Raw genomic sequence first — 72,089 nt, forward strand, 5'->3', positions numbered from 1 at the left:
TCCAGTGTGAAGTTTTTTAAAGTTGGTTATGATTCGGGATGACCTTTCATATTTTGGTGTGGGTCAGTTGTGTTGTGAAGTCCAAAATTAATGCTGGAAAATCCACCAGGAGGTTTTAGAGCACTTCATGCCTTAACAGTGCCACAGGTTAATTGCCTCTGTTCATTCTGCGCTGATACAGTAAGTTATGCTAAAGGAGCTCGGACCAAGTTCTGCATTTCACCTTACAGTATATGTAATAAATCTACAATATATGAAGGGTGCACTTTCCACAATATTCTAATTTATTTAGATGGACTGTTTACAGTATACATCATCTGAATTATCAAGTTTCTTTCTTTCGTTCTCAAGCCTTAATTCTCTCTTGTCTTTTTGTCTTTGTGTTTATTTTCACTTTCTACTCTTACTGCTCTTTTTCTTAAGCCCCGATAGACACTACCAGTAACCCATCTGCAAAGATGCCATAATGCCTTATTATTGGGGGACGATAAACTGGCCTTAAATTTCCTGGCATGTGGAGGAAATAGATGGTTAGAGGTTTCTGAGCAACTGGGTTTTCCTGAATGGCTTCTCTAACTGTGTGCTGTTGCTGCCTTGTGTTAGCTGCACTAACAGTGTATTATGTAATACCTTGTAACTTTATGTACCTAGTGGAACATAAAGATAAATTTTAATTCCTTCTAAATAGTTATTTATGCTGAAAGATAAATATCAACTCAAATATATAATGTATATGCCTAGAAATTGTTTCATTTTCATTGATTTAATTTCTTTTGTGCTGTTTCTTCCACAGTGTGCATTTACTTTAGATGTTGTTGTGTGTAATAGATTAACTTGCATGTTGGTTTGTATTTGTATGTACTGGAGGCATGCGTCTAGGCAGTGCTTGTGCCTTTGTTTGTGTATGTCAAACTGTTAAAAGACGTTATAATGTTTAAAACTGTTAAAGTTACTGTAACTGTACTTGCAAAAAAGTGTCTATTGTGACTTTCCTTAATAAACACCACAGCATACAGAGTGAATTTATACAAAGTGCAGCATACAAATTGTTTCTTTATATAATAAGCACTATTATTTAAAAGCCCTTTCATTGCACTATACTGGGCTATTAATGTGAACCTACTTACAGTGAAGAATCTTCCCAAACATTAGTCTTATCATTTCTTCACATCATTAATGTTTTACTTCAGTGCCACTGGAATGTAAGGAGTGTCATTTGACATGGGAGACAGATAATATACAGTTAGGCCCAAAAATAATTGGACAGTGACGCAATCGTCATGATTTAGGCTCTGCATGCCACCACATTGGATCTGAAATGAAACAACAGAATTGAAGTGCAGACTTTAAGACTTTAAGGTTTAATTCAATGGGTTAAACAAAAATATAAATTTAAACATGTAGGAATTGTAGCTATTTTTATACAAACACTCCTCCTTTCAGGGGCTCAAAAGTAATTGGACAAATAAACATAACCCTAAGTAAAATGTTACTTTTCAATATTTGGTTGAGAATCCTTAAGTCAATTCTGGCCTTTCTATTTTTGAGGCTAATTAATGGTTTGCACCTTGTGGTGAATCCTTTGTATTTACTCTCAAGTCTTCTCTTTATGGTAGACTTAGATACTGATACACCTACTTCCTGGAGAGTGTTCTTTACTTAAGTGGAGGTTATGAAAGGGTCTGCGATCATCCACCACTGTTGTCTACCGTGGACGTCCAGGCCTTTTTGAGTTCCCAAGCTCACCAGTGCACTCTATTTTTCTCAGAATGTACCAAACTGTTGATTTGGCCACTCCTAACATTTCTGCTATCTCTCTGATGGATTTTTTTCTTTTTTTTCAGCCTCAGGATAGCCTGTTTCACCTCCTTTGAGAGCTTCTTTGACCACATGTTCTGCGTTCACAGCAACAGCTTCCAAATGCAAACGCTTCACCTGCAATCAACTCCAGACCTTTTAGCTGCTTAATTGATGACAGGTTAACGAGGATAAAGCCCATGCAGCCTTGTTATTATTATTTTTTTTAAGCCTTCTGAGTCAAATTACTTTTGGTCCCTTAAAAAAGAGGCGGCTACGTCTTAAAGAGCTGTAATTCCTACACCCTTGCTTCAATTTGGATGTGAATACTCTCAAATTACAGCTGAGAGTCTGCACTTTAAGCCCATATTGGTTATATACTGTAATTGTATCCTGAATATGTTTTCGTAAACAGCTAAAATAACAAAACTTGTGTCACTGTCCAAATATTTTTGGGCCTAACTGTATATTTTTTTATTTTAGTTCCAAGGTTGTTTGATAAAGGGGTGTGGCAGCAAGGACATGCCGGTAGTATGTCAATAACAGCTGTTTGCAGTTAAAACATCTACTAAGATACAGGGTAAGCATAAAGTCCTTCCCTGATCTTATCAAGGTATATTAGAGGCATTGTGACTTCAGTGAGAGAATCACCAGCAGACTCAGACATTGTAAATAATTTACTACCACATAGTTGGGGTACAGGAATTTCCTAGAAAGAAATAAATTGACAGGACATACGTGTAGTAGGCCAGTCCTCTATCAGTTCTTGGAACATCTTTGTCAATGATGCGTATAGCCTCCTGAAGTTCTTCCAAATCAAAGGTCACCCGTTCAAACAGGACCTCCAAAGATGCAAAAAAAAGTAAATAAAAAAGTACAGAAATGTTTTCATATTTTAAACTCTTATGTGTGACACTAATATCGAAGAAATAAGAAAGATGAACACTACTGTAAAAAGGAAGGAAGAGCAACTCAGTTTCAGTTTCTCAGTTTCCAAAGTGGTTTTTTTTTTCAGATGAGTTGATTTTGCATTTCGTTTAGAAATCAAACTTTTAGAGTCTGAATGAAAAAGTGGCGATGCACAGAATCTGAGTTGCTTGAAGTCTCTGTCGGTGTGCAGAGCAGGAAGGACCTATTGTAATGTAACTTACATGCACTTACATTCTGATATAAGAAAACATGAAAAAACACTGAACTAATTATTTGGAGCTCTTTTCACCAAGCCACTTTACCCACAATAAATTGGACAGAATGGTTTAAGAATTTTTATTATATTTGAGATGAATACAGGTTTAGAGTACAAACCTAGCAAAAGTACCACAGAGCCTTTGTGACATGCCGTATGTTTCAGCAAATATGTTGTAGCTGATTTTTGAGATTTTTAAAAGAGGTGTACTAAACAATATTGAAAAAAAAAAAAACGTATTTCCTCTTTATCTTCTGATCATTGTGATCTGACCTCCTACTCCCGCCTACATGAGTAAAATAATCTCACGTGTTTTTCATCCACTGTAACCTGCAGACTACTCTATGCATAAAATATTGCCAGACACAGCTTATCTTCTTTCATATCTCACTTATGTTTGATGCAAAAAGGTCAAAATAGTTGCATCATCTCATTATTATTATTAAGTACTGTTGCAGCAACAACCACAGCCTTGGTTTTTAACCAATTAATGCAGTGGTTTGAAAGTATACACAGTATGCACTGTTGGTTTAAACCAAAATTTCACCCCTGGACATGTACAGTTGTATCAATTCTTCTTTCACACACCGTGGAAAATGTGGTTTGTGAAAGTGTGGTAAGGTGCTTTCTCACAACTGTTACTAAGCCACAGAGGTGGTTTTTTACTTTCCCATTGATAATCTTTTATATGTTGAAGTTTTTTCCAAAAAAAGAGTTGACTTTTCTTAAATGCCTAGTTTATTCAAGCTGGTATGAAAGACACACATAAAGCTGTCATATTCATGTTCAATGTAACACAGTCTAAGTGGTATGTCGAATAAATATTTCTAAAAAATTTGTGACTTTTTTGTTAGGTAGACAAACAAAAATTATGTAATATGTTATTTTTGTAAGTAATATAACACAATGTACCAGCAAAACAGTGCTGTCACATTTAAATAGCCTATGTGTTCATTCCAAGAAATCTTATTTCACAGGCCCTCTAAATTACTGATTCCAAGGGATGATGAATAATTTTCTATAACAGTAGCTCTAAGAATAATGCTGGCTACTATTCCTATCACAGGTGCAACACATAAACAAATTTTAGATTTTAGAACTATTAATATGATACCATTCTCTGAATCTCAGTTCAGCCGTCTCCTGCAGCATATGCATGCTACATGCCTTATTTACCTCCAAAGAACCGACAGCAAAAATACTGTTCAATAAAACTGACTGTAGCTGGTGCCATAGAGCTTTAGAGTTTCTTAAAAAAAATCAGCTACAGAGTGCGGCATGTCACAAAGGCTCTATGGTACTTTTGCTAGGTTTGTACAATAAACCTGTATTCATCTCAAATATAATAATAATTCAGGGATGTTAGTTTTACCTGTGCCTGAAGCTCCAGGAAGGAAATCCTGTCCCTGACCTCTTTTGACTTGTACTGGTGCTGTAGTGTTTCTCTTTCTCTCTCCTGTCTTTGCTCAAAATACTGCACTGCTGCTACCAACTCAGCTAAGGAAAATAAGGAGAGAGGGAAAAATGGTCACACCTGTATAAAACTACAAAGGGATACTGCACGTTATGCAAAAATATAACTTGAAATGGTGCAATGTTGGGATGTAATGCGGAATTATATATAATGTTTTGAATGGGGTTTACCATCGGTGCCATTAAGTCGCAGACGAACAGCTCCAGGAAGCAGACGTTGCCACTTCCTCTTCATAACATGGTAACGTATTGACATCTCTTCAAGCAACAAGGCACGCTCCAGTGTTGTAGAACTGCACGGGTACATTCCAAATAAGAAGCGCCAAACCATGCCTCTCTCCTCCGGAGACACACCACCTAATCACACATACACACCAAAAAAGCACATAGAATCAGCTTCAGATAAAGCTCATCTGCTCAGCTCCCAAAAGTAGCCTACATCTTTACCGAGGATTATAGTATTATAGATTTCTCTGTAAACAAAAGAATAATTAGTTCGGGTCTGCCTGGCTAAAGAGTTGTACTAATTAGAAGAAGGAAAAAAAAGTCAAAATGACATTCAGATTTTAGATCCATACCCTTGTTCATGTCACAACCTGGACCCAATAGAAAACTGTTGGACAATGATGAAGAGGGCAATAGCAGTCCAGAAACCATGATCTTCAGGCAGCAATCAAACAGCCATTGATTGAGTGAGTAAAACCAGTCCTACAGATATGTTTTGACTCTATGCCCAGCAGCATCCAGCAAGTTTTAAAGAATAAAGGATTCATTGATTATTGTATAGAAATTTCATTATATACACCTTAAGTTGCTCTGGATGAGGGTGTTTGCCAAATAAATAAACGTAATGTAAATTTAAAATAACAATTTACTCCTTTTAGCTTGACTATCATTATTTAAATAACAAAAATGAGAATGTCATTAAAACTTAGTTTAACAATTAACACAAATAACACAGTTTCACTTTTGTCGCAATAGTTTTGGCCACCAATATATGTGAATTACATAATTTATACAGTTTCACCAGATTAATTTAGTACTGGTGTGTGAACAGGGAAGATTTTTAATCTCTCAATTGCAGTTGCAATCAACCTCACAACCAGCAGGGGGCTCTAAACGTTACAAACCACAAAATGGACATAAAGTACGAATAACAGCAGCTTTATTTATTTAAAATATATTTAAAGCACATTGAAATAACTATATATATATATATATATATATATATATATATATATATAAGATAAGGTATGTACATATAGAAAATATTATTAGCACTGGGTTGAAAACAATCTTTAAATTGCACATACAACATAAAGATCTTCTTGAATATACCTTTGTCTCAGTATCAGTCTAGATAGAGACATTGATTTAATTCAGGATATCAGTAAATTCAATTCAGAAAACAGTATAAACTGTTTTCCAGTAGAAGCAAGTAAACAAAAAAAACAGAACAAGACACGCAATCCTCTTTCTGGACTTTATCCCCTCCTTAAAGCTCTTAAAGAAATCTTATTATGAAAGTCTTATGGGCAGTGACACAGAATATAATATAAAAATATAAGAAGCATTTAGAGCATAAAAGAGAACAGAACAATTACAAGCCATTTCTATTCAGTGTGAGTTTTTTGGCATTGTAAGTGAAATAGGATTTGAGGACAAAACTCAAATTGTTAAAATATTAAATACATATTATTACCAGTTTTGAAGCAAAACACACAACACATAACAGCAGTTTTTTTAAGGGGGGGTTCTGTCTTATCATCAACGTTAGTTACAGTTTGTCTGACTGATACAAAGCTGGAGACTCTTTTCCAAACTTGCTTAAAAACAGTTGACTCACAGAAAACTTGACCATATTAAAAACTACACTTAAACATAAGTCATATCCAAAAACATATTTTCCAAATATTGCAACATACAGTACCTATTGTCAGATTATACAATTATTTTGTACTATATTTCATGCAGCAATGTTAGGAGGATTGAATGTTCGAGTCCCCTGCGGTAATGCATCACATGATTTTACACTACACACTCATCCATCGCCCTAACATTTGGAAAAGGACCAGAATAACTAATGTGAATTGTTGGAAATTTCTCATCTGGATGTGTGGTGGACCTAGGCCAGCCAGTAATATAAGAATATTCATTCTAGTGCATGAACTGATGATACAGCTGGATCATTTCACTTGGTATTAATGAGTTGTTCTGTGGTCAGTTTTCTCATGAAATCTCTTCTATTAGTTTCCGCATATACTGTATGTTAAACTGACAAGTATTGCACACTATGCTTGTGCATTGGCATAGTAGTCATAGACCTTTTCAGCCATGTTGTGGATACAAATTTGACTGAAGCACAACATTAGCTAAACGCCAAACAGCTGTCATATAACTGTGAGAGATTTTCTAAAATGTTAATGTTTTTAAGTAATGCGGCAGTTCTAATCTGTCTAATTCTTATAATTCTTGTAAATAAGAAATGTTTAGGCCTGCATGAATAAGGCTTTGTGTTTAATAACACAAATGACACAATGTGCAAAGAAGATGGAGAAAACAGTATTTAACATTGGTTTGTGTGTTTGCCTATTATTAGATCTCAAAGAGATGGCAGATGATAGGTTTTTTTCATAAACACTACAATAATAAAAAGTCAGTTAGTATAGTTTAGATGTAGCCCAAAACAAGACTTTTTCACAATTAAAAAAAAAAAGGTTTTGCAGGAAGGAAATTTAACTTTCTTATGTTTGTGTGCGAGTGGTCAGATGTAAAGCTTAATTGAAATGAAAGGGAGACGGCATGGTGCAATGCACTGATAACATCCTTTGCATAATGGCATGGTCAGGGTTGAAGTAATGAAGTAGACTGTTTACATTTTAGGAACTATGACCAACTTAAACTGAACAAACAAAAAACACCTATAGATTTGAATACAATGTGTGCAACAAAATGTGTTAACATGGTTTCCAAACAAATTAAACATTTTTATTAAAGATGCCAGCTTGTTGGTCAGTCTGAGGGACAGTCCCAGAGACAAACACCTAGGAATCGTGAACTATTGCTTTCTTTTGTTGAACATTATACCATCATAAAAATGCAGATACAACAGCAATGCAGTTACAACATGGTGAACCTAGGTCTTTTAAAAGATGTCTTCATGCTGTTTGCAGATCAGTTGCGACCAACCCTCTCTTTCTTTGCTTATAGCCAGGGGTAGCTCAGTGGTTAAGGCATTGGACTACGGTTCGGAAGATCCCAGGTTCAAACCCCACAACCACCAAGTTGCCACTGTTGGGCCCTTGAGCAAGGCCCTTAACCCTCAACTGCTCAGATGTGTAATGAGATCAAATGTAAGTCGCTCTGGATAGGAGTGTCTGCCAAATGCCTAAAAGTAAATGTATAACTTTACTTAAAGTATATATGTTTATTTTAAAAACAAAACAAAAATGGAACAGCAAAACAAAAAATGGTTTGTAATGGCTTGAAAACATTCATTTTGGTGCACACATGAAAAACAGTAATAACAAATTTATTATTAATAACCCATTCATTTAGGAAGCTCTGTAGTTCAACTAGGTACCGTGGAGGCCAATAGAGACCATTGAATTTATTCCCATTTTTAATGACCATATTAGGACCTCTGGTCAACCTTTGTATTCATGCACGCATTCACAGACAGTTTGGGCATGGGCAAGTTAGGAATGCCGCTTAACCTAATTTGCATGTCTTTGGACTGTGGGAGGAAACCAGGGTACCTGGAGAAGACATTCCGAGGTGGGAATAGAACCCTGGAGGTACAATTTGACAGTGCTTACCACTAAACTATAATAATAATAATAATAATAATATATCTGTATAATTACTTAGTTGTAGTCTATAAGAGACTATTTAAGAACTTAAGTGATCAGTGCTACAACTGACAGAACATGCTGGAATCTTTACTTCAGGGGTATTTGGGGGGAGGGGGGGCAGGGTGGTAAGCTTCATATTTACTCTAAAAGGGAAAAAAACATTTTCCTTTTTTTTTTTTTTTTACACCACATTTAGCTTCAGACACTCATAGTGCAGATACGATACGTAGAATGGGACAAATCACCACTGGTGTAATGTTACCGTGTGTAAATATGTACACGCGCAGCCGGGACTCGTCCACTCTCCCCTCTGCGTCCATCACACCCGGCAGGTTCACGCGCTGAGATGCGGATGTGGGTGACGTCACGGGGGCGACACGTGACACGTGCGGCATCTTGCTTTCAGTTCTCAGTGACTTTCCTACCTGTGAAGAGCCACAGTCTCTGTTTCTGTGTTCTTCCCACTCCGAGCGGAATGAAATTTCCCCCTCCAACTGAGACGCATAACGAGGGGAACTGTCCGTGTTTGAACCCCTGCTCTCCATTCTCCGTCTAAAAAGTCATACAAAGTCCTCCGCCACCTGCATTAGAGTTAAATCAGGGTAGTAATTAAAAGCTTAGCTGTGCTCATCCCTGGCTTGCTCGACGCACTGAGATCTCACCACGCGCAGCACGCTGGCTGTAAACTGACAGGATTAAAGCAAACTTTGCACTCCTCCTGTCACATGACAGCAAACTGCCATTTCCTCAGGGTTCAGAGCTCAGTTTTATTGGAAAACCTTTTAACACCCTCTGCTGGTCAGATCATTTGGTTTATATTTGTATCTCATCTGATATACAGTATATGGACAATATATATATATTATAAATATAATGTTTACTATACCAAGACGTCTTGGATAATACTATGCTTTCAACTTTGTGGCAACAGTTAGGGAAAGGCCCTTTTCTATTTCAACATGACTGTACCACAGTGCCCAAAGCAAGGACCACATGTAAAAGCTATGGTTTGATTTGATAAGTTTGGTGTGGAAGAACTTGATTGGCCCGCACAGAGCCCTGACCTCAACCCCATCGAGAACCTTTGGGATGAAGTGGAGTGAAGATTGTGAGCCAGGCCTTCTCATCTAACATCAGCACCTGACCTCATAAATGTCCTACAGAACAAATGGACACAAATTCCCAAGGAAACACTCCAAAATCTTATGGCCACCCTTTCAAGAAAAGTGGAAGTTGTTATAGCTGCAAAAGGGCAACCACATACAGTATATAATTTGAATAATCCTGTTTGTCATGATTAACCCTGCAAACTCTCTGTCACTATCTAAGATCTGAAATTACCTTTTAAAAAACGGTGTCCAGAACACTTGAGAATGAGGTGGGGATACACCATGGGTAGAATGCCAGGCCATCACAGGGCACCGTACAAATCCATATTCACACAATCCTTCTATAAACAATCTAATAATTTCCTCTTCAGCCATTCAGATGCCGATTTGCTGGTGTTGAGACGAGCTTAAGCTGCTGACTACATGCCTCAAGAGTATTCTGATATAAAGTGGAGGTCATTTTTCTGTTGCTGAATTCAAGTTTCTCAGGTCCTTTGGCTGCCAAACAAACCCAACTCCTCCACCGCCATGGTTGACAGTCAAGTGATTATAGTGTTACCCTTATTTTTATTTTTATTTTTTTTTTCCAAATATGGTACTGTGTATGATGACCCAACATCTCCACCTTGGTCTTATCAGTCCAAATAATATTGTTATAGTTTGCCTAAATGCAAATCAAGTCTATGCTGCCATATATGAAGAGAAGTTTTTTTTTTTCTCTAGTCACCACTCAATCCTTTTTTGTGCTGTTATGAACATAAACAAAATTAATGGGATACATTATTGGGGTTACATGGGACTGTATGTAACTTGATGCAGCTCTCAGGTTTATCTTTATGTCCATGAGCATTAAACAATCTCACCTTAAACTGAATTTGCTATGATGCACACTCCTGAGAACATTGGCAACTATACAAAGAGCCCTAATAAATAAAACTATAGGTCCTAAAGATGTTGCACTTTATTCCTCCCATGATTGGATATGTTTTCATACCTTTATCAGGATAAATTAAACGTGCAAAGATTTTTTCCCCAGTGTTGATTTAACACTTTCAGAGTTTGTTTGAGTTCAAATGCACTAAATACTAAATATATAAATACTGCTTTGGATTAATTCAACACTTTAAATGTTAGGTTAACATTGGGGAATTTAATATGTATATTAAAAAAAAAATTCAAATTGGAGCTAAACAAGAATTTACCATAGCAGTGATTTACTGATTATTCTAAGTAAAGCAAAAATGTATCTGTTGTCAAGAATTTTTATTTCTATCACTTTTAATTTGTAATAATTGTTTGATTATTTGGAATTTAATCATTGGCAAAGTTGACTGCTCTGACATATTTGCTTAAATTAACACCTAAATTATTATCAAACAAATATTATATAATTTTAATAATTATTGATGCCTATAGTTGTAATGATCTGTCTGCACACAGATGTGTCTAAAGATGAAATTGGTCATGAATAGTGGTGCTTCTTTAGGGTTGTAAAAAATTGCAATATTGTAATGTCTGCTTCAATAATGAGTCATAGTAATTTTTCCATCCTAAGGGCTCAACAATGATGATTCATAAGTGTGTGAAAAAAAAATGGAAAACACGCATTCTGAAAATTAGCAAGGTCTGTAATTTTGTAACAGAACCAGTGGATTTTTGTTTTTGGTATTCTTTAACTGTTGGAATTTAATGGTATTATAATCCTTTTGCTTCCTTACTCAGGTATTATTCTTTTTCTTTCCAGGTATGTTATTTTATAATATAATGCACTGGACAACTTTTGTTCTCCAGGATATATATATATATGTATATATATATTTTTTAATTATGGCCACAGTCAGTAAAAAAAAGAAGTAATTTATTATTCAGTGTTTCAGTTTGTATTGACTACTAAATGTACTAAAATGAAAAATTAGCATGGAATTTAATCATTGGCATTTTAGATCAAATTAGGTTCAAATTTAAATTGTTAAAATTTGCATTTAAGTTTAATGAATGTGAAAGAATCTTCTTTTAATTCAATTATGAGGCATATTTGACACATTTTATTTTGTTCAAAATTAAACAAGGTTTATTAGCATTATCAATAATCTCAGATACAGACACACACAGACACATCAGAAGTGCAATTAAACAAGCATTAGAGACTCAGGAATTTATAAAGTAAAGAGTCTTCCTTATATCATGTTTAGAAAGGATAAAAAATCCTCATCATGACATGGCTTCACACAAAGAGAAAAAAAAACAACAATACTAGAGACAACTCATACATTAATATCACCTTCAGCTGAGAAAAAAAAAAGAAATAATGCATCTGTCTATAGCAACTTTCCTTCACTGACACACATTTGTGATTTTTTCCATAACTAACAAAATGTAAGAGAGGTTGCAAACCAGACCAGACCTCAAAGATTATGACACTTATAATATTTATGCATAAAAGGACCTTTTGGCATGATCATCTGTGGGTGTTTATGAGTCATAAGGCTCATGTTTGTTAGGTGAAAAACTGAAGACATATACAGGCCTGGAAGGAAGACGTCACCTTTTAAGTAAACCAGGACAATAAATAACAATTGTTTTATCAGAAAACAAAGTATAAAACCATATGAATACAGCTGCTACAAACTTTAATGATAATAAAAGAGAAAGAAGGAATGTGAGAAGGATACTTTCTGTGGTGGTGTTCTCAGTATCAGCATCTGAAAAGTTAATAAGTTAATAATAGTTAAGTTAATAATAATAATAATAGTAAGAAGAAGAAGAGATGGCAATCTGTGGGGTCCAAATACCCTTGGATTGCAAGCAGTGCGCTACTTGTCTAATTGTTGCACAGCTAAAAAAAATACATATACTAGTTACACAATTAAATATATAGATTACAAGTATGTTCCTGTGTTCAAGTTTTGTGACTGCAACTCTATGCAAAACAGGTAAAATGTCTACTGATTGTCTGACAGTGGTCTTGTTTTATTTTTAACCCAGTTACCATAAAGATACAGTACACCAAATTTCAACTCAATGTGATTTAGTTTCATCTAGTAAATTTAATCAAAATAAAATCTTGACCAAAATGTCATTTTTTGGTGTGAATCTATTAATTATGCCATGAATTACACGACAGCACAAAGGTCTATTTGCACATACAAATAACTGCTTTAGAGCAAGGTTGTCATCAAAAAACTACCTTAGAAAGCAATAAACAGTAATTAATGAAATAAAGTCAATATTTGGTGTGACGACCCTTTTTAAAAAAATACAGTATCAGGGACAATTAGTGCAGTTTTTAAAAGAAAATTAATTGCTTAGTTTTACTGAACATACTGCCGAACCAGCAACAGTCCTTATAAGGACTTTGTCGCACCTGCCTTTTTTTTTTATAGATGCAAACTTCAGAATATATACAGGATGTAAACTGGCAGGTGATTTAAAAAAAAAAATTTATGCAAAGAAATTCAAAGTCTAAGTAAGCAGAGCTCAATTACTTTTTGGTAGTTACCAAATTATTATTTGGCATAACCTGGAAAAACAAAAAATATTTTGTTATATGGGCAAAAATATAAAACCCTGCACTAGTGAAACCATCAGACCAGTTTGAAAAAAAAGAGGAAGTACCATGTAGTGATTATGATTAATGTTGTTATGGCTTATGGTTTTACTATAAACAGACAGACAGAAAGACAGACAAACAAAAAAACCCTCAAGCAAAGCGACATAGTTTCAGCACTTTCTGTACTTAGACCCATAATACTACTAATATTTTAACTAGTACTACTACAACAACTACTACTTCTAATAATAATATTTATAAAGTATAACATATCACATACCAGTAGTATTTCCAACATTATCTGTGGTACTGAGGATGGTCATAACTGTAGTCACTTCCTCTTGGACAATGATGCTTGTGCCGTTTCCATAATGCTGCAGTATTTTCTGGTCAATCCGGTAGATGAAATTGCAAAAATATCTGCCGGTGTCATTTAGCTTGAGCATGGTGACTGACAAGCTTGCACTTTGTTGATTTTTATTAGTGTTCTCATGCAACCTTCCTCTGAGCTGAGAAAGGTTTACGACCTCATGTAGTTTTCCACCAGCACCTTCCCTGTACCATTCTACATGGAATTTAGAAATGTTCTCTCCTTTATTTCCACGGATGTGACATGACAAAGTAACATTTTCTCCCTCTGTGAGATGTACAGTGGTTGGCTGCTGTTCCACACATATGTGACCACTGACAAGGGCTAGAGTTGGGCACATAGAGCATGAATTCACATCTATTATTTAAGATGACATATTTCTATTATTTCTCATTGCAAAAACAGCAATTTAAGCTTTATATTGGAAGCTGGCTGTCGTTATTAACCCCCATATGCCAAAAAGACCCTTTTAGAAAAAAGTCACACCAACTTTACTTTAACATTCACATGTCAACTTGTTTGTAAATGCCTTATACACATTTCATAATGTTTTTACAGGAATTTTTTTTTTTGGCAGATAATTATTTTTTTTATGAATATCAATGTTTCACATGTTGTTCCCCACACAATCTATTTATTGTCAAATGTTTTTTTTCACATATGTAATGCAGTTTAATCTTTCATCTATTTACATAATCACAAATAAAATGTATGTTTTTTTGTAAATTCACTTATGTGTGTTTTGTTTTTTAAATATAGCCATACAGATTACCTGAAAGATGAATTACAGCAAAAAGAAACTCATTAGGTAGCATCTCTCCCTAAATGAAAGAAAAGACAACATTTCTGCATTATCAAATCATAAAACATTATTCTGCTTAGTGTATAAGCAGAAATGGGAACCACACATTTGTGTTAATTCCATAAATACATTTAGACTAAAATAAAGTGACTAGAAACACAAGGGCAACTTGCAGATGAAACAATCCAGGCTCTGTTTACAATCTGACATGACATCGCTTCTGATACTTTCATTTTGATCAAATGAGATTTGACTTTTTTGTGCATATTGTATATTGAAAAGAGTAGTCTAAGTACTGAATTTTTAAACAAAAGTAGACTAGAACATTTTCCTTATAGGTTCAGTTAAATTTCAGTTAAAGGTTTTTCAGTTGTTCTTCTGAGTCACTTTTTGACACACACATCTTTGAGCAATGTTTTATCAGAAAAAACAAAGCCGGATGTGGCCTTTTCCTCTGACTGCAAATACTGTACATGGCATAACTTGATAGTGATCACACTAATATGCCAAGTGCAGTGTGTGTCCAGTGTACCTGCCGCACAACTAAACAATCAGCTTGACAAAGTTTGTGTTAAATCCAGTTGCTAGGATATACTGTATATTTAATCCAAGTTTGGATCCAAGTTTTAACTATATGTTTAGTTTAAAATAATGACTTACCTATTTTTCCTCCAAAAACAGAGCTTTTTGTTGCACACTGTTATTTGCCTATTTAAAACCTGTGCTTTGAGGGAGCAAATGTCACATATGATGGGGGCTTTCACACCGCCGTGAAAGCAAGATATTGTTTCCTTCTTGAGCTGCATATAACGAATCTGTCACACTATTGCGCAACCTATAAAGAACGAGAAATGTGTGATCTCAGAGATGATCACATAATTGGTATTTACATATAGTGAGCAAGTTCAGTTGTGTATGATCAGAAAAAAGTTTTACAGTTTTTCTTATTCACTTTTACACTATCAAGCACTTCCTGAGTGTTTCATAACTCATGTGGTTATGGAGAAACAGGAAGTTTACAGCAGAAAGAAACAGAAAAACCTTGTCAAGTAAATCTTGCAATATACAGGACTTGTGGCTGCCCAGCCTTGGACCTCTCTTCTCTTCAGTGTGAGTTTTCTCTTTTTTAACGTTCAATATATATACATATATATATTTAAAAAATTGTGACTTATTAAAAAATTTAGGCATGTACTTCTAAAAGGTTTAAATAAGCATCACCAGGAGTATAAAGTGTTGTATAAATGTTTAAATATTTAAAACAGTTCACTTTCATGTTTTCTTGAAATAATAATGTGTCACTCACTGGGTTTCACCAATTAATTGTCTTTAGATGGAAGTTCCACTGTGGATAAGGATAATTAGCATATGCTGTATGTTCTGTAAGTGCACATGTTCTGAAGGTAAGATGTTTAAAAACATTTCTACAACTAACAAGTAAGAAATAAAACACATCATGCTATTGTATAATGTGGCCATACTCAAAGCAATGTTAATGTTCACACACTAAAAAAATGTCTTTCCTATAATTGAAATGTTTTATTTCTCTTATATTACAACAATAGTTGCTCCTTCAACAGGTAATCTTTTTTTTTCAATTTATAACATTTAAAAAAATATCCTGCAATGTATGTGGTAGAAAATGGGAAGTTGTATTTTGCTTATATTTTATCTCGAAGAATCAGACTAAACATATTACCATTCTAGTAGCTGAAGGTAAACACTGCAAATATTTATTTCTTAGAAACTATTTTTGTCTTACATGACAACACTCATCACTTATCATTCTACTAACTCATTTTAATAAGTTTGAAAAATAGCAATCATATAATTTTTACCCACGGTACCTAAATTTTTATAAATATATCTTATAAATACTTTCAGGTTTGTGCAAATGCCAGAATACATATGTGTTTTAAAACAAGAACTTAACTTTTATACGTCTGTGCTTTAACGTTATAAAAAAATAAGGTTACAGTCATGGTGTCGTATTTCATGCACAATAGTAGGGGTAGAAATAGGGGTAGATCAATTGTACAGCATAAAACTGTAATAGAAGAAACCCGCCTACATTTGGTATATTAATATTCATTTATTTTAGGATTTCTGGAATCAAGGCAGGGTCAAAATGATACAGACAGACAGACATACCTCATTCCTGGTATTTACCTTTAATGCCATTAACACGCTTCTGGCAATATTCTAGTTCTACTTGACCACTCTTTCTGGCAAAATTGGTAGATTTGGAGTTCTATGGCCCTGACCCAAGTTTTAAACAAATTTTTTTAACTCCAAAAGATTAATGTTAGCATGCTTTATCAACTAGTTTTATCAATCTTTTGTAAAAAAAAAAAAAAAAAAAGTAGCTGATTAGCTGGTTGTGATGAAGAACTCCTGTAAATGAGATTCTCCTGAGTCCTGAGTCTGAGCCATCCTCTTCCATTATTCCATGAATTCTGACTCGCCATTTCGAGATATTCAGCACCACTGAATTTATAGATTTAATAAGTGGGTTTATGTATAATTTTAATCCACTTGTTTAACTTTACAGTCTTTCTTTTCTTGCCTTTATTTTGTTGAACGTGCTAATATATTTCCAGATATGCTAAAAAAACTACAAATCCCTCCTTGTTTTATATATATTTTTTAGTTAAACCTACTGTTTTAACCAACACAACTACATCACAAGGTAAGTGTGATCATATCTTTAACTGTTTACATCATTACAGTAGATGAAATTTTTTGTTTCAGTTTTATGGCTAGCATAATAGGGCAAAGACCATCTATCAAACAATAATAAACATTTATCAAAAATAATTTCGGAATGTTTTATGCTTTTGTCTTTTTTTATAGATCAAACAAAAAAAACAAAAACAGATCTATTATTATGTGTCTGAGAGCATCAAAGTATCAGTTAATCAGTTGAAGTCACAGGGCACCACCCAAATGAAGAAAAAAAAACTTTTAAAAGGGAAGTTGATGTTTGATAATAGGTTTATAGTGTTAGAATAATTGGTAATAACTAAATAAAAAATAAACAATATTTAATTTTTATTTGAATTTAAATTGAATTTTTCTTTTTTTTACCGTTAATGTTAGAAAAAAAAAATAGGGTCATTGGTGTCTTATTTCATGCACAATAGCGGTGAGAACACATACACATGAATGTCATGGCAATATTGGCCTTGCAATAATTTTAAAGTGATTGTACTTTGGGGTAGATCAATTGTACAGCATAAAACTGTAATAGAAGAAACCCGCCTACATTTGGTATATTAATATTAATTTATTTTAGGATTTCTGCCATCAAGGCAGGGTCAAAATGATACATACAGGTAGACAGACATACCTCATTCCTAATATTTACCTTAAGCAGACATTTTTGTGTGCCATTAACAAGCTACTGGCAATATTTTAGCTCTACTTGACCACTCTTTCTGGCAGAATTGGTAGAGTACAATTCAATTTGTTGGTTTTATGGCCCTGATCCAAGTTTTAAGCATGGTTGACAAATTTCTGCCAATCTTTTAACTCCAAAAGATTAATATTAGCATGCTTTATCAACTATTTTTTATCAATCTTTTGTGAAAAAGTAGCTGATTAGCAGGTTGTGATGAAGAACTCCTGTAAATGAGAGTCTCCTAAATACTGAGTCTGAGCCATCCTCTTCCATTATTAAGTGAATTCTGACTCGCCATTTCGAAATATATTCAGCACCACTGAATTAAAAATTTTTATAAGTGGGTTTATGTATAATTTTAATCCACTTGTTTAACTTTACAGTCTTTCTTCTCTTGTCTCTATTTTGTTGAACGTGCTAACATATTTCCAGATATGCTAAAAAAAACTACAAATCCCTCCTTGTTTTATATATTTTTAGCTTTTAACAGCACAACTACATCACAAGGTAAGTGTGATCATATCTCTAACTGTTTACATCATTACAGTAGATGAAAATTTTTGTTTCAGTTTTCTGGCTAGATCAAACTAAAAAAACAAAAACAGATCTATCATTATGTGTCTGAGAGCATCAAAGTATCAGTTAACCAGTTGAAGTCACAAGGCACCACCCAAACCTGTTTGATAATAGGTTTATAGTGTTAGAATAATTGGTAATAACTAAAAAAAAAAAAAAAAACAATATCTATATGTAAATTTAATACTTTACATGACCAGGGCATGATACTGGTTTATTATGTAAAAAAGAAATGTGAGAAACCTGGGCAGGACAGAATATGCTGTGTATACTGTAGGCCAATAATATTTCGGGAGTTATTTACTGTGAGAAGGCAAAATAAAAGAGATTGTAGTACATAACAAAGATATGTCTTAAAAAAGTATGGTCTTATGTGTCAATGAGTCCAAAACTGTGCTTTTTGTTTAGAAAAGTATGTATATATATATATATATAGTTTATAGTTATAAGTTTAGGCACCCCTTAATAAATAACAGATTTCTGTGATTTTTTAATAGAAAAGATTTTCTCCCATTCTTCCTTGCAAAATGCTTTTAGTTCTGTAATATTCTTTGGTCGTCTTGCATGCATGCACAGCTCTTTTAAGATTCGCCCACAAATTTTCAATTATGTTTAAATCAGGGGACTGTGATGGCCATTCCAAAACCTTCAGCTGCATCTTTTGAGGTATTCCATAGTGGATTTTGAGCTATGTTTAGGATAATTGTCCTGTTGTAGAAGCCATCCTCTTTTCAGCCTTAGCTTTTTTACAGATGGTGTGATGCTTGCTTCCAGAAGTTGCTGGTATTTAGTGGAATCCATTTTTCCCTCCACCCGTGCAATGTTTCCTGTGCCACTGGCTGCAACGCAACCCCAAATCCATAAATCCACCCACATGCTTAATAGTTGGCAAAGTTATCTTTTTATGAAATGCTACTCCTTTTTTCTCCAAACCTGCCTTTGCTGATTGTGGCCAAAGAGTTCTATTTTAACTTCATCAGTCCACAGCACTTGTTTCCAAAATGCATCAGGCTTCTGTAGATGTTCTGCTGCATACTTCTCATGTTGGATTTTATGATGGGGACGCAGGTAAGTTTTTCTTTTGTTGACTTTTCCATAAGGTCTTGTCTGTGCAAGCATCGCTGCACAGTGGAACGGTGCACCACCACTCCTAAGTCTGCTTGATCTTTCTGACCAGCATACGAGCAGTTCTCTTTGAAAGTTTTCTTGGTCTTCCAGATCTCATCTTGACCTCCACAGTTCCCCTGAACTGCCATGTCTTAATTACATTTCACACTGTGGAACTGCAAGCTGACAATGGTTTGCTATCTTCTTGTAGCCTTCTCCTGCATTGTGGGCATCAATAACTTTTATTTTCAAAATCTTACACAGCTGCTGAGGGGAACTCATGGTTGTTGAGTGTCCGCAGGTGTGTGCACAAGGTTTGAAGCTTTAAAATTAGCATTTACTAATGACAGCTGTTGCCATGCATCAGATTTAATGAGCTGATTAAGGTCTGAAACATTGGAAAAATAATCTGAGACTCTGGAACTCTTAGGGTGCCCAAACTTTTGTACAGTGCTACAATAATGTTAAATTTTTTTTGTCCAATTTATGGCATAAGAGGTAACTATGCATCAATGTTTGCTGAAAATATTATGCATTTTTCCATTTGGTATACTGTGTTAACATCTTTTTAATTAAAAAATCACCAAAATCCGTTATTTATCAAGGGGTGCCTAAACTTTTGCATAAGACATAAACATTTTTTGGCATAATATATATTTTTTGCATTTTATATATATATATATATATATAGTACCCCAGAAAAACAGCAAAACACAAATATATGCTTGCTAAATAAAATGCCGCCTTTTATAAAGTGAAAGTGTGTGCCAATGTGAGCAGCACCATGTGGTTGTGAATATGCATTTTACCAAATGTAAAATGTTTATGTGAACCCCCGACGACATTTTCACTTTGCAGAGTTTTAATCCAAAGGCAGGACACTAAACTAAGTTATACCACAGTTTTGACAAGGTAATCATTACCAGTGGTGATAATAAAAGTTAACTAATGAACATTGACAAGAACATTAACAAGACAACATCTTTCAACATTGAACAAATACATCACTGAACAAATGAATTAGATGTTTAACTATATGCATCACTTCACCAAACATGTTTTGTACAATTGTTAAGTACAATAACTGTTGGTCATAGCATGGGTGAAAGTAGGTCGTCACTAACACAATGTTGAATTCCAAATCCCTCTATAAACCCCTAAATCCATGGCATTTTTCCATTTAAAGCTATTTGGGATTCACCCCCAGACGTTAATAGAGCTGATATTTTAAAGCAAAATAAAAATAAACTTATGAGATTTATAGGACTGTCCACTAGTTATGGGACGTTTGAATAATTTTAGAAGTGTTCTTTCAATCTCGTTCACTGAAACTATGAATTTTTTTTGAGTCATTTAGTTCATTTCATTCTTTTATTTAGAAATAAAATAAAATGTTACATTTTCAGTAAACAGACCTCCAACACTTCTACATACACAAATTTTGGCTAGAGTTCCAGTAATGAAAATATTACAATGCAGCTGAGGACATATTATGATAAACAGAATGAGCAGCTTACCTCTCATATCTTCTGGTCTGAGTCGTTCTTTCTTTTGAATCTATTGCACTGCATAGTGTTTATGGGAGTCACCTGACAATAGAACGAACGACTAGGACTAGAAGAGTCATTGAGAAGAACTGTTCAATTCTGTTTCCTGTGTACTGCACTGCACAGTGTCTATGGGAGTCATGAGAGAAAAAAAAGGATGAATGATTCGGACCAAAAGATTTAAAGGTAACTACTCATTTCTGTTTCCTGTACATAACCTATGGAGATTTTGCAATGCTTTGAGCATGCGTGCCAATAAAAAACGAGACTTGTTCAAAAAGATTGATTCATTCATGAATGACGCATCACTACAGTCCACCATCATCATGATTTATTCTCCTCACCTTTTGGCTACATAATACCGAAAATAATTTTAAACTACTTTCACCCCTGTTAATTAAACTTCTTGTCAGTTGCTAACTGTCAGTCACCAGCTCTGTTAGTCGCGGTTAGTCCTGCCAGTCTCTGAATGATATGTGTTGGTAAAGCAAAATAACAGGTTATATAAAGAAACAAATCATAACCTGCTGATAATAGATGGTATTTGTGGAACTGTTGTATGAAAGCAATATCACACTTAAGGTTATGCTGTTGTGCTGAATATAAGCATGGCTGTGAGGCCTTCAGCACTCGGATCGCATTATTTAGCACAACACCACAACCTAAAAAAGAGATCTTGCTTAGTTTTAATGTTTCCTTAAATGGCTGAGGAAAACCTTGACCTGTCTTTCATACCAAAGCTTAAATTATACTGATAGGAAAAATATTCCAGTAAGAGCTGCAACACCATAAAATATGGCTATTAATGTGCCTTTTGTGTTTATTTGTTGTTGAACAGTGGGGATGATCATTAGCGTCAGTATAACCCTCATTGCGCTTGCAGCTATTAGCATTACAGTGCTGGTCTTAATCTACAGACGAAAAAGGTTGGTTTTATTTGATTAGATTTGTGTGTTTTAATTTGATGGCTCATTTTTTAAACTAACTATCTAACTAACTATCTAACTAACTAACTAACTAACTAACTAACTAACTAACTAACTACATGTTTACCTCAGTGAGAGAAGTATGATTACAGAATGTCGTCAGATACAAAATATAATTTTACAAAGCAAATGAATGCAGAACTTTGTATTATATTTAACTATTTTTAAAATAATATAACTGAATAGGAATATTAAAAGGAAACCATAAATGAACAAATGTATTTTATGAATATATTTATAATTTTTTCAAATGTAACAGTTATACATTGTTTTTGTTCTTTCATGAATGATTCACACAACTTATTTTCTGGCAGTTTTTTCATATCTTTTTAAAAACATTCTTTAAAATATTGCAACATTTTTCATTCTAGAAAGCTTTCCACAAAATGTGTGCATAGTATAAAAATTCTCACACATTGGGAAGCAACATTTTGAAAACATTTAGATTCCAACCCTTTCATTATTGCCACTTTTCAGAAAGTCAAAATATTATTTTTGCAAGGTTATAGCTGAACTTCATATTTATAACCGAAAATTTATAAAACCTTATCTTTTACCTGGGAAAGAAAAAAAAAGCAAATAAACCATTTTACAGACCTTTAAATTAATTTGTAGGGGAGGACAGCTTCTACAACGGGAGTCGGTCTACTACGGAAATTCTGAAGTTTTTCGTTCAATGGAACGTAATGGGTAAGACAATGCTTTGATATGTGTGTATATGTATATAAGTATAACTGTGCAAATGGCAGACTCAGGCCTTGTCTTCTAGCAATGCACTGATGACCACATCCCCAAAAACAACAGCAAATCTCTGAACCCAATGTAACTTCAGTTGAAACATAGTGTTGAAACATAGTCCAGAGTTGCAACATCAATTCTTCGTGCAGTGTCACTTCTGTTTACATGCCAGATCAAATCTGCTGCTTCTGTCACAACCAGACGGTATCAAAAAGTTTTCACGTGTCACAGGGAACACCGACCTTCTTACTATAAGTCAGTGTGCTAAAAGACATCATTCTGTGTACATGGGGAGCTGTGCAGCTGGTTCTCTTCTAACCATGTGCGTTACTACGTCTGCTATTTTATCATAGATACTGTAGCAAGTTAGAACAAAAAACACACGTGAAATACTGCGAGAAACTGGGCAAATCTGCCACAGAGACACTTGATGCTGTGATCAGTTCAAGGTGTTTTGAGTGGCATGTGTGCTTCAAGAGTGAAAAAACATCATTGAAAGTTGGTGAAAGATCAGGAATGTTTGTCGGAAAACAATCCACAAAAGCTGCTCTTGTTGGCATGTCATATGGAACTGACCCAGGAACAGTAGGAACATTGAGATTAAGTCCGCCAAGAACTCCGTCAGTGCACCGTGCATGACTCGTCTTTCATGTCAAGGATCATTACCATTGACAAAACTTGAGTGTATGGGTACAACTCCATACACCCAAAGACCAAGTGAGTGCTCATTGTCTTTTTCAACATTTGCCGCATTGTGTATAGAGTATTTATTCCTTAGGGGCCAGACCATCAATAGTGACTTTTACTGCCAGATTTTAAGGCGTCTGAGGGAAGACGTACGAAGAAAGCGCCTGGATTTGTGGCATGCTTATCTTAAAACTTTTTGATACCCCCTTCCAATATCCTTACCAACATATAACAAATCTAATATAAGAATCATTAAACTGCCATCTTTGCACAGGTATAAATCGTCAGAAAAGGAGAAGGATGATGTCAAGCCAGAACCACAGTTACCGCCAAAAGAGGAGCCAATTTACATTAATCTCCAGGTACTGTAGCTAATGTAAAGAAAAAAGAGGTATTTTAAAAAAAATTAATCAATTTATTTCATTATTTCATAATACATTCATTATTCAGTTACTGTATTTGTTTTGTTACTGCTTCCAATTCACCTAAACCAGGTATTAAAGGCACTTATTATTAAGGGCCTTTGATGGAAAAAGTATATGGGCATATGTTATAAATTCTTCACACTTAGATTTATGATGTTGATAAAAATTATTATTATACAGTGAAACAAAATATGTTGTAAGTATGTAAGTAAAAAATTTGATATTAAAATACATATAATTTTATTGTGGCAGATAGTTACAGTTTCAGTTTTAAACCTTGGTTCCTAAAATGCGTGCCATGTCAGATTTTCTAGATTGTTTCTAACTGTTTAAACAATATAACAACATTGCACAAATGCTTTTTTCCCCTCCCGGCAACACTGACATCAAAGTTTCAGTGATAATAATGCTACATTTGTCTAACTGAGAATGTTGTGTGAGCAACGTTTTGAGGACGCTCAACATTTTTATTATATTTTGTTTTCCAAAAGATTGAATTGAAAAATGCATTTTTAACAAGTTCTGTATGATTATTCACTCTTTATACTTTTTGTGTAGTTTAAAAATTAATAATTGCAAAATATATGTACTTTTTCATACTATTACCATTTTAAAAGCTAAGCTGTTTTTTTTTTCTTTTACAGAATGAATGTACTCAGGGGCCAAGTGCGGCGGCTGATAAATCTGAAAATATCTACTGTAATATTAAATATGAAACACAGAAGTAGGACGCAAATAGTTAGACTTTAAGATCATGCCAGTATAATCATATTGTATTAAAACACATCCATATTAATCATATATTATGCTTTATGTTCTGCTTTTGTAAATATAAGTGGGCTTTCTCACATCCATGAACTATTTGCTAGAGTGTAATTCTTGAGTTGCTTGATACTGAGGCGACACATACTTCACTTTTAAAATGGCTAAGCATTAACTATTAAATGATATGATTAACTTATGATTATGATGCAATCACCTACGACTCTGTTACATACATATCCTGCCAACCTCATGACAAACCATACACTCTTTACATACAAAGTACCCACTACACTTTAAGACAGGAATCTTAAGCTTTGAAATGTCCAGACTTGTCAAAAACTTCTGTGATTTCCCACCTGTTAACAGTGATCTGGATACATGTGTTTTAGATACCTGTGACTACAGAAACTATGAAGCTGCTGTGCACTTCTGTAATAAATGGCTTTATTTGCAGTGTATTTATTAGTGTATACTATTAAGTAGTTTAATAACTTGAGAATGGCTGTGATGTTTAGTGAATTCTTAGTCAATTGGAAGGTCAGCATCAACTAGTCGGAGAAGGAAAACTTTCCAGGACATTTTTAATAAGCAACTACAATTATTTATTTATTTATATATTTATTTTTACTTACAGTACCACAGTCAAACAAACTTCCGGACAAAATCCCGTAAATATTCTGTGATCTAAAGATCACACCAGTTTAGGATCAAATTTGGGAATGTGGGACAGCCCCCGTAAGTACCATAGAATGTGATTGCAATGCATTCGCTTGTTTTTCCACAAATCTCAAATACACATTTCAACTTAAAAAAAATAAACAAATAAAATATTGTCAGATGTTTTTATAACAGATAAATAATGTATGAGACACTGAGAAATCAGCATACTGAACGTAGAAGACAGGGTCGGTATAAAGAAATGAAAGTTAAATCGTTTTCATCTTGTACTATTTATATTACATTTACATTTTATTTACGTATCAAAAGATTTTCCTGATATCTCAGGTTCTGCTTTTGATTTCCTTTCTATGTTTTTAAAATGTCATGTTCTAAAAAAAAAAAAAAATGTACGTACAACCCAGTATTTTGCAACATACAACTCTGCAACAGAAACTCATAAAAGATAATGGACTCCACGTGTGAGGAAAATGGAAACTATGCTTTACACTTTTTTGTGTGAAAAAACTTTTAACCCACTGCAAACGCCCTCTCTGTAATGATTTTCAATGAAGAATGAGTACATATCATCGAGAAATAATAGAATATATACAGTATACATAATATACAGGATAAAATAAAAATGTAATGTAATGTATATGTCATACATTGATGTATATGTCATACATTAATCAGTGGTTGTACAAAGTATTTAAACATTTGTCTTAACATAATGATAATTTTCATTTGCATTGTCAAAATTTGCAGTCTTAAATACTTTATTGTTACTATTACTATAAACATACATAAACAGTGTTTTACTGCATTCTTATTAAAATAGAATAAATTATACCTAATGTTCTCTAAGGTTGGATTCAAATATAGATTTTAATTTGTTGAATCCTCTGGTATTCACACATTAGCATATGTTGCTTCATATTCACCAGCATGTTCATATGGGTATTCCTCTTCATATGGGTCTTCAAACTAAAAAGGTTAAGATAAAGGTAATAATTAAGATTATATTTCATGTACTCTGCTTCCATTTCTACTATATACAGCAGGTGTTTAAGTAAAAAACTCCTCAAACTGTTTTAATATTGTTACCCTACCTCGCTGTCCAAAAGAACAGGAATAATAAATCCTTTTTTCTCTTCATGTCAAATCAAAAGGTATTGCTTTTTACAACAGATAACATAATTGGAGTTCTAATACTCCTTCCACCTCTACATGTGAGAAATCCAGCAGAAGGAGTAGCTTTGTCTTTTACTGTACTAACACTGAACTGCCAAGGATCATGGTAACCCAATTCATATCTGGTAGTTACAAAATAAAAATAAAAATAAGATTAACATGCTCATACACACCACGGGCAAAACTTTTATTGCATAAAGCTTGTTTTATCCACCTATACTTTTATGCAAATAATAATTTTTAACCTATTTTGATTTAAAATGTTTTGCATGTACAGTATAAAACACAGCACAGCAAACACCCTCACATTTTATGACTATAATTACAGTATTTTGCAATGTTATAAAAAACTAAACAAAACACGATACTATTAGTCGCTGCTACCTGAAATACAACATCGGGCCAGTGATGGTATCGTGTTGGTTTTTTATTTTATTTGTATACCGTTTTTAACAATTGTCACTGTTGCAAAGCAGCTTTACAGAATAATATATATTATATATATGAAAGTATAACTTAGAATTATCAGCCTGTCCCTAATGAGTTTTAAAAGTTCATTTAATAAAATAACATATTACAGTAAATAAACAGTATATAAAGTAATAAACAGTATTACAGAAGTGAGTACTCCTTACGCTTGTGAAGTATCACTTCTACTTTGTGAAGTCATACCACCTTTCAATAAATGCATTATTATATATACGTTTTTCAATTAGAGTATTTCCTCTTATGAGCAATTAAATATTTTAAAACAAATACAAAAAGTTCCTCAGTGCAAAATGTGATGGAGTAATGTCACTATGTATACTATGGAGTATACTATGGATATCTGTGGATATGCAGACTGTCTGAAAACCTAAACAACACGATACTATCACTGGCCCGATGTTGTATTTCAGGCAGCAGCCAGTGATGGTACAGTATCATGTTTTGTTTTGTGTAACATTGCAAAATAATTACTGTCATAAAATGTAAGGATGTCTGTTGTGCTGTGTTGACCTAAAAAAAAAAAAACCTATATCCACTAATAAAAACTTCAAATAAAATAAAATAAAATAAAAATTATACAGTAGTGTGAAAATATTTTAATTAATATGACATTTAACTCAGGAGTATTTGTTATTACACAGGGGTCATTTAATAAAATAACATTGGAATAGCATTCCAGTAGCATTTACAACGGTTGACAGCATGTCTACTAGTTGGAAGTTTGGACACACCTTCTAATTCCATGGTCTTTCCTGATTTTTATTTCTTTTTTTACATTTTTAAAAATTATTTCCCTACATTATTATTTCTCTACATTATTTCTCTTCTTTAAACAGTTGATATTAAGATGTGTTCGCTACTTATACTCCCTAAAGCCTTCATCTTCTTCTTTGTCTTTTGGCTGTTCCCTTTCAGGGGTCGCCACAGCGAATCATTTGCCTCCATCTAACCCTATCCTCTGCATCCTCTTCTCTCACACCAACTAACTTCATGTCCTCTCTCACTGCATCCATAAATCTCCTCCCGATATATTCATATCGGCTGTAATATCGTTAATTTGATGTGCTGTTAATTAATGATTTTTTGAAGCTGTAAATTTTCTAATAGCATATGTTTTATTTCATAAAAAAAAAAAACTGTATTGTTTCTAGAAAATAAATTCAAACTTGGTACTGTACAGTATATCCATAGTTCATTAAATTTAAAGTTCAGGATAAGAGTTTAGAAATTCCAATTAGACAATGTGACGCAGTAAATGTAAAAACACTTTGCCCCTCACACCCAGTGCGATCACACATCTACTGAGTGTTGGAATGGAAATATTACCATCAGTGAAAGGTATATTACACAATTCAGGCATGTAACAGTATCCTATATAGATCTGCTGAATACTGTATTATAACATGATTTTTGCACAACATACGAACAGTGTAACAAGCAGTTTTATAGTATACCGTACATCTCAGATGTCAAGCAAAGTATGCCTCTACATCCTTGATACTGTATGCTCATACTGTCAGTCCTACTGTCTATATATATTTTTGGATAAATTCTGATTAAATAAATTGCAGTTGTCTTTTTTTTTGACTGGTGGACACATTTTTATTATGCTTATTGTTTGACAAAACAATACACATACATTCATTAGCAATGTTAGTACAGTACAATACTGTGTTTCATGGAGGACCAGTGGCTAGCATGCAGTGAACTCACCGCTGTGGCCTCAGATTGATTTTCAATCAGAGAACTGACTCAAAACCAAAAACTAGCATGAGCAGAATGAGCCTTTCAAAAATATTTTTTAAGTTAAGGAATAGTGTACAGTATAAATAAATGTTGTTTTTAAAATCATATTTGCATAAACATGTTGTGTTTGGGTTGCTAGTTCACTGTTATCTTAATGTCACCTAATCTCAATGTCAATGTCGCAGCTGCTCCAACATCATTTCATCGAAGTAAGTCGAATGTTCAAAAGCAACCAATACCAGTGGTGTTCCAACATTCGTAAACATTGCCAAATGAATGTTGCAAGAATGTTTTAAAATCCCTGGCTGCTGCCTGAAATACTCACTGGGAAATGAGTACACCCCTGTGTAATAACAAATACTCCTGAGTTAAATGGCAAATTAATTAAAATATTTTTACATTACTGTATAATTTTTTTTCTTTTTATTTTATTTGAAGTCTTTATTAGTGGACCTTAATTTTTTCTAAAATATTAAATACACTTTGGCATAGAAGATATTATTATTTTTTTTCAGGTCAAAACAGCACAGCAGACATCCTCACATTTTATGACAGTACTTATTTTGCAATGTTATAAAAAAACAAAACAAAACATGATACCATCACTGGCAGCTGCCTGAAATACAACATCGGGCCAGTGATAGTATCGTGTTGTTTAGGTTTTCAGACAGTCTGCATATCCACAGATATCCATAGTATACTCTTTAAGTTTTGCACTGAGGAACTTTTGTTTTTGGAACTTTTTGTATTTGTTTTAAAATATTTAATTGCTCATAAGAGGAAATACTCTAATTGAAAAACTTAGAAATAATGCATTTATTGAAAGGTGGTATGACTTTACAAAGTAGAAGTGATACTCCACAAGCGTAAGGAGTACTGTTTATTTAGAATATTTTATGAATAGACTAAAATAAGAGAAAAGATGCCGTGAACTTACTTCCATGTTGCCATACACATGCTGACTTCCATCATAGCATCGGCTCACATCTTTGCATTTCCTGCAGATTAAATGACTAGTAACTGAACTAAATTCATGTAAAGTAGACGTGATATATTTAATAAAATACTTTATACTACTAGTACCACATTTCTTGTAAACATCATTAATCATGAATCAAATTCACATACTGTATACAGACATATCTACTGTGTAAAACAGGAACACAAATACCTTTTTGCCTCAGACTGTCTGGTTACATTCAGTTCTGTCTTTGGCTGTGGTGTTATGAGAGACTCATTCCTCCTACTGTAAATTTTTGTTTAGAAATGTATACAATATACCTGTATGTACTGTAGGTACTTGACAATTATTAAACATTCTTACCAGGTTTTTGTAATCCACACTGAGAGGCCAGTGATTGTCAGAAGAAAGGCAATGGCAGCAATCGAAATGTATAGGATCTTGGCTGATAAAAATATATCAACACAGTGGTGTGAGGTTTTATGCTTGTAGTTTAATATTAAAGTTATTTTAAAATGCTTATTTTATATAAGTTTTCAAAATAATATAAAAATATAATAAAATATAAAAGTATTTTATACTAAAATATTTCATATTTTATTTCAACCCTCATGTTCATATACAATTTCAATTAAAATTTTTAAAAACAAATATTTCCTAATTTACTTTTTAAATGACTGATTTTACATTTTAAAAACATCACTCACTAAATTGCATTGTTTTTCTGCATTATCCACACTGCCAGCTGACTATTCTTGACTTCAAAGTAAAATTAGCCATTTTAACCTGTACACCAGGATTAAATACTATACAAAGCATATTAACATAGTTAAAAATCGTTAGATAAATTATGATTTCTCACCGCTGTGTGTATCATCGCTGTGTGGCACTTGTAGAGTCATGGTGTAATTCCCCTGACTGTTAATTGCCTGGCAGTGCACCATGTCTGAGAAGCCCAGCGCCCCCTGTAGGGTCACAATAGTCAGAGTGCCATGTTTCTCTTCATGAGATCTGCGCAGCTCTATTGATGGATCTGTACCCCACAACTTGATTTCACTGACTGGATGGGAATCTACTATACATGTACATGTCACTTTTGAGGTGTCCGAAGTACAAGAGGAGCCAACTTTAATCTCAGGAGGATCTATGGGGAAATGTAAAAACATCTCGAGTTATACTGTATTGTACCTCTTGCAAGATACAAAAATATTTCTATGATTAAGTAAATGCAGGATTATTCACCTGAATTGTAAATAAATAAAATTTCAATGCATAAAAAATATGTTTAAAGAAATCAACATGCATTCCCAGTTCCCAGTTTACTCACACAAGATGCTGATCTGTTTTGGACTGGAGTTAGCTTGCCCTTCTGTATTAATGGCTGTGCAGTAGATGGTTTCTATGTGCCTGGACACATTACTCAATGTGAACGTGTGTCCTTCAGACAAGGTGCCAGCCCCAGTAGACCACTGGTAGGTGTGGGGAGCAGGATTACTATCACTGGAGCAGGTCAGGTTCAAGGTGCCTCCCTCAACCACTGAATCATCTGAAATCACTGCAACGTTTTCTGGAGCATCTATCACAAATACACATCTCTTAATAAATTGGAGGTCACTGAAGAAATGTATCATTTTTAAAGATAAGACAGTTAATAAAGCAATCATTATTATTATTTTTTGTACCAGAATTTATATTACCAAAAGCCCTAAATAGCTGGAAAAATAATTTTCCAAGTTTGCATAACAGTGACAGTAAGATAGCTGGTGCTAAACCCAATACCTCTGATACCGTGTAGGGTCACAATTGTCTGGATCTCAAGAAATTAAGTGCAAAATCACCCAATTGTTTATTATTCGTACTTTGGAAACATCGTTCAGCCTATAAAGCATCACTTTGAACTGTGGGACGGAATCAGATTACCCTAAAGAAACCCAACAAGCAGAAAGCGAACATGCAAACTCAACAGCCGAGAGGTGAGATTCAAACCCCCAACACGGAGGTGTGAGGCAACAGTGCTAACCACTAACAAACCTAAACAGAAGTGCTAAATATCTGAGGTGTCACATTCCATCCAGCATGTTTTTCTGTAGTCGAAATTTCTGTGATAGACTTTAGATCTGGAATAATCTGTAACTGAAATGATTAATGAGTGCAACTGTTTTTTAATTTTTTTATGGGGGTGGGGCTTTGAACACTCACGTTAGCCAGAGTGTGATCAGGATGTTGATTTTTAAGCTTAAATCTAGCTTGTCAAAATGCAACAATGGCAAAAAGAAATACTGTATGAATAATATTTCTTAAGAATCATCAGACAAACCAAATCCAACCACATGATTAATCATGCTGACCTATGTGCTATTTTGTTAGTTAGGTTGCTTAACTACTAATGCCAACCACATCATCCCTATCAGAAACTGCCCATAAAACAGTTTCTGTTACAGGAAATGATGCTTCATGAAGCATTACAAGACTGGAGAATTTAAAAGCATAGCATTTGTACAATAGATTACGGTACTGTGTGTTATTTGAGCCAGTAGGGTTATCGCCCTGTAGCCCTCACTTCAGTAGTGATGAAGTGCTTTGAACGCCTGGTCAGAGACTTCATCATTTCTTTACTACCAGACACACTGGACCCACTACAGTTTGCATACCGTCCAAACCGTTCCACGGACGATGCAATCTCACATCTCCTCCATACATCTCTCACTCACCTGGACACTCTGAGGGGGAATTATGTGAAAATGCTCTTCATCAACTACAGTTCTGCATTTAATACCATAATTCCCTCCACACTCACCACCAATCTGGAGCACCTGGGACTCAGCTCATCCATGTGTCAGTGGATCTCCAATTTTCTGACTGGCAGACCACAGGCAGTAAGGATGGGCGGCCATGTCTCAGCCTCCATCACTCTCAGTACTGGAGCCCCGCAGGGTTGTGTTCTGAGCCCCCTGCTATACTCTCTGTACACCTCTGACTGCGTGGCCACTACCAACTCCACCACCGTCATCAAGTTTGCTGACGACATTGTCGTGGTGGGCCTGATCACCAACAACGATGAGACAGCCTACCTGGAGAACTGGTGCCAGAGAAACAATCTCCTCCTGAACGTCAGCAAGACAAAGGAGCTGATAGTGGACTTCAGTACAAAGCAGGTGAGGAACTACCAGACCCCCGTCATCAACAGGAGCCCAGTGGAGAGAGTGGACAGCTTCAGATACCTCGGTGTTCACATCACGCAGGACCTGACATGGTCCTGTCACATCAACACCGTGGTAAAAAAGGCCCGGCAGCGTCTCTACCACCTCAGACGCTTGAGAGACTTTAGACTGCCCTCCAAGGTACTCAGGAATTTCTACTCCTGCACCATAGAGAGCATCCTGACAGGAAACATCACGACCTGGTTCGGGAACAGCACCATGCAGGACAGACGAGCTCTACAGAGGGTGGTGCGATCAGCTGAGCGCATCATCCGCACCGAGCTCCCTGACCTGCACTCAATCTACACCAAGCGGTGCTGGACCAAGGCCAGGAAGGTCTTGAAGGACCTCAGCCATCCCAACAATGGACTGTTTACTCTGTTGCGGTCTGGGAAGCGATTCCGCTCCCTGAGAGCCAACACAGAGAGACTGAGGAGGAGCTTCTTTCCGCAGGCGATAAGGTCTCTCAACCACACCACTAGGCAAAACTAACACAATATTTTCACAATTCTCACAATCAATCAATCAATCTTTATACATCCATGGACACTATGGACAACTCCGCGCACATCACATCTACACTACATGTTTACGTTTACATTCTGGATCATTGCACAAAGACACTTTAATAAGCATTGCACAAAGTCACTTTTTCTATGCATACTTGCACACCATTATAGTTCTATGTGTACAGTATATTTCTATTTTCAGGTTCTATTTTTTCCAGTTAAATTTTTATTTAAATTTTCTATCATATTTCTTCTATTGATATTTATTACTTGTTTTGATTCTCTTTTTAAGGTCACTGGCGGTCGTGTAAGCATTTCACTCCATTTCGTACTGTGTATGACTGTGTATGTGACAAATAAAATTTGAATTTGAACTGAGCATAATGTTGAAATTTAACAGTAAGGATTTAAATAAGTTCTTATATGGCTTGCCAACAGATTATTATCTAAACTGGGTAACAAGTAATACAAAATAACAGGTATCTCCTTACGCATGAAAGAACATGGGGGTGCTTTTATTTTTGCAATTTTACTTTTGCAAATGTTATCACTTCTGCTAACTTTCTTTGTATAATCTTTAATTTGCTTTATAAAATGTATATTCTCTAAATTTTTACTTACATTTTACTTCAAGAGTTGTCATTCTGATACCCTTCTTGCCTCCTTGAAACACAGCTGTGCAAGTGAGATTTCTCTTGTGGTCTGTTTTGGATGGTGTAAAGCTCAGGGATGATATGATCTTCCACTGGCCATTGGTCTGCTGCAGTGATTGGCTGCTAACTGTCCCTTTGTGGCTCCAGGTAAAGTTGGGTGGGTTAGAAGGACAAGAGTGCAACACTGAACAGGTGACAGTAACCCGCTTTCCTGAGCTTATTCCCTCTGGTATGGATAGAGTAGGCTGTTCTGGAGAATCTGCATTTGAATATACAACAACAACAAAATTCATTAAATAAAAAAATAAAATATATATATATATTCCAATCATATGCATGAACATAATGTTTGCTCAGTAATACACCAGTATTATTACTACAAATAGAGAGAATACGAACACGAAAAGCTAAATATTTATACTAAAAATGCTGTAAAATCCTGTTCACCCTTTATAAACCATTTATTTAATTATATTTAGTTTGTGTTACTGGTCCTACAGCCACAGTTAAAACACTGAATCAGTTATACACACCACTGATTGTTAAATTCTGGTGGGGCGTCTGGGTCACCTTTTAAAAATATATTTAAATATTTTTTAACATTAACTAAAAAAAACATTACTACAGTAGTATGGTTTAAAACAATGTTGATTCTAGGATTTAGGCATCAGGGAGGATGAGCTCCAGGCAAAATGTAATTACGTAAGTATGAACTTTAATCAAATGGATTGGTGAGAGTTTGGTGCTATGAGCTTGTGATCCACCCCAAAAGTGAAACGAAACTTGGCCCAACTTCTGCAAATGTCTGATATGTAAGACACACAGCTGCCTGCATTGTCCCCCCCTTTTTAAATCAACTGTTGTTTCCCTTTATGTTTAGGCAAATTTAAAATGAAAGATAAAATCTTTTCATCTGTTTTTGCTTTTTTTGTTTTTTGGTTCAACAAATGGCTATAGTAATTTATAGCCATTTGTTTAACCAAAAGAAGAAAATAAAACAAAACAAAAAAAGATATCTCTCATTTTAAATTTGCCTAATCATAAAGGCAAAGGACAGTTAATAGAGTCAATAAAAAAACACTACAGAAAAAAAGAGTATATTGTATATTATATTAATAATATTATCATATATATATATATATATCAATATATAACATATAGCAATAAATCTAGTATTGAAAGATTTATACAAGATTTATACAAGTTTTTCTTTTTGATTCTCTCTCTCTCCCTATATATATATATATATATATATATATATATATATATATATATATATATATATATAAATAATGTGTTAAAACTTGATTTAACAGGCTGGATGCCAGTACATCTTTGCCGAATAACATTCACCTTTTATTGTAACAGATACTTTACTGTGACTATATGAGTACTTGTTGAAATCTTCAATCTCAATCCGGAACATGAATGGTCCTCTATCACTATGACGCAAAGGGTTGATCCTCAGGGAGCAGTTACGGTGACTTAAGTCACCCAAGAGGCTTGTACGCTGCTGATAGGCGCTGCTGATTTTGGAGCTATCTGAATGGAAGACTTTGTCATTAGAATTTGTCAACCAGATTCCTGTGATGTGTGAAGCCTTCCGGTCTGCACCAGGATACCTATATAGACAGGGAATCACCACACATGAGCCCTCTAGGCCGACCACAGTTTGAGGAACCTCTGCATTCCATGACTCGCTCTGAGTTGGAGACACTGCAGTGGCAAAATATGAATATAGGTCAGTTTTCCAGTGTTGTTTTTAGATCCAGACTGTGACAAAGACAAACATTAATAATCAGGTGACTTTGGGCTTATTTTTTTTTATAACCATAACTGTCTTCTGAACTGGATTGGAATATAAAAGTATGATCTTGCATACATGCTAAAATAGTCTGGAAGAAATGCATTATTAGCAAGTTTTTAGAACAATGTTAGTTAAAAAAAAACATATCACTGAAGCTCTCTTGCACAAAATATTAAACCGTTAGAAGTTTAGAACACAGTTCAGAAGTTATTAAAGCAGTAAATTATTTACATACAGTACATAATTATATAAGGTAATGTAAACAAACATTTATTAGATGCATTAATATTAATAGTATTGAAAAATCTAAAGTATAATAATCTACTGTTTTCTTATGCTTTCTTATATATTTGTGTTTATATAGGTTCAGTTTGACTTAAATGAAGTCTGAAAATGCTACGTAAATCAACACTGTGGATTTTACAGTGTAGTTTCTTTATATACACATTTATGTTTCATACAGTACATGCCATCAGGATTATACAATAAATAAAAATACATATAGAGTTTGTTTTACACACCTTTGAGCCAGAGCGCATAGATGCACAACATCCAGCAACTAAATGGCATCTTCCTCTCTTTTTATGAAGCTGAAAACATGATTCCATCATTAATTTTATTATAGCATTTTAGATTAATAAAAATCTTATTTTTTTTTTTTTATAAATATATAAGAAAAGCAAAGTTTAAAGCATTGTTACTTTGAAATGTAATGTGGTTACTTACCTCCCACACCATGTGGTACTATCCTTGATCACAAGTGAACTGTCTTTAAAAACTTTCCGATGTTCCTTTTTTTTTTTGTCTTAGACTTATTTATAGTCATCAGCACTTCCTATATGTCTCAGAATCACTGCTTAACAAATAATTATTGAGAGAGAGAGAGAGAGAGAGAGAGAGGGAAAGAGGGAGAAGGAGAGAGAGACTTTTTGAATAGTAACAACAATGAAGGGCAAAGAAATAAAAAGTTTCCTAAAGCGCCAAGTTCGTTTTTCTGACCTTAACCCTCATGAGAATGTCTTTCACTTCCTGAAGGCAAAAGTGAAGGTGTATGCAGTCTGGCAAATGCCTGGTAACACAACTCAGGGAGGAAATTTAACATGTGGTGACATTCATGGGTTATAGATGTCTTAAATGTAATGCCTTCAACTGGATTGTTTTGGTATCCAAGTATTAATAATATATGTCATGAAAATGGACTATGTACAAAAACAATTGCTGCACTTATAGACTTGACTGTGTAAATGTGTGTGAGGGTGCAAATGTAAATGCAGCACGGTTGTGGGAAAATTCATTGCACATTTAATGTTTCTGAACAATAACACCTGTTTTTCGTGTGAAGAAAATAGGAAGTGGTAATGACTACAACCAAGGCTAAGAAAAACAACCCAGTAAAGAGTACTTAAAAACAGATAACTTTTGATTGAGTGGCATTTGCTGTGAAATGGTAAATAACCATGTAGATAGATAGATAACTGAACACCACCATAACCATGGAGATGCTAATTGACTTTTTGCTGGTCCATGTTTGCCCAGATAGTGTTTCCAACATCTAAAAGAAGTTCCAGTAAGATGCTGTTTTAACCAGATGATTGTTGCCAAGATGTTTTTTTATGCCTATGTCATAGCAATATTGGCCTTTCTGGGGCAGAATGATTGAACAACATACATCTTTATTGCCACAAATTTGGTAATTAACCTATCATGATTATTAGGTTAGGGGTGCTGAATTCCTTACAACTTTTTAAATTTTATTTACCAAGCCCAAAGAATCTAAACATCCATTATTGATAGTGATTGACTATAGCTAGAAGCTCCTCTGTGCCAACATAAACAGGCTTTGTTTGATAGCACTAATTTACCTGGTTAAAAAGCTGTTTGTGTGGCTTTATCCATTAGACTGCATCTGTTGCTTGTGCGCCTGAGTTGTCAGTGATCCAGCCGCCCTCTGCCCTCTGGACCTCTCTATGCGGAGACCCTGTCGCATGGATGCTCCCGGCTCCCTCATGAGGAGGCCTCCTTTGTGGAATGCTTGGGATGCGTTTGGTGAAAGGGACAGTTCTGCTTAAGCATAAGGATAACTTAAACATCTTTCTTGTTATACTGAAATTTCTGACTCTTCTCACACTGTAGGACCGCAGGCTGCAATCAGCAGACTGGTGACATATGAAAAATTACTATATTCTGCTCCGTAATTCCCACTTTTTGGTCTTAGGTCTTGGACAGGCCACAATTGCTGCAGTTTTGTCAATTTGAGGACACACATATCCATAACCTAACTGGAATCCCACTAATAGAATATGATGAGATGTGCTTAGATTGATTTTCCTTGTTTGATTCAGTTAAACTAGTTCCTGGTTGATGACAAATAATTAAATAAAAACAAATCTATGCCATGCCTTTAATTTCTTCCCAATTCTGTAAATTTTTTTCCCAAACTATCAAAACCTCTAAAAAACTTCAAAACTATCAACTCCAAACTCATAAGCATATTATTAAGGACTTATAAGAATTGAAATGTGGGTTTGGTGGTTGTAGTTCCAACATGGATTGTGTTTAAGTGGTTTGGTGAACAAAGCCAAAAACATGTAAAAACTGCTGTGGTTTTAATATACAGTGGTGTGAAAAACTATTTGCCCCCTTCCTGATTTCTTATTCTTTTGCATGTTTGTCACACAAAATGTTTCTGATCATCAAAAACATTTAACTTTTAGTCAAAGATAACACAAGTAAACACAAAATGCAGTTTTTAAATGATGGTTTTTATTATTTAGGGAGAAAAAAATCCAAACCTACATGGCTCTGTGTGAAAAAGTAATTGCCCCCTGAACCTAATAACTGGTTGGGCCACCCTTAGCAGCAATAACTGCAATCAAGCATTTGGGATAACTTGCAACGAGTCTTTTACAGCGCTCTGGAGGAATTTTGGCCAACTCATCTTTGCAGAATTGTTGTAATTTAGCTTTATTTAAGGGTTTCCTAGCATGAACCGCCTTTTTAAGGTCATGCCACAACATCTCAATAGGATTCAGGTCAGGACTTTGACTAGGCCACTCCAAAGTCTTCATTTTGTTTTTCTTCAGCCATTCAGAGGTGGATTTGCTGGTGTGTTTTGGGTCATTGTCCTGCTGCAGCACCCAAGATCGCGTCAGCTTGAGTTGACGAACAGATGGCCGGACATTCTCCTTCAGGATTTTTTGGTAGACAGTAGAATTCATGGTTCCATCTATCACAGCAAGCCTTCCAGGTCCTGAAGCAGCAAAACAACCCCAGACCATCACACTACCACCACCATATTTTACTGTTGGTATGATGTTCTTTTTCTGAAATGCTGTGTTACTTTTACGCCAGATGTAACGGGACACGCACCTTCCAAAAAGTTCAACTTTTGTCTCGTCAGTCCACAAGGTATTTTCCCAAAAGTCTTGGCAATCATTGAGATGTTTTTTAGCAAAATTGAGACGAGCCTTAATGTTCTTTTTGCTTAAAAGTGGTTTGCGCCTTGGAAATCTGCCATGCAAGCCGTTTTTGCCCAGTCTCTTTCTTATGGTGGAGTCGTGAACACTGACCTTAATTGAGGCAAGTGAGGCCTGCAGTTCTTTAGATGTTGTCCTGAAGTCTTTTGTGGCCTCTCAGATGAGTTGTCTCTTCGCTCTTGGGGTAATTTTGGTCGGCCAGCCACTCCTGGGAAGGTTCACCACTGTTCCATGTTTTTGCCATTTGTGGATAATGGCTCTCACTGTGGGTCGCTGGAGTCCCAAAGCTTTAGAAATGGCTTTATAACCTTTACCAGACTGATAGATCTCAATTACTTTTGTTCTCATTTGTTCCTGAATTTCTTTGGATCTTGGCATGATGTCTAGCTTTTGAGGTGCTTTTGGTCTACTTCTCTGTGTCAGGTAGCTCCTATTTAAGTGATTTCTTGATTGAAACAGGTGTGGCAGTAATCAGGCCTGGGGGTGACTACAGAAATTGAACTCAGGTGTGATAAACCACAGTTAAGTTATTTTTTAACAAGGGGGGCAATCACTTTTTCACACAGGGCCATGTACGTTTGGATTTTTTTTTCTCCCTAAATAATAAAAACCATCATTTAAAAACTGCATTTTGTGTTCAATTATGTTATCTTTGACTAATAGTTAAATGTGTTTGATGATCAGAAACATTTTGTGTGACAAACATGCAAAAGAATAAGAAATCAAGAAGGGGCAAATAATTTTTCACACCACTGTATTTATTGTATCATTTATAAAAAGAAGTTCTGTAACCCTAATGAAAAAAGAACTAAACAATTCCCAAGAATAGTTATAATTTAATCTTAATGCCTGCTGTAGATGTCATGCTCATATTGGAGGCCGGCCTGAGTTTTTGTTATTGAAACACAGCTGTCATTGATATTAATATGTAACATGAAATTTGAACTTGGGGTGAAATTTGTCTGTGCTCACCTTTAATTGCCATATTTCTGACATTGTAAGAAAAGAAAGTGAGTAGGTGTTATCAGAAACAAGAAACAGGATTCCTGTTAAATTAGCTGATTTCACTTTTCATTTTGACAAACTGAAAGTAATGCATGAGAATGATCTGTATCAGATCAGATCATGATCATTCAGCAGATTTTATTACAGTAAGTAGACTATATTACGGAGTTGACTTCAATATTATAGTGCTTACAGATTGCTCAACGGAGGTATACTACTGTTTTGTGCCGTTGTATTTGTATTTGGCCACTTCTGAAGCATGCTCAAATGATCACTTTCTCCTGTTCTTTGTTGTGTAGTCTGCACATTGGACTGATGCCATACCAGAGAAGACCTCCAGAGTGTAACACTGACCTCTAGGGGATACTTACAGAAAGCCAGTTTAAATTTGCTTTCACATTCTCTTTATTTTGATTTGCATTTATCAACATGAGAAAAGTTTTAATTCTTTATGTATTTATTTGCAAATAAATGAAGTTGGACGCTGAATAATCGAAAGCGTTTTGGGCTCCAGACTCTTATCTGTAGCGATTATTCACGTCCGACGACAGAGTACTGCGCGGGTTAGGGATCGTCTATAAATTACTCTACGACTAAACATACGGATAATAATAATAATAATAATAATAAACTGACACTAACAGTAAAAAATATTTTTAAATGTGTTTGTTTATTATTATTTGTCATGAACCAAATGGTACAGGCTGTTGTTAATGCCGTGGGCAGAAAAGGGCAGGCATAGGTGCAGAGGGCTGTTTTCGAACAAAAGAGTCTTTATTCAGGATATAACCAAAACAGGACTCCCAAAGAAACAAAACAAACAAAGAAACGAACACTTAATTATACAACCCATAGCTGACCAATACCCAGGCTAGAGGACAAGACACAAGACATAAGCACTACGTTGAGACACATGCTTAAGGACAAAACACAGGCTCTAATACCAGTTACACTAAATATAAGCACTATGTTGAGACACATGCTTAAGGATGAAACACAGACTCAAGCTAAGCATGGAGCTGAAAACAGGGACAAGACGAGAGACACGACTAGAGACGTGAGAAATGACTAAGGATAAAGACATGGCAATCACCTAAACATGGCTATTAGCTAAACATGGTCATTAGCTAACCATGGCAGTTACACATTCATCTGGCTAAGCATGTCTTTAGCCTAACACGCAGATAGCTACACTTACCCTATAGCTAAACACAACACTAGGGACTCGGGACACAGAAACACAGAGGCTAGGCCAGTGGTTCTCAAACATTTTCTGTCATTCCCCACTTAAGGGGGTGGGCAAATTTTCACGCCCCACTTGTCAACAAAATGATAACGAAAACGGCCAAGTGTACTATTTATTGTAATATCAATTTCTAAACCGATAAGATCAAATAACGGCAAGTTTAAAACAGATAAAATACACGTGCAATTGTTATAAGTGTCTTCCTACTTTGTTGGGTCTCGTGCTGTCTGCTGCCAGCGGTTTAAGACACAAAACACACACGGGTCTCTCTTCTGCCCCACCATCCCCACCATGAATCCAAGCGCAACATAGGCTTCATCATGTTTACCTTTCGGCTGGCTTTTTGGTCGATTAGGCTGATGATGCTGAATCACCTGCTTTTTTGTGGTCCATGTAACAAATGTATCCATTGACGTTATTATGCTCACTACATACAGTACGCTACTGACCAGGTGGTGTTAGGTCTACAATGCCCCCCCCGCCACAGATAGCCCCCCCCCACATAATCTCTTTCAAATAATATATTAAAACATAAATTCATAGGTTTATGGTTTACAAATGACAAATTATAACAAATTAATTTCATTATAAAATAAGCAATATAAAAAAATGTATAGGGGAAAAATATATAAATTATATATTTTTTTCATATAGGCCTACAACATGTGTATTTTTATATTGCTTATTTTATAATAAAAATCGTTTCCTGTAATTTTTCACCACAAACAATATTTATTAAGTGCAATTTGTGATAAATAATTTGTTATTTGTACATTGACAAACCCCTGCGAAATAAATTTTTTGGGAGGATTTGTATTAATTGTCTCGACGGCTGTCACGTGCCTAGGGTTAATTATAATAGTAATAATATATTTAATAATAATAAACCTTTGAATGTCCTAATATAATATTTGATAAAGGTTATGTAGGGGGGCAATTTGTGGGAGGGGGGCATTTTAGCGCAAAACACCTGTTTGTGTCCGAATTAAAGTTAGTTTTATAATTGCATCTCCGAATTCAATAGCTGCGTAAATAAACCCGAAAATAAGACCCACATATATTGCCTCTCTACATCGTCTTTAAGCTACATCCGCCTTAAATTATACATGTTTAAAAGCATAAACACCATTATTCTCTACGGCGCAACAGATGATTTAGGGATCATCGCAAAAAGTCGCACACCAACAAAAAGCGTAGAACGATATTGATCTTCCCTTCTGTTCAGCGCCTGAAGGAACAAAACACAACTTTGTTGCCACACTGGAAACTAGAAATGCCAGACTAGTACTGCCTGATAAAATATTAATTTTTAACAAAAATACAGAAACATTAACATACACATTGGAATAAATTAAATTACATATATAATACAGAATGTTTCCTTATATATTGTTCCTCTGCAATTAACATGCCGACGTTAAACCGTTATTGTTGCACTATGGTTCCACTTTTTCTCTGATGTTATTTTAATTAACTTGTATAAATGATCCATTTCTTTGCGTGTGATTGTTTAGTTTCGAGTGTCCGATCTTTATTGTCAATAAAGAAAAGCATGAATTAGTATAGGTACTTTCCTATTATTTTCCACTAATTCCCTCCCGTTCATTGCGCCCCAACTGTCATGTCTGTATTCCCCACTAGTGGGGCGCGCCCCACATTTTGAGAACCACTGGGCTAGGCTAATTACTTACCTATGCTCTAACAAACAACACAATATGACTCAACACAGAATCAGCTCCACACACACTTGAACACACAAGACGTACATGCAAACACATTTGGCCCGGGGACATGCTTAGTAGTTATGGGTTAACATGAACTACAAAATAACAATATAAAATAAACCAACATATAAATAAAGAAAAAACAATACACAAAACAAAATGCCCACTTGACAGTACGTACAAACGTTCAACGCTCGACCCAGTTTCCCAGACTAATCAGCTCTTTATTGAAGATTTAACGACCTACCTCGGTTCAGGTGAGCTCCTGCACCTAGTGCCTGACCGAGGTGCCTTCTGGGAAACTGAGTCTGCAAAACAAAAAGGGCAAAACAGTGCCCTCTAGTGGTGATTACTTACATTATTTTTATTATTATTATTATTATTATTATTATTATATGTCATGGATGGTGCTATGATTTAGCATATTATCACTTTTATTAATTAAAAATTTATTAATAATTAATGAGTGAAAATTCAATATTTTAGTAAAAAACTTCTATATCATGTAATCTGTTGCCAAAAAAAAAACTCTTCTAAAATGTATGTTTACCTGTCATGCAGGGGGCACAACCTTTTTTAAAAAAGTGTTATAACTTTGCATATTTATAAATATTTAAAAAAAATGAATTATTTAATTTCAAAAAACAACTTCCAGGTCATGTGATATGTTGGCACAAAATTCTTTCTAAAGTGTGTAGTCACCTGTCCTGAAGAGGTCCGGTTCAAAAAAGGCCATAAACAGGATTTGGTGTGTCATAATAAATACTTTTTTGAAAATGGGTTTGTTGGTTTCAATGTTTCATCTTTATTAATATTATTATTAAATATTATATTAATTTCAGTCACACAGTAATTTATAGATGGTCGCAAGCCCCTGGAGGTGACGCTGTTCTCCACAGATCGGAGCCCGGAGCACTTTCAAGCCAACTGCATTGCGGTGATACACAGAGTAAGTGAAACTATTTATGACAGAAGTAGCAGATTCTAAGCAAAAAACAATTATTTGGATTATTTGCAAGAATGGTATTGTCAAGTGCATTTTCAAAACCCATCAAGCAAAATGATGAAACATGAAGATCCCGGAAAAGCAAGATCAAAACTCGTCTGAGAGCCCGAAGACAACAGGGATCCAACAAAAGTCTTGTGGCCTTGCCCCTCACGCAGAGATTTCTCCAATTTCTTTCATTCTTTTGAAGACACGTTGTTTTTAAAGTATTTCACAATCTTTTAACCCCTCACCCCCCCTTTTTTAAAAAACTTTTTTACAAACCTGTAGCAAACATGACCTGTTAAATGAGCTCATTTAGTGGATAGAAGTGTTTCACTGTTTAAACATTTACAGTGCATCCGCGCTGGGCTTTACATCGACTGTGTGCTGGACGGCGTCTTACTGCGGGCGCTCGTGGACACCGGCTCCACTTTTTCATTGCTGCGCTCTGGATTACTGGGGCAAAGCAAGCGTGTTTGCGGATGGCCTGATCCTGCCTTCAGCATCTGCACCGTTGCTGGGGGCTACGGGAAGGTAAGGGCGTGGCGCACAGCGCGAGTCCAGGTGGGTGGACGGACTTATTCCCACGAGTTCGTTGTGGGGAATGTCAAGGAGGACTGCGTTTTGGGGTTGGACATTTTGGGTAGATGGGGTGCGGTGCTGAACTTGTCCAGCGGAACTCTGCGTGGTAACTTCGGGGTAGCCAGGTTGCTCGGACCCAAACCACAGCCGGACAGGTTAGCAGCACACACCCGGGGGGCGGAACTTCCGGTAGCAGACCGAGCGGGAAATCTGCGCGCTAACACCGGCGCTTTACCTCGCCGGCCGGGCAGCAAAGCGCGTGGCCGGTACTGCGAGCGAGTGGAGCGCCGTGTCGACGTAGAACCCTCGACGCAGGACGTTCCCCCCGTGCAGTCCTCCAGGCCCTCCGGTGGTGATCAGCCGTCCGAGCCAGCGTGCAGCCGTGTTACTGCGTCACCCAGAGCGTCACCCGCAGTCGCTCCGCCGGTCTTCCAGCTGAACTGTGAATCGCTCATCGCCAGGCAGAAGGGTCCCACCCAGCGCTCGCGGGCACCGCTGCAAGACTTTCGGGTTTCGCCCCTGGCTGTGGGCGTGGACACTCACAGCCAGGGGTGAGATTTTGCTGCTGGCGAGCAGGTGTGGGTGTGTTCCTCCGGAAGGAGGAGGAGGGGGCTCTCGGCCGGGCGTGTGTCTCACTGGGTGGGCCCCTTTACGGTAATAGCTCGGCTCTCCGATGTCATCTACCGGGTGCGGTTGGCAGGGCGGGCACGAGTTTTGCTCCACCGGGACCGTCTTGCGCCTCACCAGCCGCACGCCGGGGAAACATCGAACTCTGTGGAGGCCGGACCGCCTCAGGACTACGTTCGCGTTTATCCCTCACCTGCCAAAGGACGCCGGCGTTCCCACCACCAGCGCCGACCGCCTCCACGCCTCCGAAACAAAGTTCGTCGTGGTGACCGGGGACGGTCACAGCTCGGGTGGGGGCAGTGTGGCATGGGCGGGTCGGCGGCTGGCGACCAGCATGCCTTGCGGGGATGTCGGTGTGTTCACCATGATGGGGAAAGGTGTTTGGGTTAGTGGCTTCGGCCCTGTTTGTGTGTGTGGGGGTGTGACGTGTGAAATGTGCTCCAGTTCAGGCTGACGCTGAATTGGATGTAGGCTCCTGAGTGAAGGTGCTGCTCATGCCATACCTGCTGTGTGCCTAATAAAGTACTCCCAGCCATTGCATTGGGCAGCAAGTAAGCTCACTCGTCTCTCCAGCATCCTTTCCGGCGTAAAAACGCTACAATATTTATTGCTTATATGTAGTTTTTTATTTTCTTTTTAAGGACACCGGCGGTCGTATAAGCATTTCACTGCATATCGTATTGTGTATGACTGTGTATGTGACAAATAAAATTTGAATTTGAATTTGAAATTTGAATTTAATAAGTAATAAATATGAATAAAAGAAATACGATAGAAAATTAAATTAAAAAAATAAAAATAAAATTTTGCTAGGAAAAATAAAAGAAATATGCTGTACAAAATAGAAATATACTGTACAAATAGAAATATAATGGTGTGCAAATATGCATAGAAAAAGTGTCTTTGTGCAATAGTTATTAAAGTGTCTTTGTGCAATGGTCCAGAATGTAAATGTAAACATGTAGTGTAGATGAGAAGGTAGCTGTGCGTGAAATTGTCCATAGTGTCCATGGATGTATAAAGATTGATTGATTGATTGTGAAAAGATTGTGTTATTTCTGCATACTGGTGTGGTTGAGAGACCTTATCGCCTGCGGGAATAAGCTCCTCCTCAGTCTCTCTGTGTTGGCCCTCAGGGAGCGGAATCGCTTCCCAGACCGCAACAGAGTGAACAGTCCATTGTTGGGGTGGCTGAGGTCCTTCACGACCTTCCTGGCCTTGGTCCAGCACCGCTTGGTGTGGATTGAGTGCAGGTCAGGGAGCTCGGTGCGGATGATGCGCTTAGCTGATCGCACCACCCTCTGTAAAGCTCGTCTGTCCTGCATGGTGCTGTTCCCGAACCAGGTCGTGATGTCTCCGTCAGGATGCTCTCTATGGTGCAGGAGTAGAAATTCCTGAGCACCTTGGAGGGCAGTCTAAAGTCTCTCAAGCGTCTGAGGTGGTACAGACGCTGCCGGGCCTTTTTTACCACGGTGTTGATGTGACAGGACCATGCCAACACCGAGGTATCTGAAGCTGTCCACTCTCTCCACTGGGCTCCTGTTGATGATGGAGGTCTGGTAGTTCCTCACCTGCTTTGTACTGAAGTCCACTATCAGCTCCTTTGTCTTGCTGACATTTAGGAGGAGATTGTTTCTCTGGAACCAGTTCTCCAGATTTCCAACCTCCTCCAGGTAGGCCGTCTCATCGTTGTTGGTGATCAGGCCCACCACGACAGTGTCGTCAGCAAACTTGATGACGGTGGTGGAGTTGATGGTGGCCACGCAGTCGTGGGTGTACAGAGAGTACAGCAGGGGGCTCAGAACACAACCCTGGGGGGCTCCAGTACTAAGAGTGATGGAGGCTGAGACATGTTCGCCCATCCTTACTGCCTGTGGTCTGCCAGTCAGAAAATTGGAGATCCACTGACACATGGATGAGCTGAGTCCCAGGTGCTCCAGCTTGGTGGTAAGTGTGGAGGGAATTATGGTATTAAATGCAGAGCTGTAGTCGATGAAGAGCATTTTCACATAATTCCCCCTCAGAGTGTCCAGGTGAGTGAGAGATGTATGGAGGAGATGTGAGATTGCATCGTCCGTGGAACGGTTTGGACAGTATGCAAACTGTAGTGGGTCTAGTGTGTCTGGTAGTGAAGAGATGATGAAGTCTCTGACCAGGCGTTCAAAGCACTTCATCACTACTGAGGTGAGGGCTACAGGGCGATAATCATTGAGGGAAGCAGGATGAGGTTTCTTTGGGACAGGAACAATGATGGACTCTTTGAAGCATGTGGGGATCACCAACTGAGATAAAGAGATGTTGAATATCTCAGTGAACACAGGTGCTAGCTGGTCTGCGCAGGCTCTGAGGATACGACCTGAGATGCCATCTGGTCCTGCTGCTTTCCTGGTGTTCACTCTCTTGAAGGCTCTCCTCACGTCATGCTCGGTGATGATGAATGCGTTTCCGGTGCTGGCAGTGTCTTCCTGTCTGCAGCTGTTAGCGCCGCTAGCATTAGCATCGCTAGCGTCTTTAGCTGCAGCCTCGAAGCGAGCATAGAAAGTGTTCAACTCGTCTGCCAGAGTCACGTCTGCGTTTGTCATACCGGTTGTTGTTGCTTTATAATCCGTAATTGTCCTTAATCCCTGCAACAGGCTCCTAGAGTCACTCTGTTGGAGCTGTGACTCTAGTTTCCTACTGTAGCGCTGCTTCGCCTCTTTCACCGCCCTCCGGACACTGTATGACGCAGCCTTGTACGGTTCCATGTCCCCCAACGCGAGTCCCGTGTTGTAGGCAGTGGTGCGAGATCTCAGAGCGTCGCGGATGGTTTTATCCACCCACGGCTTCTGGTTAGGAAACATTCTAATAGTCTTTTTCTCCACGGAATCATCCGCTAGTTTCCCGATGAATCCCACAACCGCTTCCGTAAACACGCTGACGTCATCGGAGCTGTTCCTGAACATGTCCCAGTCTGTGTCATCGAGTGAACCCGAACTTCCTGTTTCAGCCTTTGTTTGTATTTTGGCATGAGGAAGATGGCGGTGTGGTCGGATTTACCAAACGGTGGGCAAGATTGTGCCTTGTAGCCGTCCTTGACCGTTGTATAACAATGATCCAGTGTCCTTTCGCCCCTGGTGGGGCAGGTGATGTGCTGATAAAAGTTTGGCGCTGCACGTTTGAAGTTGGCACTGTTAAAGTCCCCCGCTACAATAAGCGCAGCATCCCGGTGTTGTGATTGTTGTTGTGTGAGTGCCTCATGCAGCTCACATAAGGCAGTGTTCGTGTCCGCTTGTGGTGGAATATAAACGGCGCTGATTATGACCGATGTAAACTCCCGAGGTAGATAGTAGTTCCAGATTTGGTGTGCAGGAGCATGTGAGAGGAACAACGCTCGCGCTATTGCACCAGCTGCTGTTTATCATTAAACACACGCCGCCTCCCCTTGACTTCCCCGAGTCCCTTGTCCTGTCCAAGCGGTGAACCGAGAAGAACTCGGCCGGCTGAATGGCGTGGTCCGGCACCGCTGGGTTCAGCCATGTCTCGGTGAAGCAGAGGAGATTGCAGTCCCGTATGTCTCTCTGGAACTTTATCCTGGCCCTGAGGTCATCGAGCTTGTTCTCCAGTGACTGGACGTTGGCGAGCAGGATGCTAGGCAGAGGTGTGCGGTGTGCACGGGCTCTCAGCCTGTTCCTGACGCCGGCTCATTTCCCTCGGGGCCGCCGCTTTGCGTCGCGTCCTTTGTTGTCCCTCAGGATCTCACTCGGCCAGCTTGGATCCGGAGTTCAAAACGTCGAATTGTGAGTACATTGTATACCAATAGAAACAAGAGTGTCTCTATCATAACTAATGTACTCCATGGTGGTAATTTGACTGGTTTTAAAACGCTAAAAACTAATTTAAAGAACAAAAACAAAGAAAAGGTGGTCGGAGCAGTCGTGACGGCAGCCGACCTCACCGGCGCCATCTTGGAATCCATTGCTGCAGAGATGGTTGTCCTTCTGGAAGGTTCTTGGTCCAGCACTGCTCTCTGTAGATTAAGTGCAGGTCAGGGAGCTTGGTGCGGATGGTGTGCTTGGCTAATCTCACCCCCCCTTTGTAGAGCTTGTCTGTCCTGCATGGTGCTCTTCCCGAACCACATGGTGATGTTTCTTGTCAGAATGCTCTTTATGGTGCAGAAGTAAAAGTTCCTAAGCACCCTGGAGGGCAGTATAAAGTCTTTCAAGCATCTGAGGTGGTAGAGACGCTGCCAGGCCTTTTTTACCACGGTGTTGATGTGACAGGACCATGATAGGTCCTGCGTGATGTGGACATAGAGGTATGGGAAGCTGTCCACTCTTTTCACTGGGATCTTGGTAATGAAGGGGGTCTGGTAGTTCCTCTCTTGCTTTGTACTAAAGTCCACTATTAACTCCTTTGTTTTGATGACGTTTAGAAAAAGATTGTTGCCCTGGCACCGGTTCTCTAGATTTCCAATCTCCTCCAGGTAGGCCTTCTCATTGTTGTCAGAGATCAGGCCCACCATGACGCAGTCATCAGCAATCTTGATGATTATGGTGGAGTTGGTGGTAGCCATGTGTACAATGAGTACAGTAGGGGGCTCAGAACACAACCCTGAGGGCTCCAGTGCTGAGAGTGAGAGAGCCTGAGACATGTCTGCCCATCCTTACTGCCTGTGGTCTGCAAGTCAGTAAATTGAAAATCCACTGACACAAAGATGGGCTGACTCCCAGGTGCTCCAGCTTGGTGGTGAGTGTGGAGGGAATTATGGCATTAAATGCTAAGCTTTAGTCGACAAAGGGTATTTTAACATAATTCCCCCTTCTAGTGTCCAGGTGAGTGAGTGATGTGTGGAGGAGATGAGATGGGGGTTTCTTGGAAAACGAACAATGATGGACTCTTTAAAGCATCTACAGTAATCTATCTATCATGCTTCTATGACACTTTATATAATGTGTGGTTCTTTGTCTCCTGTAATCAACAGGGCCAGATCAGTGGAATGAATAAGGAGCATGAAAAACATAAACATGATTGATCTTAAGGTAATCTAAGAAGGCTCATCTGTTGCTTGTTTATATATCACTTTACCATAAATGTTATTTCATATTAGAGACATAATAAATAAATGCTAAACCATATCTATTTTTTGCAAAATTGAAAAGTTTGATGATAGAGATAATACACATTTGATACGTGAAAATACATATAATACTGTATATACATATAAAAATTTCTTGTTAAAGTAGCAGCTAAGCTAAGAGTTCTTGTGCAAATAACAGTTAATAAATCTTCTTCTTTGTCTTTCGGCTGTTCCCTTTCAGGGGTTGCACAGCGAATCATCTGCCTCCATCTAACCCTATCCTCTGCATCCTCTTCTCTCACACCAACTAACTTCATGTCCTCTCTCACTGCATCCATAAATCTCCTCTTTGGTCTTCCTCTAGACCTCCTGCCTGGCAGTTCCAACCTCAGCATCCTTCTACCGATATATTCACAATCTCTCCTCTGAACATGCCCAAACCACCTCAATCTGGCCTCTCTGACTTTATCTCCAAAACATCTAACGTGGGTTGTCCCTCTGATAAACTCATTCTTAATCCTATCCATCCTTGTCCCTCCCAAAGAGAACCTCAACATCTTTAGCTCTGCTACCTCCAACTCTGCCTCCTGTCTTTTCTTCAGCGCCACTGTCTCTAAGCCGTAGAGCATCGCTGGTCTCACCACTGTCCTGTACACCTTTCCTTTCATTCTTGCTGATACTCTTTTATCGCACAACACACCTGACACTTTTCTCCACCCATTCCAACCTGCCTGTACCCGCCTCTTCACCTCCTTTCCACACTCCCCGTTGCTCTGGACCGTTGACCCCAAGTACTTAAAATCCTGCACCTTTACCTCTGCTCCCTGTAGCCTCACCGATCCTCCTGGGTCACTCTCATTTACACACATGTATTCCGTCTTGCTGCGGCTAACCTTCATTCCTCTGCTTTTCAGAGCATACCTCCACCTCTCCAAATTTTCCTCCACCTGTTCCCTGCTCTCGCTACAGAGCACAATGTCATCTGCAAACATCATAGTCCATAGGGACTCCTGTCTTACCTCATCTGTCATCCTGTCCATCACCAGAGCAAACAAAAGGGGCTTAGAGCCGATCCTTGATGCAGACCCACCTCCACCTTAAACTCTTCTGTCAGCACATTTTACCACTGTCTTACAGCTCTCATACATGTCCTGCACCACTCTAACATACTTCTCTGCCACTCCAGACTTCCTCATACAATACCACAGCTCCTCTCTTGGCACCCTGTCATACGCTTTCTCCAAATCTAAAAAGACACAATGCAACTCCCTGTTACCTTCTTTGTACTTCTCCGCCAGCATCCTCAAAGCAAATACTGCATCTGATGTACTCTTTCTAGGCATAAAACCATATTGCTGCTCACAAATGCTCACCTCTGCCCTTAACCTAGCTTCCACTACTCTTTCCCACAGCTTCATTGTCTGGCTCATTAGCTTTATACCTCTATAATTGCCACAGCTTTGCACATCTCCCTTGTTCTTAAAAATTGGCACCAATACACTTCTCCTCCATTCCTCTGGAATCCTCTCACTCTCCAAGATCTTGTTAAACAAACTTCTCAAAAACTCTACTGCCACCTCTCCTAAGCACTTCCATACCTCCACAGGTATGTCATCAGGACCAACAGCCTTTCCACTCTTCATCCTCTTCAACGCCCTTCTCACCTCACTTCTACCAATATTTGCTACTTCCTGTTCCACAACAGTCACCTCTTCTACTCTTTGTTCTCTTTCGTTTTCCTCATTTATCAACTCCTTAAAGTACTCCTTCCATCTTCCCATCACCCTCCTGGCATCTGTCAGTACATTTCCATCTCTATCTTTAATCACTCTAACCTGCTGCACATCCTTCCCATCTCTATCTCTCTGCCTTGCCAACCTGTACAAATCCCCCTCTCCCTCCTTACTGTCTAGCCTAGCATACAAGTCCTCATATGCTCTTTGTTTGGCCTTTGCCACCTCTACCTTCACCTTACTCTGCATCTCCCTGTACTCCTGTCTACTCTCTTCAGTCCTCTCAGTGTCCCACTTCTTCTTAGCTAGCCTCTTTCTCTGTATACACTCCTGGACTTCCTCATTCCACCACCAAGTCTCCTTGTCCACTTTCCCCTTACCCGATGATACACCAAGTACCCTCCTACCTGTCTCCCTGATCACATTGGCTGTAGTTGTCCAGTCAACTGAAAGCACCTCCTGACCACCCATAGCCTGTCTCAACTCCTCCCTAAAGACTTCACAACATTCTTCCTTTCTCAGCTTCCACCACTTTGTCCTCTGCTCTGGCTTTGTCCACTTCGCCTTCCTCACCACCAGGGTTATTTTGCACACCACCATTCTGTGTTGTCTGGCTACACTCTCCCCTACCAACACTTTGCAGTCACTGATCTCTTTCAGGTTACAACGTCGACACAAGATGTAGTCGACCTGAGTGCTTCTGCCTCCACTCTTATATGTCACCCTATGTTCCTGCCTCTTCTGGAAGAAAGTATTTACCACTGCCATTTCCATCCTCTTTGCAAAGTCCACCACCATCTGTCCTTCTACATTCCTGTCCTGAAGACCAAACCTGCCCATCACATTTTCATCACCTCTGTTCACTTCCCCAACATGTCCATTGAAGTCTGTACCAATCACCACTCTTTCACCTCTGGGGATGCTCTGCATCACTTCATCTAACTCACTCCAGAATTTCTCCTTCTCTTTTAACTCACATCCTACCTGTGGGGCATAACCACTAACAACATTGAACATTATCCCTTCAATTTCCAGCTTCAGACTCATCACCCTATCTGATACTCTCTTCACCTCTAGAACATTCCTATCAAACTCCTCTTTTAGTATAACTCCTACTCTATTTCTTTTCCTATCCACACCATGGTAAAAAAATTTGAACCCTGATCCTAAGCTTCTAGCCTTGCTACCTTTCCACCTGGTCTATTAAATAACAGTTAATAAATATTGTGCGAAAAACAATTGCAGGTTGGCATCTAAAATATTTAAATGGTTGTAGATCAGTTTGCAATAACCATGTATACTACTGTTCAAAAGTTTGGGGCCACTTGCTAATTTCTTTGTTTTTGTTTAGTGATTTATTTTCTACATTCTACAACAATACTGGGGATTTCAAAACTATAAAATAACACATATGGAATTAGGTAATTACATAACAACAACAAAAACAACAGTTAGTTATTATTTTAAGACACAGAGGTCAGCCTTTCTGTAATAGTTCTTGCAAGAACAGTATTGTTAAGTGCATTTGCAAAATCCATCAAGCACCATAATAAAACTGGCTCTCATGAAGGCCATCCCAGGAGGGCGAGACCAAAACCTACCTCTGCCGCAGACGAGAAGTTCATTTAGAGTTATCAGCCTGAAAAATGACCAATTAACAGCACCTCAGATTAGAGGCGTTATGAAGTCTTTACAGAGCATAAGTAGCAGACACATCTCACCATTAACTGTTCAAATGAGATTAATGCACTTTTTTGATGCCTTCAGCATTCCTTTACAATGTAGAAAGAAATAAAAATCAGGAACGATCATGGAGTTAGAAAGTGACCACAAACTTTTGAACGGTAGTGTAGGTACTGTTATATGTATGCTATATATGTTCAGCTTAACACCACCATAACAATGGAGGTACTTATTGACTTTTGCTGGTGCATGGTTGCTCAGATAGTGTCTACCTGTCTCTACCTGCAAACAGAGTGCAAACTGGCCTGGACAATGACCACAGGCCTAATCTTTAAAAAATGGAATCTTCCTGAGGAGACAGGGCCCTTTTAACATCTGTAAGAATGATGTTGAACTAGACAGTTGTTGGCAAGATGATGTTTTATGTCTGGTGATATTGACCTTTCTGGGGCAGAATGGTTGAACAACATACATTTTTAATGCCACAAATTTGATAATTTCGTAGTTATTTAGTTAGGTGGTGCTGAATTCTTTATAGCATTTTCTTTTAAGTTGCCAGGCCCGAAGAATCTCAACTTTCTGTTAATGCTAATGATTGACTACAGCTAGAAGCTCCTCTGTGCCAACATAAAACAGGGTTTGTTTGCTGATGCAGGCAGCTGTTCTCTGATGATAGATATCTTGCAGCAATGCAGACAATAACTGAACAGGTAGATTGCACCCTTTATATGTTACATAATGTAAGTATACACAGGGTAATGTTAGAACCCACTAGAAATTACTAGTGCAATGATAAAAACAAAAACTACAAGATAAATATGAAGTATATAAATAAAGCATACAAATAATAAAGAAAAAGTTAATTGCAGTGTAGCCATGGTGTCCAATTTGGCAAAGTGAAAACAGTACGAATAATATTATTGGTGCCAATACCCAAGTAATTGTGCAAAGAGGAGCGTTAAAGTGACATCCATCCATTCATCTATCCATCTATCTATCTATCTATCTATCTATTTCACTTATGTGTGGTTCTTTGTCTCCTGTAATCAAGAGGGCCAGAATGGTGAATGAATATGCAATAATAGGAGTAACTGCACAGACTCTGAAGCTAACGGATGAGAGATTTCTGTGTGTAACACAGCAATGTTAACTTTCCTTTCCTGTTATACTAAACTTCCTGACTCTTATCACACTGTAGGACTGCCGAGCAATCCCTGCTATCAAATATTACAAAATTAGGGATGGGTTTCCTCTCAAAGTTTCCGATCAAAGTTTTTTTCTATTGTCATCTCAGGAAGTTTTTTCTTTCTCACTATCGCCCACGCCTTCCTCATTAAGGACATACTTTCTCACCCGTTTCACACTGATTTGAAAAGTGCTGTGGTTGGTGGCTCTGAGATAAGGCCTAGAGATAAGCCTAGAGCTTATCATCTACATTCAGTAACATTAGATGATTAAATACTCCACAAAAAGAGATTTCTTTTATAAAATATTTGGGATTCAAACATTCTAAATAGTTGTATTTTTTGGTGTTGAAAGTGAAGGCCTCTGTTTGCCCCCCCCCCCCATTCTGTCAGTTTTTTTCCTTCTAGAAATATTACTTCCAAACTCATTAAGGACCTATTAATAAACATTACATTTGGGAATTGTAGTTATAACATGGAGTGTCTTTTTGGTCAAATAGGTTTTAATATATTTATTGTATTATCCATAACAAGAAGTTATTTTACCCTGATAAAAAAAAACAATCATCAATAATCATTATCATTAAATCTTACTGTCTGCTGCAGCTGTCCTGCTCATATCGAAGGCCAGCTTAAGTTTTTGTTATTGAAACACAGTTTTCATTGGTATTAATATGTAATATGTAGTTTGACCTTGTGGTAAAGTTCACATGTGCTCACCTTTTAATTACCATATTTCTGACTAAACATGAATGCAGCATGTAATACATATTAACCTTTATAAAAAGTCAGATCCTAAAGAGTCATAATAATGTTCTGTATACTCCCATTCATTTTTTATGTTCTCCTTTAATGTCTTTTTTTTCCTTTCTGTTAACGCCCTTTTGGATCCAGTTGCTTGTAAGAAAAGGAAGTGAGTAGGGGTCAGGGTTCCTGTTAAATTAGCTGCCTTTACTTTTTACACTTTTTACATTCATTGTCATTGTGAATGGTTAACTATTTTGACATATATTTTTTTTTGTAGGACATAGGAATTTTGTATGACATAGGAAGAAGCCAGATTAAAGTTGCTTTCACATTTTATGAATAATGATTTATTAATAATTTACAATTTTTTTTTTATAAATATGTATTTATAATTAATAAGTAAAAGTTCTATATTTTATTTCAATAACTTCCAGGTCAGGTAATTTGTTGGCACAAAATTATTTTTAATGTGTGTAGTCACCTGTCCCGAAGAGGAAAGGCCATAAACAGAAGATTTGAGAAGATTTGAGATCGAGCTGATGGGTTTGTCAGCTTTAATGTTTCACCTGAGCAGTGGTCTTCTGCTCAGTGGTTTCTAAAAAGAAACATTCATGTTGTGGCATTAGACAAATCAATTTATCCATTTATAATTATATAATTGCATTTAAATATTTGTTTGTATCTACCAAAAGAAGAATATTTATGTTACATGCTTTATGCTCACTCTGTAATCAATCACCAAAGTTTCTTACACCAGGCCCAGTGTAATGATCGTCATTGATGTTGAATGCTCAGTGCTTGTGAAAGAAACCTGCACAGTTTGAGATCACACCAGACAAGAAAGTTGGAAATATCCCTTGTGTAAATAATTGTGCTAATCTGTGTATAAAAGAAAAAAGGGTTTATTTCGTTGTAATGTGATACAATTTTAAGTCTGTCCATCTATACATTATGCCTACCTAATATTTTTCTTAAAGACACAAAACTATTAAAAAATACTCAAAAGAAGTTTGTTAAATGATGTAATGAGAAGTAAAAACAATAACAAAAACAACATTACTTAATCATTAATAAATAAATAGCATAATATATATCGTAAAAAGAAAGACATGTTTACATATGTTGACGTTATATTGTATGCCAACAAATTATGACATATAATATAAACTATGTAAAATATGTATATAAAAAATTATTAATAGCTAAAAAAATCATAATACTTAATAAAAAAAGATTTTGCCCTCTGCATGACCAGTAACCACACATTTTAGAAGAGATTTTGTGCCAACAGATCACATGACCTGGAAGTTATTGAAATAAAATATAGAACCCTTAACTTATTAATAATTATTTAAAGTAAGAATGTGTGAAGCCATAGTATACCACCATCCATTAGACTAACTAAACAGTATTTATGCATTTATTTGTTTCTTTTTATTATTATAAGCCTACATTGTATGAACTTCAGTCGGACAGTAATTTATAGACAGTCCCCAAGCCCTGCAGTGGGCGAGGTGCTGTTGCCGAAGAGTGTGGAGCCTGGAGCGCTTTCAAATATCCTACATCCAACTTCAAGCCAACTTCATCACGGTAATAGAGACTGGTAAGTGGAGCTATTTATGTTAGTAGCAGATTCAGTAGTTTAAGTTTAGTTTTTACATGTAGACTTTCTACTGCAAAACACTTTCTCATGGAGTGCTTTCTGAAGCACGAATAAATAATGCCCAAACTTTGCAAAACATTTGTACAGTACTTTTCATTCTTATAAAGAAAACATTTAAGCCTCGAATAACTAATAAAAGTCTTAGACTTTAATGTTTATTATAATTCAATTGAAAAACTTTTCTTGCTTTTTCTTGATTTTTTTAACCTACTTTAGTGACAATTATTGACTACAGGATGTGGTCCTTTTATAAGTAAAGACAACTAGGGTGTCACGAACTGGGTGTCATGGCGAATGTGGTCGCCGTGAGCGGAAAGAGCAGGCATAAATGCAGAGGGGTTTTGTAAACAAAAGAGTCTATTATTTATACTCCTGTGACTGCCCTTATTAAAGAAGACACAAAACAAACAAAGGAACAAACAAACTCAAACAACACTCAATAACATAGGGTCAAACATCGGCTCTCTGGCATGACACAGGCTAAGGGACAAAGACAGGCTCTAATACCTGTTACATTTAGCCTACGCTCTGTGGCAAAACACAGGCTTAAGGACACCTAGCAAAAGCCCTGTGGCGAAACACAGGCTTCTTGACGAAACACATGACATGACCCACAAACTAAGCATGGAGCTGAAACAGGACAAAACATGACTAGTGACACGACGAGACTAGGGACATGAGACAGGACTAAGGCTAAAGACATGGCAATCAGCTAAACATAGCTATTAGCCAAAGATGGCAGTCAGCTACACACACATTTAGCTAACATGTCTTTAGCCCAACATGCACATAGCTACACTTACCTTATAGCTGACACTCAGGGGCTAGGCTAAGGGACACTCAGGGGCTAGTCTAAGGGACATTAAACACACCACACTTGACATGACTGAGTCAGCTCCACAAACTTAGACACACACAGAACATCTACAGTAAACATTGCCAACATGAGAGCCAAACCCAACAATACTTAAATCAAAATATAAACTGAACAAAACAAAATGCCCACATAAATGACAGTCGTACAACTAACAATGCTCAACCCAGTTTCTCAAACAGCTATTTATAGATGACCTAATGGGCTACCTCGGCTCAGGTGTGCACTTGCATCACCTGACCGAGGTGCCTTTTGGGAAACTGAGTTGACAAACAAAAAACTACAAAAACAAACAGTGACCTCAAGTGGTGGTCCCTTACATAGGGCTTTAAATTCTGTTTTTGCGAGTTGCAATATTATCCCCAGTGTGATAGAATAAAAAGATAAAAAGGTAGAAAATAGCAATAAAAACTAAAAAGCAGAAAACTCCTTTTCATGCAATGTAATTGGGCATTATCATTTTTCAAACCATGACAAATGACATCATATTGCCAGATGCTGCTATGTAGAAACCCATTCAGCGAAATGTGTACAAAATTGTAATTTTTTTTAGCCTTTATAAAAAAAAAAAACACTTTAAAATAAATGTAGGTGAAGGTACATTGCAATTTTATGCCACATACAGCACCAGTCAAAGGTTAGGACATAAGTTTAGATTTATTTTCTATGTTATAGATCAGTAATGGATATTTTTTGTTTCAAAACAATGAAATAAGACATATAGCATTATGTATTTAAACAACAACAACAGTCTGTCATTATTTTTTAGATTTTAAGGTCTGGAATAGTTGCAAGCATGGACCTGTCAAGTGCATTTTCAAAAACCATCAAGCAAAATTATGAAACTGGCTCTCATAAAGATTTCAGGAAAGCAAGAGCAAAAAACTTACCTCTGCTTCAGAGAAACCAGCCTCAAATCACCATTTACCAAACAGCACCTCAGATTGAGCTATTATGAAGTCTCCATGATCGTTCCTGATTTTTATTTTTTTCTACATTGTAAAGGAATGCTGAAGGCATCAAAAAAATGCATTAATCTCTTTTGAACAGTTGATATTGAGATGTGTCTGCTACTTATGCTCTGTAAAGAGGCCAGGGCCAGGGGTAGCCAGGGGTAGCTCAGTGGTTAAGGCATTGGACTACGGTTCGGAAGATCCCAGGTTCAAACCCCACAACCCCCAAGTTGCCACTGTTGGGCAAGGCCCTTAACCCTTAACTGCTCAGATGTGTAATAAGATAAAAAATGTAAGTCGCTCTGGATAAGAGCGTCTGCCAAATGTAAAGACTTCATAACGCCTCTAATCTGAGGTGCTGTTAATTGGTCATTTTTCAGGCTGATGACTCTAAATGAACTTCTCGTCTGCGGCAGAGGTAGGTTTTGGTCTCGCCTTCCTGGGATGGCCTTCATGAGAGCCAGTTTCATTATGGTGCTTAACAGATTTTGCGAATGCACTTGACAATACTGTTCTTGCAAGAACTATTACAGTAAGGCTGACCTCTGTGTCTTAAAATAACAACTAACTGTTGTTGTTTTTGTTGTTGTTTTGTAATTACCTAATTCCATATGTGTTATTTTATAGTTTTGAAATCCCCAGTATTGTTAAAGAATGTAGAAAATAAATCACTAAACAAAAACAAAGAAATTTGCACGTGATCTAAAACTTTTAAACGGTAGTGTACATTTAACACACATATTTTAACTACTCCAGTGTCAGATTTTATACACATTTAATCACTAGCAGGACTACACGTAATGTACCAGTTAGTTATACAGTGGAACCTTAGATTGCGAGCATAATTTGTTCCAGAAGTGTGCTTGTATATTAGAACACATGTAAATCAAAGCAAATTTCCCTGTAAGAAAAAAATAAAAATTTAGATTATTTGTTCCACATCCCATTCGATCCATGTGGATCCCCCATCACATATTTTGGCGCTGTATATGTGTGATTGTTTGTGCGCGTATGTGCTGTGTATGTGTGTGCGTGTGTGTGAAGCTAAAGTGAGAGGAGAGGAGGAATGACACCCTCTCCCTCCCTTCATATTACACGTTACCCTTCCTCCTCTCTTATTTGAGAGGGGGAAGGACCTCTGTGCGGGATCTCACACATTAACAGAAACACTGCCTTTTCGGGAAAATTAACAAGAAACATCTCTGACACTCGAGTGCTCACACACACTAACAGACTTACTGCTGTAAACTAAAAATAAAACAAATTAACCTGCACTCACCTTTAAAAGGAATGGTTACAGAGCAGTGTTTCTATTAGTGTGTGTGTGTGTGTGTGTGTGTGTGTGTGAAGGCGAGAATAGGAGGGGTGTGTGTGAAGGCGAGAGGAGGAGGGAAGGGGCACGCTGTCCAATGACACGCGCACATAAATCAGTGCAGGCTGAGAAAGAGAAAGAAAATGGATATTTAACCTCTCTAATGAGACTTTTTTTTTGCTTTACATGCGCGCACACAAATCCGAGGTTCCACTGTATTATTTATTGAAGTAAATGTTTTATTTTTTATATTATTTTTAAATAATTACTAACATCAGTTGTTTATCAATTTTGTTAAAGTTACAGTATGGATCCACAGTCGAAGACACTGCTCTGCTGGATTTGTCTTCAGGGTACAGAATAACATTTATTATTATATGGTTTATTCATTTGCTTTTTCTTAAATTCTGCTGCCAGTAAAAATATGGGTCTACTCCCACAGTGATCTTTGCCTCTGTTTTGTCGGATATGTGGAAGGCAGAAGTTGAACCAAATATAGAGGCACTTGTCTCATCTTGTGTTGTGTTGCCCTGTAAGTTTAATTACCCTGGCACGGAGCTTCCTAGCTCTCGGCTGAAGGGAATCTGGCACGAAAAGTCAGGCAAAAAGCGAAGAATTTACGACGAAGATTCTTTAAACATCGCCGATAGCTTCAAGGATCGCACAAAGCTAATTGGCCGACTGAGTGAGAAAAACTGCTCACTGGAGATAGATGATGTAAAAGACCATGACAACGGCCCATTCTGTTTCAGAATTGAAATTCCAGGTAGAGATAAATTCTCCTTCGTGGAGCAGTGTGTGGACATCATCATGAAGTGTGAGTTTTGTTTTGGAATTGACTATTTTAGATTTTTTTCTATTTGTTGATTTCCCGGAAATGAGCATTTAAATAGTGATGCAATAAATAAAATTCACCTGCAAAAACGGGATATATATGAACAGAGGAACCCTGGATTGTGAGCGTAATTCGTTCCAGAAGCATGCTTGTATATCAAAATACTTGTATATCAATGCAAATTTCCCCTTAAGAAATAGTGAATAGTCAGATTTTTATTGTATATAGTATATGTATATAGATTATACATTTCACAACATTAAAAATATAAAAATAATTATTACAAAATATAAAGTCAAAATTGAACCTGCACTTTTCTCTATACAGTAAAAATAAAACCTGCCAGATAAATGTTTCTGTAAGTGTGTTTGTGCACACACACGCTGTGTGTGTGTGTGTGTGTGTGTTTGTGTGTGTGAAGCTAAAGTAAGACAAGAGGAGAAATGACTTCCCCTCTCCCTTCCTTCCTCTTTTGAGAGAAGGGAGGACTACTGTGTGGAACGACTTTCACACACACACAAACACACACACACACACACACACACACACACACACACACACACACACACACACACAGAGACTAACGGAAACACTACTTTCGGGAAACTTCTTTAACAAGGAACCTCTCACTCATGCGTGCACTCACGCTATCGGAATCACTGCTGTGAAGTAAAAATAAACCAAATTAACCTGCAGTTAACCTTTACAAAGAATCCCACCAGACCATTGTTTCTGTTAGAGTGAGTGTATGTGTGTGTGTGTGTGTGTGTGAAGGCGAAAGGAGGAGGGAAGGGGCACACACTCTCTAATGAAACTCACACACACACACACTAATGGAATTACTGCTTTCTTAGAGAGAGAAACTGAATCTTTAACAAGGAACCTCTTTAATGACACATGCCTTTATTTTACTACTTTATAATAAACAGTAAACGCATGCGTGAAAAGACATGTGAAAGAATGACTTTCACACACATACAAACACAAAATAAATAATGCCTTAATAAATAATGCCTTAATAAATAATGCGCGCGCACACACACACACACACACACACACACACATGGTCACAGTGTTATAGTAAACAGTACAGAGAGACGGGAGTATAAGAGACGATTACCCACAATTCTGCAGCACAAGAGAGAGAAGAACCATTGATTCAGTTGTGATTATGTGCTGCTCTGCATTAAAATAAGACTTGACAAAACAAGGCAAAAATGTTTTAAAATTTTAGCTTGTCCTGCGGAACTCTCGCAATCCATGGTTCCACTGTATATACTGTATATATAATAATTATAAAAAGGGGATATGCAAGTCAAAATGTGTGGACATCTTTTTTATTTAAATGCCAAGGAAATTGATAAAAGCATAAAAAGTAGGGATTGATTATATTGTATTCTTTAAAAGATTCAGTAACTGTTAATGACTCTTTTGCAATACCGTTAACAATAACTCAAAAACTCAAAGAAAAAAAAAACATAATACATGATAAGTGGTAAAAAGAAACTTACTTAGCATAAATTTATCTATAATTCCCCAGTTAAATCCAGCAATACTGGACCACCCCATCCATCCAGGCAAGTTCTTTTTAGTTTACCGCATGGACAGAACAGTGTCTATCAGTACACAGTAAAAAGTAACAGTAAACTATAACAGGAAACATCAGCTGGTGTGATACTATGAGCATTGTACCTCCATGCTCCTGTACACTCAACCTGACTATCAAATGTCACTGTTTCCACAGTACCTATAGCTGTGCTCACTGTGGCAGGGGACTTTACTATTCCCAGTCTTAAACATGCAATGCCCTACCTTCACTGGTAGGTTCTTGGACTTCACTCCACACTCCAGCTAAAATGTAAATAAAAACTTAAATAGGACACACTGTTTCAGAAGGAGGTTGTGCACTGGAATGCACAAGTTGATGGCCACTTTGCAGGAGTGGTGTCCTTTGCAGTTGGTGTCCCCCCAAAAAAACAAACAAACAAACAAACAAACAAACAAGCAAACAAACAAACAAACAAACAAAAACATAATCAAAAACATTCTCTAAATATGGAGATTAAATATCTGATTATAGAGATAAATATGTCTGGGATCCTCTGAGTTCTCACACTGCTACAACAGGGATCACTTATGGGAGTATGGATGATTAAAAGGCCATGTCATACACAGTAGGGAGGTGAATAGGGGCAACAATAGAAAACTAGAAGTGGCTCTGTGGCAGATACTAAGAGTAATAACAGATGATAAAAAACCAACACCCAGAAAAATATGGATGTGTCTATGAAGCATGAACAGATTTTCTAGGCATGTTTCGAGGCTATAGCTAACAACCTTACAGATGAGATAAATGTTAATCTCTCTAGTGTTGCAAATAGCAGCATGCATGTGGAGAGTGTTGGTACAAAAAATATGTTCATCATTTCAAAGTGTGACATGAGATCAGTCTTAAGGAGAGTGAACACCAGAAAGGCAACTTCCCAACATGCCAAAGTAACCCCAACCTGCTGCAATGATTATCATTTTGTTGAAAAGTATGCTTTGATAAATTGACATGCATATTATTTTCCTTTATGGTAAATTATCTTCTTAGACTAGAATACAATAACTAGCCAGCTAGTTCTAGCTTTAATATCATCGTTAGATTCATTAGTTTTAAAGTTATTTAATAGTAATGCCACTGCATTTTGTGCACAGCTGAACCTGACAAACCACATCTGGATAAAGAAGAGTCCTTCGTGGAGGGAACACCTGCCATCTTTAAGTGTTCTGTCAAACACACCTGTCCCACTCACCAGCCAACTATTGAATGGAGTCGTAAAGATGTGAAAACTCGTTCATCCTATAGGGACCAGGGCCATGGAGCATGGGAAGTGGAGTCCCTCCTTACCTTCACCACCACAGAGCAGGATGATCACACAAACATCACCTGCACTGTCACTTATTATGGTGACAGAAAAACTGCAGTCACTAGCAAGATATATGTCAAACGTAAGACAACATACTGTAGGTTGTTTTTTTCTAATGAAAGATGTTTTTTTATGATTGGCTTGTCAGGAATGATCAAAGAATATTATAATAATTTCTATAAAATGGGTTGTGGGGAGTGGTATCTCAGTGTGAGTCTCTCTGAGTTACTGATCAGAAGGTCGATGGTTCGAGCTCTGACTTCACCAGGTTGACGCTGTTGGGCCCTTAAGCAAGGCTCTTAACCCTGTCTGCTCCAGGGGCACCATATAATGTCTGACCCTGTGCTCGGACCGCTGCTTACTAACAAAAGAAGCTGGGATATGCAAAGAATAAAGCATGTCACTCTGTAGTAATGTATATGTGACGAATAAGGCCTGAACTGAACTGAGCTATTATACATCCTGGTTGACCCCAGAAGAAAAAATATACTGCAGATATTGGCATCATTTTCCAATAGTTAAATTAAGTTGCATGAAAGTTATAATTTGACTATTGTTTTTGATGTGAAATGCATCTTTATATGCAGCCTAGGCATAGCTTGTCAATAAATAATATGAAACAGGTTACAGGAATGAACATTATATAATATTAAAAGACAAATTATTATGCGAATTATTACTTTATATAAACAGTGCCCTTAAGTAAAATGTAAAAGTAAAAAGTAAAATTTTTTGAGTGTATGTTTAAATGTAAATATTTACAGCATCTTAAACAATTTGTATATTGTAAAAAGCTGATAATTTTAATAATACAGCTTAGAGTTCATGAAAAGAAAAATCCAGCATAACAAAATATTAGAATATTTGATTAGATTAATAAAAAACTAAATACAGAAATTCTAAAAAAATTATGTTCAGCATGTCATGGAGGTGATCAGTCTGTGGTGATCTAGTTGCTTTGATTACAGCCTTCAAATATTGTTGGGACCAACAGCAGCAAATGACACCTCAAACCATTACAGATTGTTCGAAACTTCACACTGAACTTCAAGCAACTCATGTTCTGTAGCTCTCTACTCTTCCTCCAGACTCAGATTTCATCATTTCCAGATGAAATGCAAAATTTACTTTTAGCTGGACTTTGGACAGTCCAGTTTTTTTCCTCCTTGGCCCAGATATGCTGCTTCTCACGTTGTCTCTGGTTCAGGAGGGGCTTATACTTGTATACTTGGAATAGGTAGTTTAATCAAACTCAAAATGCAAAATTCTAATGTTTTGGGATACTGGATTTTTTATGGTTTTCACGAGCTGTATGATATTCTATTTGTCAAAATGCACAGCATATACAGTTAGGTCAAAACATTTTGGAAGCTTTAATTCAAGTAATATTATATAAGGTATTAAAGTCAATCCTTATGTTTGTAATTATTTGCCTTGTTATAATACTTATGAGCTCTCAACATGGGCCAGCATATGAAAATTACTGTAATTCCTGAATGGGTAATCCCCACACTTTTGTCTTACACCTTGAATTAAAGTTGAAAGTCTTGACCTTGCTAACATCTTTAGTATTCCAATTTCAAATTCAATGTGATGGTATACAGAGGACAAATGGCAATTTTTAAAAAAAAAAATACCTAACTGTATATACTAACATAACATACAGTGGTGGCGAAAATATTAAAATGAAAGTAAAATTCAATGTTTTAATGACAATCTTGATTTAAAAAAAAATAATCATGATCAAGATCAAAAATCATACATATATTTTTTATGCACTGAAATTCTTCTAAAACATTAATTTTTTTAGTACAAAATCCCTTATTTTTCAAATTAAAATGAGTCAAATAAATGTCTGCAGTATTCTACTAACTGTCGGTTGCTGCTCATTACTGAAAAGAGAGCAGTTACCTGCCAATATGCATATTCAAAACATGCATTTTAGATAGAAAAAACAACAACAAGTTGTTACAGTACTCATGCCTAAATTGAGCTAGAAAGCGTCTAGCATCTAACATAACATTTCATTGCACCCTTTGGTCGCAGCTGTTGGTTGCCAACTCTGCCAGTCCACCGAAGGATATGTATTTGGTATAGCAAAATAACTGGTTAAATAAACAAACAAAGCATAATCTGTAGATAATAAATGGTATTTGTGGAACTGTTGTATAAAAGCAAATATCACACTCAAGGGTTGCCTTTGTGCCTACAACCACATTACAGCTGTGCGGATAACAGCATAGCAGCACTCCTTCTCATGTAATATTACTTAATTGTTACATATCCAGGTCTTTACTGTTTTTTCAATTATATAGCACAACTTTTCAGCTACGCTTAAACTAATGAAAGAAATCACCTGTTTTGTTTACAGGGAGTATTAATTCCTAATACCTTTGGCCACCAGTGTATATACTTCGATTAGCCATAACATTAACCCCACATAAATGTAACATATTAACATTACAGTACCAGTCAAAAGTTTGGACACACCTTCTAATTCAATAGACCTAAAAAAAATACCAACTGACTGTTCTTGTTTATTAATTAAATAATTTCATGTTTTATTTGATAGTTTTGACATCTTATCACAGTATTGTTCTAGAATGTAAAAAACAAAACAAAACATTTAAATAGAAGGTGTGTCCAAACTTTTACAGCTGGTGACATGATCATGGGCATTCGAGGCTTTTCTATGCTTGTGGTCATGAAAGGTCAGCACATCAGCATCCAGTCCCATAGAAAAGCCAATGCAGTCCTGAATGTACTGAATCACTAATTCTGTGACCATTAATAATTCTGCTTTTTTTTTTAGGTAAAGAAAACTACTTTTACATCATTATTCCTGTGGCTGCTGTGCTCGGAACCGTTGTTTTATTTGGACTGGGTTGTTTTTTTGTGATCAGAAGATATAAGTGAGTCTAAATGAAGCTAAACATTCTTAACTGATAAAATGTGCATAATGTATTGTTGCATGTTACAGTTATATACAGTATACATTTTAGATTGCAAGTATAATTAGTTCTGGAAGCATGCTTGTATATCAAAACATAGATCATGCTTGTATATAACTCATGTTAGATGATAAAAGAAGCATGAGTAATAGAAGCTACTGTGTTGGACAACTTTAACTCTAAATTTAGCTCGTTTTGCAAAACACGTGCAGACCAAGTAACTCGCAATCTAAAGTTCTATTGTACATTTAATACATTAGTGTTGTTTTTATGCATTTTATGTATCTCAGGGTAACATCGGCCAGGAATTCATTAATTTGTTCATTCACCTGCAGTGACTGAATTATCCTAATCAGACATAGGGTGAATCCAGAATCGATCTGAGGTTTGAGATAGGAATACACCCGGAATGGAACAACAGTTCATTACCTTCCACCCAAACACCGACCACCCCCTTAGTTTACATACTTTGTAAACTAATTTCTGGTACTTTCATTTTATCTTTAGGAGACAGATCCAAGGGCTCCAAACTAGAATTCAAATGGGTATGTAATTTATTAATGTAAGTAATACATTATTTATTAGCTTTTAACATAGAAAACATGGCTAAGCTGGTAATGTTTTTTAGTGTTTGTGATTTGATTGCTATTCTGGCACTGATTTATGGTTCTGGTGAAAAAAAGGATAAATGTGTGAAGGGATTTTCAGTGAATAAGATAACATAGTTAATAACAGTAAATAACAGTACATGTCTAGCTAACATTTGAATTGGAATAAAGTACAATTTGGTGCAATTGTATTTGCATTCATATTCAAGAAGTTAAAGGAATATTCAATTAAACATGCTCATGCAAAATAAATAAATAAATAAAAGTAAAAATCTATTTAAGAGTATTAAATTGCTCGCATTGAAGTAAGATTTGGCATAAAGATCTCCACTACTTAATTTGTATTAATAATTCCCTTATAAGGGGAAGGTCCTTTCATTCTCCTTTTAGATGTGCTTCTGTTGACGATACCCACATGTGCTTTAAATTCTTGCCACATGAACTATATAAAAGTTTTATAATTTTGTCTGCTAAAAGCTTGTGGCAGAGATTATCTTTTTTTTTTAAAGTTCATATTCAAAAAACAATACAGTACAGTTAACAGTAACAGTTGATGTAAAATTGACTTTTTATGTGTGTATGTGTACTGGCATTTAACCTAAATATATTACACTTTATGTAATGATTGTTGTGGTTGTCTCCTGTAATCAGCAGGGCCAGATCAGTGGACTGAATAAGGAGCAACAGATCCTCTATGCAGACTTAATTGTTGCTTGTTTATATATCACTTCACTATAAATGTAATTTCATATTAGAGTCATATTAGATGAACATTAAACCATGTTTTTTTAAACATGAAAATATAGAGATTATTATGCAATTAATATATGTTCAAAATTGCAAAACATATTCTACCATATGCAGTTCTCAAAGACTACATGACATTGAATTGATGTGGCAAAATACAGTATGAGCATATTTGGACATTACTGATATTCTTTAGAAGTTATAACGCAAATAGCATCAGCTGTACACAAATTGTATCCTTATATGTCTTAAATGTAACCTTATGTGCCTTTTATTGATGCTTGTCTTGCTTTTTCATGTTTTGATATGTTTGTTGCTTTATAAACATCACAGACATCATACTGTAAACATCACAACAATGGCGAAGGCATTTTATGCAGATAAAGACTCTTTACTTTTGACCTATTATTGTAAAAAATAGTAATAAAGTGATGACATATTTGGTGTTCAATATATATATACTGTTGTACCTGATCCTTTTTTTGCTTTGAAATACTTTGGAAAGGATTTGTCATTGGTTATTCTTAAACTATATTGGAGATGTCAAAAAACATTTGTTTTGTTGAATGCAGCCAGTTACTTCCCCCCAGTTGCTACTAAGTTTAGCTTGTCTTCAGCAATGGCTTCCATTTCTTCACTTGGAATTGGAAAGTCTGAATCACAACCTACCTTGTGCCTAATAAAATATTCCTATATGTAGAAACTTCCCCATGCTGTCCTATTTGGACCTGCTGTAATTTAGGAATTCAGAAGCAAGCGTTCCCCCTTTCCCTTGAATTTATTTCTGAACTACGGATTCCATGATCAGTTTCAAAAATTGTATTTAAGTACAAGTTATTGTGAGGTACAGTCACACATTCCTTATTGTCTTAATTAGAAATGTTGGACTGTAAACGGTCTGAAATAGGGGTATAATGGCTCAGAAAACTCACAGTTCTTGGATTTTTAAGTCACTGACGTGATCCAGAAGGGGTTGGATGATTTTTCGCAAGATAAAGTACATGAACCTTTACTGTCAGAAAGAGAAGATCTTTGCCCTTTTCAACAACTGCTCTAATGCTAATTTCTCATTCTTTTTTTATTTATCACTTACAGGATAGACAAGGAACTCTTGGTTTTAAATGAAAATAACATTGAAGATGTCCAATGTTTACATAAAATAATTATATACATAATTATATAAATAATAATAATAATAATAATAACATCATAATTATCTTAATAATAATAATAATAATAATAATTATTATTATTATTATTATTATGATATTATAAATGCAGAGGGTTGTGTCAGGAAGGGCATCCGACGTAAAAACATTTGCCAAATCAATGATGCGAATCACAAATATTATTTCCATACTGGATCGGTCGCGGCCTGGGTTAACAACTACTGCCACCGGTGCTGTTGACTAGTACAGAGAAGGTAACAAAGAGTGCAAATTCAAATTTTATGTGTCACATTCACAGTCATACACATTACGATATGGAGTGAAATGCTTACAGGACTGCCAGTGTGTCACAATTCTTAGGTCGGCTTGAGTGTTTGCGTGGCATAACTGCAGAGGCGAGCTGGCGGTTCAATAAAAACTTTTATTTAACTCAAAACACAAAAGTAAAGCTCTTTCTTTTGAGCACTTCTGAAGCTTTAATGTAATAGCTTACAAAAACACAACCGACATAAACCATAATTGTAATAACAAAAGCTAGACGCCTGACTGATGTTCAGTCAGGCTATTTAAAATTAACTTAATTACCTTCCTCTGTTCAGGTGAATGCCTACGTCACCTGACCGAGGTGTAACCTGGGAACTGAAGTTCAACCCAAACAAAACTACAAAACATAAACCAACAAAAACAGTCTTTGGGCGCTTTGGCGCCCTCTAGGGGTTTACATCAGAGGTCACCTTACACAGTGACCTTAAAAAATAATAAAAGCTTGTGCATCTTCTTTGTCTTTCGGCTGTTCCCTTTCAGGGGTCGCCACGGCAAATCATTTGCCTCCATCTAACCCTATCCTCTGCATCCTCTTTTCTCACACCAACTAACTTCATGTCCTCTCTCACTGCATCCATAAATCTCCTCTTTGGTCTTCCTCTAGACCTCCTGCCTGGCAGTTCCAACCTCAGCATCCTTCTATTGATATATTCACAATCTCTCCTCTGAACATGTCTAAACCACCTCAATCTGGCCTCTCTGACTTTATCTCCAAAACATCTAACGTGGGTTGTTTCTCTGATAAACTAATTTCTAATTCAATCCATCCTTGTCACTCCCAAAGAGAACCTCAACATCTTCAGCTCTGCTACCTCCAACTCTGCCTCCTGTCTTTTCTTCAGCGCCACTGTCTCTAAGCCGTAGCATCACTGGTCTCACCACTGTCCTGTACACCTTTCCTTTTATTCTCGCTGATACTCTTTTATCGCACAAAACACCTGACACTTTTTTCCACCCATTCCAACCTGCCTGTACCCGCCTCTTTACCTCCTTTCCACACTCTCCGTTGCTCTGGACTGTTGACCCTAAGTACTTAAAATCCTGCACCTTCTTTATCTCTGCTCCCTGTAGCCTCACCGATCCTCCTGGGTCCCTCTCATTTACACACATGTATTCCGTCTTGCTGCGGCTAACCTTCATTCCTCTGCTTTCCAGAGCATACCTCCACCTCTCCAAATTTTCCTCCACCTGTTCTCTGCTCTCGCTATAGAGCACAATGTCATCTGCAAACATAATAGTCCATGGGGACTCCTGTCTTACCTCATCTGTCATCCTGTCCATCACCAGAGCAAACAAAAAGGGGCTTAGAGCTGATCCTTGATGTAGACCCACCACCACCTTGAACTCTTCTGTCACATCTACAGCACATCTCACCACTGTCTTACAGCTCTCATACATGTCCTGCACCACTCTAACTTTTGTGCCACTCCAGACTTATTTAGACAACACGACAGCTCCTCTCTTGGCACCCTGTCATACGCTTTCTCTAAATCAAAAAAGACACAATGCAACTCCCTGTTACCTTCTCTGTACTTCTCCGCCAGCATCCTCAAAGCAAATACTGCATCTGATGTACTCTTTTTAGGCATAAAACCATATTGCTGCTCACAAATGCTCACCTCTGCCCTTAACCTAGCTTCCACTACTCTTTCCCACAGCTTCATTGTCTGGCTCATTAGCTTTATACCTCTATAATTGCCACAGCTTTGCACATCTCCCTTGTTCTTAAAAATTGGCACCAATACACTTCTCCTACATTCCTCTGGAATCCTCTCACTCTCCAAGATCTTGTTAACACTAGAAGCGCCGGGCCAGTGTCACCTACTAAAAACGCGGTTCAGCGGTCATTTGACCGCCTATTGTTTTGAATGGGAAGCTGCTGCTGACACACAATGATCGCTAGATGGCGCTTTCACCCAAAGCAAATAGTTTAGCTCCAAGATCAACTTGCACTTGGACAATGCGCCATTCATTCCCGTGTTGATAATAAGCGGTATCTTTTTTTCATATTCAACTGAGAAAACCTACTACAGAGTCTCTAAGAAGAGAGAAAAAACAAGTCAGAGGGAAAAAACAAGTCATGTTTGGAATTATAACCCAAA

The 72,089-nt window shown here is 36.9% G+C and overlaps 3 protein-coding genes and 1 long non-coding RNA gene across 5 annotated transcripts in view; 1 reads left to right on the forward strand and 3 right to left on the reverse strand.

The window, feature by feature from the left end:
• Positions 1-8,985, reverse strand: part of si:dkey-238d18.4 (TBC1 domain family member 15) — a 15,434-nt gene extending 6,449 nt beyond the window's left edge. Inside the window, exons 1-4 of the mRNA XM_053506880.1 lie at positions 8,573-8,985; positions 4,628-4,813; positions 4,356-4,480; positions 2,536-2,639 (exon numbers count right to left, since the gene is read on the reverse strand). Of these exons, the coding sequence (XP_053362855.1) occupies positions 2,536-2,639; positions 4,356-4,480; positions 4,628-4,813; positions 8,573-8,855 (698 nt within the window). The 5' untranslated portion in view covers positions 8,856-8,985. The remainder of the gene's footprint in view (positions 1-2,535; positions 2,640-4,355; positions 4,481-4,627; positions 4,814-8,572) is intronic.
• Positions 8,986-11,480: 2,495 nt separating this feature from the next.
• LOC128533137 (uncharacterized) lies at positions 11,481-14,941 on the reverse strand. Its single transcript, XR_008361342.1, has 4 exons — positions 14,802-14,941; positions 14,112-14,160; positions 13,250-13,663; positions 11,481-12,121 (listed from the first exon to the last, which is right to left on the reverse strand). It is a non-coding gene; the product is annotated as an uncharacterized LOC128533137 (long non-coding RNA).
• A 10,484-nt stretch (positions 14,942-25,425) lies between these two features.
• On the reverse strand, positions 25,426-36,517 carry LOC128533135 (Schwann cell myelin protein-like). Of its 2 annotated transcripts, none has more exons than XM_053507362.1 (10): positions 36,315-36,517; positions 36,110-36,178; positions 35,135-35,497; positions 33,750-34,040; positions 30,747-30,995; positions 30,282-30,563; positions 29,783-29,864; positions 29,630-29,704; positions 29,396-29,456; positions 25,426-26,016 (listed from the first exon to the last, which is right to left on the reverse strand). In XM_053507362.1, the coding sequence occupies exons 2-10, from the start codon at positions 36,156-36,158 to the stop codon at positions 25,942-25,944; spliced, it is 1,527 nt and encodes a 508-aa protein (XP_053363337.1). In that variant the 5' UTR covers positions 36,159-36,178; positions 36,315-36,517; the 3' UTR covers positions 25,426-25,941. The 2 variants fall into 2 exon arrangements, with proteins under 2 accessions (XP_053363337.1, XP_053363338.1); XM_053507363.1 differs by having other exon boundaries at positions 35,135-35,403; positions 36,315-36,515.
• A 24,347-nt stretch (positions 36,518-60,864) lies between these two features.
• On the forward strand, positions 60,865-64,667 carry LOC128533301 (myelin-associated glycoprotein-like; the record flags this gene model as incomplete). Its single annotated transcript, XM_053507541.1, has 2 exons — positions 60,865-61,258; positions 63,977-64,667. Coding segments are annotated over 2 exons (879 nt in total), but the record flags the coding sequence as incomplete, so codon positions are not given.
• Positions 64,668-72,089: the final 7,422 nt, after the last annotated feature.

The sequence above is a fragment of the Clarias gariepinus genome, chromosome 11 (assembly GCF_024256425.1).
Source record: "Clarias gariepinus isolate MV-2021 ecotype Netherlands chromosome 11, CGAR_prim_01v2, whole genome shotgun sequence".
In the NCBI taxonomy this organism is placed as follows: domain Eukaryota; kingdom Metazoa; phylum Chordata; class Actinopteri; order Siluriformes; family Clariidae; genus Clarias; species Clarias gariepinus.

Coding starts and splice junctions, on each gene's coding strand:
- LOC128533135 (XM_053507362.1), bottom strand. CDS start 36,158: ATGCCATTTAGTTGCTGGATGTTGTGCATCTATGCGCTCTGGCTCAAA. Junction 29,705..29,782: donor GTGTGGATTACAAAAACCTG/GTAAGAATGTTT, acceptor AAAAATTTACAG/TAGGAGGAATGAGTCTCTCA. Junction 29,457..29,629: donor AGACAGTCTGAGGCAAAAAG/GTATTTGTGTTC, acceptor TTTAATCTGCAG/GAAATGCAAAGATGTGAGCC.